Below are 72,089 nucleotides of genomic sequence, written 5' to 3'. Positions count from 1 at the left end.
TTGGGATAATGAACTAATTATTTCGAACTGATCACAGCTCCATTAGTTGTAAAATGCTATATAAATATGTTACCAGGAAATTGAATAGAGGATCCCGCATGATCTCTACCTCTGTCAGGAATATATTTTAATGTTTTCACATTTCGCCCGAAAAATATTCTTATTTCTGACTGATGAACTGTAGAGTACAATCAGCCAGGAATAAGAAGGGGAGTGAAGGACGAAACGTAAACAACAAAACAGCCGCGTATGATTGGATGTTTCAGGCTCGCAGGGAGCCCGGAAACTCCAGGCGTGGAGATCACACGATTAGAGGGAGGAAACGGAATCCGAACCACTAAATATGCGAACCTGCGAATCTATCACACGGTGTGGAATATGATTACACATATCGACATAACAAAATTCCTAGAGAAAAAACAAATCCTCACACGACACTGGTTGGGAATGAAAGGGATCTGTACCCAACTACGAGGCAATTGTAATTTTGAAGACCAATTAGACCAGGTAATTAATCGGCTCGATATATTAGACGGTACTCATCGACACATGAGAGAATTGTTAGCAGAAACACCGGAGAGATCGAAACGAGCGGTCCTCGGATTTGTCGGGAAAATAAGCAAGATTCTTTTCGGGACAATGGACGAAGATGACGCGGACTATTACGACCAATACATAGAATCCCTAGAGAACACAACTAGGGAAACCCTAGCCCTTCTGGCGAATCAAACGCACATTATTCGATCCGAATTCGAATCAATCCACCAAACTATTCAAGGTCTAACTAAAGAAATTAAGACCTTGAACGCGACAGTCTACGTAGCCATCGGAAACATCCTCGAACGTATCGACACTATAGGGATTAATGGGAAAATGGCGAGCCTTATATCAGCTTTCGATGCGGAACTGAGCGAATATGAGCTCGACACCCAAATGCTGATTAACGCCATCCTATTCGCGAAAAGAGGACAATTGCACCCGTCAATTATGTCGCCAGAAAATATCCTGGACGCGGCTAACGAAGTAATTCAACATAATCGGGGGGCGGAGTTCCCGGTCCCCCTAGAAATCCCATATATCACCGAATTATTAAAACTCGCGGATCTGACGGCCTATTTTCATAAGGAAAAGGTCGTATTCGTCATCACGATACCGATACTTGAGCTAACAAAATATATCGTGTATAGACACTTGACATTGCCGACAAAAATTAACAATACCTCAACGTCTCTAGTGGCCTTTATAACGCCAAGTTATCCCTACACCGCTATTTCGGAGGAAGCCAATACGTATCTCAAGCTTGACAGTGAAGACATCAACCACTGTAAAACGGGAATGATCGGCCTTATATGCAAGACCGCACGACCCCTATACGAGGTCAATGGGAACAAGGATTGTGAGGTACAAATGATCTCCAATCCCCGTTTTTCGAGCTCCGAAATATGCGATGTACGGGTAAAATCAATGGACCGAACATATTGGGCCCGAATAGGAAATTCCAACACATGGGTTTTTTCCGTCGTCACGGAAGACGAAATACGGGTAAAATGCACAAGACGCGAACCCGCCACGATCATCATTACGGGAACCGGAACACTCACCCTAGCGCCGGACTGCGAGATTCGATCGCGATCCGTCACCCTCACCCCATTCCAAGAACTGACGTCGAAGTTCGACCTAAAATTCGTGGACCGAGCCATCTTCGACATCCCGACCCTACTAAACAAGACAATACGCGGACTCGGACCGAACAATTTGACGGAAATCTTAGGCGATATAGGCCTACTACAAACGGTACAGGTTGGACAGAACGACGAGGACAGCGTCACAAGGGACAGTCTCGGGCTGCAAGTCATTATCGATAAAGCCCGAGCGCTGTCCAGGCAAGGGGATACAAACAGAAGACTGAGGAGGGTTGAACACGGGTTAGGATACGCGGGGATTTCGCTAGGAATTCTTGGGGTGATTGCCGCGGCATGTTGGAAATTCTCCCTATGGTGGAAGGTCGCGACGCTATGTGGGGGAGTTAGGTTTTGTTCAGGTACTCGAAACAGGGAGAACGAGCCCCACCAACCGAGAACCAGGACCCCATCGCCGCAGGCGCCACCACGACGATCACGCACGAGAAAAACAAACCAAGAAGTACACCTTCCGATGAAGACGCTCGCTCGAGGAGTACGACCGGGGCCTACAGCCACCATCACGGAGATTGTGGAGCTGGACGAACACTTGGAGCCTGTCGAACCAAGTCGCCCAGTCGAGACAGCCGCCCCCCTCACCACTCAGCTTGCGCTGATTCCCCAAAATCGAGTCACGCACACCCAACAATATCAGGCCCTTCCGATGATCATCGGGCCGCCGGAACGAACAGGAGCCCAGGGCTGGCAGATCGTCAGCCCATACTGGAACAGGGAGACGTCTTACTCCAGACCACCCCTCCAACACGACCTGGGAGGATGGTAACCAGCAGAACCAACCCCGAAAGCACCTATCAACGACCTCGCTAACTTATTCTTACGCTTTTCCGAAAGGAGTTAAATACTGTTCTTGATAAGGACTTTAGCAATAAGAAAACTGTAAGGGTCCGGTCGATAGGGATAGTTTTAAATTTGCTCGTATAGCAGGGATTTTGGCCCTTATGGCAGGGAAGTTGATAGCCCTTTTGGCATAAGCCGAGGCCCTTAAGGCACAGACTATATTAAAATTCGTTTCTTTTAGTTTAGTACTATTGCCACCTGATTGTGAACCAGGGTAGCAATAGTTTTATCAGGGGAGTGTGACGTATTGGCCTCCGCCAATGCGTCGTTTTTGAAAATCGATGCCCAGACATGGGTCAGCAGTCCCACGATGTCTTGGAGACGCTGTGGTCAGCTGCCCCAGTGTTTGGAGGATCGGTTTGCTCCCTGCAACGCCATTTGGACAAGGGACTGAACAATCCAACGGATGTTTAGACCATTGTCAGCACCCAAATGACGCCACAGCAGGGATCAAATAAAGCAGTTTCAGGGCTTTTGGCACGTCCAGTATACTGTGTGACTGTATGAGTCTTGCGTCAATGATGACACAAGACAATATTGGTGCAAAAAGCCGTGGAACTGCTTAGATCAGCGATTTGGACTTGGAGGAGATTTAGAGACTCGCAGAGAGACAGATACCTTCCAGCAGCAGACCAGACAGGGTCTTCCACTGCTCGTAACCGCGCTCCAAGTCCAACTCATAACCACCTAATAACGCGATACCGACCCACTCGCGCAAGGAGTGTATACCATTAAGATCAAATATATATATATACATTTAATACATTCCGCGAGTGAGATTATTAAGTGTTGTTCCCAACCCGTCACCAAGACACCCCTCCTAGAAGAGTGAACCCGAAGGGCTCACCGAGATCTAGCCGGACGGGGCACGACGGCCCAGCAGAAGGGGACAAGACACAGGAGTGTCCCATCACCATCAGTCCCAAGAGGGGATATATATATATACACCAGCTACTAGTAACCGCTAGTAGCATCCAGAAATATATATATAACCCCTTAGTGAGTACACTGGGAATAATAAGAATCAGTTTGGCTATCCATTGCACCAAAAGAGGGGGTAGCCAAACCTCAAACGTCACACCCTTTAAATTTTTCCCCACCCAATTCCTATTTAATGATAATTTAAAAATAAAAGAACGAAACATTAAAAAAGAAAAACAACAACAAATGTTTATTTTAAAAAACTTTTTATTGAAAAAACTTAAAACTAAAATACATTATTTTAAATAATAATCTTAAATCTAACATACGTTCTTAATATTTAAACTTAAAACTAAGGGAAGGGATCATACAAACAGAAAGAAATTATTAAAAAAAAAATTTATTTATTTTAAAAAAACTTAAAACTAAACTGCAATTTATTTTAAACTTAAAACTAGAGGGAAGTATAATTTTATTAAAAAAATAAAAACTTGAAGCTAAAATAGAATTTTTTTTTTTTGTTTAAATGTTAAAATTTTTTGTATTTTTTTTTTTGTTTTGTTTTCTAATTTAAAACTAAGGGAAATAAATAAATAAATAAACAAGAAAATATTCATTTTTTTTAAATTTTATTTTATTTAAAAAACCTTCACTTATCACTTATCATATTTAGACGGTCCTGTCCGGAGGTGCAATCAGCCTCTCGGCCATTTTACACCCTGCCCTCAGGCAGCCGTCTAGTCGCTGGTATCGAGTATTTGTGCCCTACGAGCTAACTCATAGAGCCCCTTGATCCCGTCCCTGTCGACGCATATATCCATGCATGCAGACCCAAAAACATCCCACCGGCCTTCATCGAGCCCGCTGCATCTTGTGCATAGGTGAAGAGGATCTTCCTCCGTTAACCCGCATCTTTTGCATAGGGGGTCAGTCCCCTTGCCTATCCTTGATAAGTACAGAGCCAGGGGCCAGTGTCCAGTGATAAGCCCCACTATAGTACGGAGCTTAACCCTGTTTAGGCCCAACAGGGTCTCTGCCAACTTCCTAGTGGGTTCTCCTAGGAGGGATTTCGTGTGCTTGGCACCCGTCTCCGAGTCCCATCTCTCCACGATCCTCCTATCCGCACGTTCCTTGACCAGGTCCTTCACAAAATCGGTGTGCACGCCTACGTGCTCCACCTCCCCCTGAAAGCCCCTGCAACTACCGTTCTTTGCTAGCTCATCGGCTTTTTCGTTGCCTTTGATGCCAGCGTGGCCCGGAATCCAGGCCACCTCGAGCCGATTATTTACGGCAATTTCCTCCATCAGCTGGACGCATTCACTCACCAGCTTAGAACAACACTCATACCTGAGTATTGCCCTCAGCGCGCGCTTGCTATCTGAGTAGATGAAGATCTTTTTGCCCTTGTCCCCTCTCTCCAGGATCATCCTGGCGCAGGCTCTTAGGGCAGCTAGCTCAGTCTGGAGCACGGTTGCGTGTGAGTCCAGCCCAATGGTCCTCGCTATTGCGGGCCCCTCTGACCAGACCCCCGCACCTGCCCGTCCGCTCACCCGTGATCCGTCCGTATACCAGACTAGTCCACGGGGCGGCACCCAGTCCGCATCCTTTCCTGACGGGGTTTCCCCCCATCCAAGATTGACCGAGAACTTTCTGCGAAAGTGCCATCGGGGTCTGCAGGCGTCAGCACCGCGCGACAGTAGCCCTTCCAGCTCTCCGTCCGCGCGGAGGACACTAGCATGCCCATTCCTAGCTCCTTTCCATGTTCCCTGCAGCCGCAATCTTGCGGCCGCTCTTGTCGCCTCTTCCCTTATAATTAGGTGTGGAGGTTGCATAAAGAGCAGAGCCTCCAACGCTGAGCTGGGGGTCGTTCTGAGGGCCCCTGTTATGCCCAGCATCGCAAGCCTGCCTATTTTGTCCACCGCTTTCCTGTGGCAGGCCTTGTTCAAGGCTGTCCACCCCACTGCGGCTGCGTATGTTAGCTGTGGGGTCATAATGGCCGTGTAGATCCATTTGACCATCTTCGGCCTTAGACCCCATGTGCTTCCAAACATTCGCCTGCATGCCCAGTATGTCATAGTGACCTTGCTAGTCTGCATGGCGATATGCTTTTTCCAGCTGAGCTTCTCGTCGAGCCAAATACCTAGGTATTTGACCTCACTCGAGAATTCCAGCATTGTGTTATAAATGGAGGGAGCTTTAACAGCACCCCTCCTTCTACATGTGAAGTGCACCATGTCCGTTTTGCCTGGGTTTACCCTTAGGCCCTTCGATGTGCACCACTGCTGAACATAGTCCAGCGCCTTTTGCATTTTGCTGTGTAGCGTGCTCGTGTTCCTGCTAGTTACCAGCAGTGCCACATCATCTGCGTATGCGACTGTCCTTACCCCCAGTTCCTCGAGTCCAGTGAGGAGGCCGTCAACAACGAGGAGCCATAGCAGAGGAGAGATAACCCCCCCCTGCGGGCAGCCCCTCCCTGCCGCAGCCCTTACCTCACTGTCCCCAAGGGTGGAGTGGACAACTCTTGTTCGGAGCATGGCGGCTATCCATTTGATGATCGAATTCTCGATCCCAAACGCTGCCGCAGCTTTCTCCATCGTATCAAAGGCGGTATTGTCGAAGGCCCCCTCGATGTCTATAAAGACGCCAAGAGTGTCCTCCCCCCTTTCCTTCGCATTTTCTATTGTGCCTACCAAGTGGTGCAGCGCAGTCTCAGTCGATCTGCCAGCTTGGTAAGCATGTTGTGAGGGGCATATCTGATTAATTCTCAGTGCCCCCTCCTTAATGTGCCTATCGACCAGCCTTTCCAGCGTCTTCAATAAGAAGGAGCTCAGGCTGATCGGTCTGTAGGCTTTCGCGTTATCGTAGCTGCATTTACCCGGTTTGGGGATAAAGACAACCCTGACTTCCCGCCACCTGCCTGGCACATAGCCCAATGCTAGGCAGGCCCTGAATGCCGGTATCAGTCTGCGCAGGAGCAATGGCCCCCCTCTTCGCAAGAGGGCCGGATGTATCCCATCCGGACCTGGACTCTTGTACATTTCGAAGGAGTCCACCGCCCATTGCAGCCTGTCCAGCGTTACTATTCGTGCGGCTAGCTCCCAGTCGGGATCGCCGCTTCCTGTTCGCTTCCAGTCCACTTCCAGGCACTCTCCTGGAAGCTCTATAATAGAGTCCGGGAAATGCGCGCGAACCAGATGCTCAAGGACCTCTCGCGGTTCTGTGATGGTCTCTCCGCTTGCCAGCGTGATTCCACCCAGCCGTTGTGAAGGGCCCCCCGAGAAGACCCTGCGAAGCCTGGAGATGCCTGAAAGCGCCTCCAGTTCCTCACAGTATGTCCTCCAGGTGAGCTCCTTTGATCGTTTTATGAGCCTCTTGTACTCTCTCTGCACATTTCTGTACAGAGTCCAGTCTTCGGCACTCTTCGATTTGTGCGCTCGGTTTCCGAGCCTCCTGGACTGGCTTCTCAGCCTGTCCAACTCACGGCTCCACCAAGGCACTTTATTTCCCTTCCTGCAACGTCTAGCCGGGCATGCCGTCTCGAAGGACTCAGTTAGGGCAACGTGGATTCTTTCCACCTCGTCCTCTAACCGGTCCTCCCTGCAGCGCCTAACGCGTCCAACCCCGAGCCTTTCCTCCAGGTTCCTCTCGAAGGAGTCCCAGTCGGTGGCCCTTGGGTTTCTGCGCAGGCGGTCCTGCTGCGGTTGGGCACAGCCCTCTATGCTAAATCTGATGCGTCGATGGTCAGAGAGTGTGTCCTCCCGGTCCACCCTCCAGTCCCTGCATCGCCTCGCCAGCCGGCGGGTGCACATGGTTACGTCAATGATACATTGACAGCGAGAAGTGACGAACTTGGGCCTCCAGCCCCTGTTTAGGATCTCTAGGCCCACGTCTGCCATCAATTCCAGGAGAGCAGTGCCCCTGTCATTACATCTTTCGCTGCCCCACACCACGTTCTGCGCGTTTGCGTCACAACCTATGATGAGTGGCAACTTTCTAGCTCTGCAGTGATTCACCAGATCACGCAGCTCATTGGTAGGTGGTGGTGTCGGCGAGTCATGTGGGAAGTAAGCCGAGCAGAAAACTATGTCCTCCGCACCGGCCTCCCCCCGAAGTCTCACGACAACCGCCACCAAGTCTCTGTGGCAGAAGTTGGCCATTCCCCTGGCTCCGCACGCTCTTTTGACAGCAATGCAGACCCTGGGGCCCAGGTCGCCCCGAGCATAGAATAGCTCCACCTCGCCTCCAGATAGGCCTTTTACCGAGCCTCCGTGTTGCCAGGGCTCTTGTATAAGGCATATGACTGTATGCTCTACTGCTAGGCTGCGACTCAGCAGGGCAGTCGCAGCCTTGCAGTGCTGCAAGTTAATCTGGGAGCAGTGGACTAGCAGAGAGCCTAAGCCGTCTCCCTGCATATTGCCCTCTGCTCCTTCCCCCCTTGTCCCCCTGGCCATTGGTGGGCCGTTAGGCAGGGTCGCCTGGTGGCGCCCTAACCTGCCCTGAGTGGGATGAGCCCGGCAGGGCCCAGTTGAGGGTCCCTTGAGACCCGCCGCAGTTCCCGCCGCGCCCCCTCTCACCAGAGGCGGCCTTCCTCTTCGGCCCTTGGTGCGTCCGCTCAGCGGAGGCCTTGCAGGGGCAAGGGGGTCCCTCTGTAAGAGAGAGCCTTCCTCGGACTCCTTTCCTCCTCCCTCGCGGGCGCCTTCCCTGGCAGTTACTGGGGCACTCTCCTGTCCACCCGGACCCTTCGGCGCTCCCTCCTGCCCTCTCCCCTCCCCTGCGGTCACTGACCCCCCTTGGTCATCGACCACTTTCCCTGGGCCCGGCTGCGTCTGGGGCGCCTTTCCCCCCGCCGCTCTCCGCTGGGTCTCGTAGAAACGAGCCCGGCCGAGGCAGTAGAATGGGGCCATCCCCAAACCCTTCAGGGCCTCTAGGGACTTGGGGTCTACTCCCAACACCATGTTGAGCCCCTTTTCCCCGCTCCGGCAGTCCCACACCCTCCACTTGCCTGTGGTGAGGGCCCGGTTCTGCATCCTCAGCCTCTCAAGAGCCATAGCCGCTCCCACGGGTTTTCCCGGGAGAAAGGCCGTAACCCTGATCAGCCTCTGGAGCGCTTCCTTATTCACCAGGATAAGGGAGGATCCTTCCCAGGGTGCCAGGGTGGGCACCACGGTAGTCAACCACTCTCTCGATCGACTGTCCGCGCATGCCAGCGACAGCACGCCATCGTCATACCAGTGGCCGTCGAAGCTCGGGAGCTGACCATCTTGGTCAGTCCCGAACAACGCCGCCACTAGCGCCTCCTGGACTAGGTTGGCCTGTTCCCTTGTCAGGGACAGCTCCGGATGGCCAGTTGGCACTACGGCGACCCTGCCTCCACCCTTCGCCGCCTCTCTGAAAGAGGTTGCCGCAAGTCCTTCCATTGCCCGTGCCTTCTTCTTGGGCATGGCCACTTCGGGGGGAGTGGATCCTGAGGACCTGGGCCTCTTGGGCCCTGCCCCCTGTTCCTCCTTCTCCTCCGTCGCGGTCCTTTTCTGCGGAGATTGCTGATCCCGCGAGGCCTCGGCTTTCAGCCTAGCCTGGCGGGCCCGGCGCTTCTCCGCACCCGTCCTACCCTTCCTCCTCTTCCCCAGGGTAGGGTCAGCGACAGCGGGCCCACCACTGGTAGGCCCCTCTGAGGCTGGCTCCACTTCCATTTGTATCTGCGCTTGTTCCCCTTCCGGAGCCCTAGCGCAGATCGTGCTCTCCTCCGACCTGTAAGCCTCTGTCGTTCCCTCAGAGAGGGCACCGTCATCGGCGTTAAAATTTTTATTATTATTTGATGGCTCCATGTTATTCCCAGGAGTAACCAGGAAAAGAAGGTCCACCCCCGCAGAGCCTGGATGCGGAGGTAAGGCATGCATACAATGGGGTGCTGCCTGGTTCCCCAAGGGTATCGTTTGAGACACTGTTCCCCAGAGTCATTCAGCCCTCGGCACGATAACTTCCACCTTAGCTTGGGGAGTCTGGTTCGCGGCGATGCTTTGGGTCTTCCTGACGGGTTTTTACTTCCGTAGGTCGACGTTATAGTCATCGCAGACCGGTATCCGAAGTGTACCCCGGAAATCCAGATTCAGGTGCTCTTTCCAGCCTCCTGTCTCCGGTCCCAAGGTGCCACTCATACTCCGGTCCCCTCCTATCCGCCACCTGGAGACGCGCTCAGTAGGTGACTCAAACCCTCCCCTTCGTCTCGTTTATAGAGAGGTCCGGGGCTGAGTCAAAAAACCTTAATCCTAGAATATATTTTTTTTTAATTTTTTTTTTTAAATTTAAAATTAAATGGGAAGGGGGGGGCAGTGGCCTCAGTGCCACTGCTCCAGGTCCCAATTCTCCTCTGTCAGGTCTGGCTGAGTGGGCTCCTCCCCGAAGAGGATCCTTAGCGCCCAGGCATTCTCCACGTCGTATAGAGCGAGCAGCTGCTCGCCCTCGGCCTCCAGGCCACGCGCCTCAGAGCGCGGACCCACCGCGCTCTCGGGGTGTCTGGGCCGACACCTCCCTCCCAGCGAGCTCCGCGCTGTAACAAAAAAGAAAAAAACACATTAATATTAAATTTATCTATGATTATAAGAAAATGAGGAAAAAGGGGGTATTTCAGGAAAGGAATGACAGGAAGGGGTTAGAGGGGATAAAGGGAAACGAAAATATTTTCGTTTCGCCCTCTGCGTCCTCCCAGCGCAGCCACGCATTGGCCTCCCTCAGGTAGGTCCGCTTCCTCCGGATGGCCTGGATCTGAAAAAAAAAGCACAATGAATTGAAAATTTACAAACAAAAAAAAGACTAACAGAATGCATTTAAAAAAAACTAAAACAAGCGAAAAACGGAAAATCTAAAAACTAAAACAAACGAAAAATCAAAAACTAAAACAGCAAAAATTAAAATGAAAATATGTTATATATCTTTGGCGAAAATATTTTCGCCTTCCAGGGTTTCACCCTCTGCGTCCTCCCAGCGCAGCCACGCATTGGCCTCCCTCAGGTAGGTCCGCTTCCTCCGGATGGCCTGGATCTGAAAAAAAAAAGCACAATGAATTAAAAATTTACCAACAAAAAAAAGACTAACAGAATGAATTTTAAAAAAAACTAAAACAAGCGAAAAACGGAAAATCTAAAAACTAAAACAAACGAAAAATCAAAAACTAAAACAGCAAAAATTAAAATGAAAATATGGGCGGATTTGAAATTAAAAAATGCGAAACCTATACCCCGCGACGGGAAGACATTTAAGTCTTATAAAAAATAAACACGCGAAATAAAAACACTAAAATGAACCCGCGGACGCGAAACACATATCAAAATCCGCGAGAAAAACGTCATACACCAAAAACCGCGAAACGCAACGAAAAAACATGCAAAAATAAATATTCAAAAACTTACCTCGCGGGCTAAGTGCTCCTGGCACGCTCCTGCACATGTCACTTTCACCATGGTTATTTTTAAAAACAAAAAACACACAAAAAAAAACACTAAAACTTGAAGATCACTGTGGTCTTCGGGATGTCGGTGGTGAAAGAGGGCGAATAGTGGGACCTCACGGTTTATATAACTTTTGCCCCACTATATCGCCCTCAACCCTCTAAGCTGTAAGTTAGAAGGAGATGAGGGTAAGGATATATGCGGGAAAGACGAGGAAAAAGTCAAAATTGTTCTCTAAACCCTCTAAACAACGAGAAGGAAAGAGACAATAAACGAAAGCCTACAGGATGCCGACGAAGAAGAAGCGAGAGAAATTTCTCCTAGCTTCTACGAGAAAAAAAAGGGCTGGGGACAGGAGAGGGAATATTGGGTCTTGCCTAGCAATAAAAAAAAAGTCAAGACTCACCGTTAATGCAATAAAATTTGTAAGGAATCCTGAAGGGATCCATTCGAAATCTAGCGTCAAGTAAAATTTTCGTGAGTGAGACAAAAGAGAGAGAGAGCTTACCCATTAAAAATTAGGCATAAGAAATTTAATTGTTTAGGGAATACGATATACAGGGTCCCCTTTATCTTATTGCAAAGGGTGCACCGGCGTGTTTGGGGGGTGGTTTGGAACCGAAAAGTCCTTTTCCACTTTTCGCCCCGACGCACCCCTATCGAGATATGGGGGTGAAAAGAGCGGCCAATGGGGCGCGAGCTTTGCGCGGCTGTACGTCCGTGTGCCGCGGGTAAGCGGTGTGCGTGCTTCCCCTTCTCCACGGACGGACGTTCCATTCCGCTAGTGTGAGGAAGAGAGGGGGGGGGAGATATTTCTCTCTCAATCATTGCCAATTTCAAGACAAACCTTGGGGGGGGGGGTAGAGGGGGTGATTAAATTACATAATTAATGTTTAAAATTGTCGAAATAATAATAAACACGTTAAATAATAAACGCGATTTATTGATTATCAAAGAATCAAATTGTCTACAACAAATGTCTTATGGCGGGTCCCGTAAATCCATTTGTTTATGTAATAATTGGATGTAAAATTTAAACAACAATCCGCGATTAATTATTAAACTAAGACATCTACGCGATTTTTCGATACAATCATTAATGTGTGAAATTGAATTTTTGGCAAAAAAACCGTCTTGACAAAATGTTGTAAACCCATTTGTTTACAAGATAATTGGCAAAACGTGTTTTTTGGTGGAAAAATTCTGAAAATCGCGGGCATCCCCTCTGAAATTTACCCGCGATTGTTTATGATTAATTATCTCGATAATAGGCTCTTTTACAGCATTTTGTCAAGAGACCTTTCTTGTTGTAAATTAAATAATAGAATCATCGTTTAAATAAAATTTAAGTTACGTTTTCGAGAATTAGAATTAGGAATTATGTTTATTAAATTTTGCAGATGTTTGGCGCGCCCTGCGGTTTTACAATTTATGATTTTGGTTCAAGGAGAATTATTACGCTTTTAGGCCAAGATATTACCGAGCCACGTAATTTATTCGAATTGAAACCTCTCTATTGTTTTCGCGGAAACGTGTAGGTGCAGATGAAATGCTGCCGCTCAGATAAGTGGATTTACGGGGTAGGATGGGTTTTGAGTTTAGTTTTAGGGTGGAAGGCCACGCGAGTAATCACGACCATTACCATCGCGTGGATTGCCAAAAGGTCGAATTACGTTTATGTTTAATGATTAGAGCGATGGATAACTAGAAGGAGATCGCGAAAATATCGTTTTGTTTTTAGAAAATTAATTACGTTTCTCCTAACCCCGGAGATCCCGAGAATGCAACCGCGAAAATAAAAATCAAGTTACGCGAACATTCGAACTTTCGCGCCGAGGCCGGCCAGGCCAACTCTGCGTTGCCATAACGCCCGGAGCGCTACGCTCCCGTCGGTCGCCATGCGCCAACCTGTCGCGTAGCAACAGTCGCTACGCAGACGTCGCCGGCATCACCACGTGTTGTATCAGCATCAATCGAACTACTAGTGAATTTAGTGTTAAATAGTTAATTAGTTGTGCTCGAACTATCGCCAGGAGAACACTAAACCATCAGGAAAACTATCCGAGGACAATTGAAGTCGACTTGACCCGTTGTCGGAGAGATAGCCGATCATTGTCTCCCAGCGTGTATACGTCGCAACCGTGAGTTTTTGATTTATTGCTAATAATGCTTATTAGAGATTAAATCAATTTATCCTGGATTCTCATCTCAGGGTAGTATTTTGCGGTTTATTTAATTTAGTGAGATTATTGCTCTGTGCGGTAGAGCCTAAATAACGCCAAAACCATGCAGTTACGTCTTTTACGTTTAACGTCTTTTGTATTGCTTAACAATTGCCTAGCAATTGCAAGCCAGGTCTGGGTGACACAATACCCATGACCTTGATGAGGTCACACCTGTTGTGGAATTTGGGAGAATATTCTCGTATTGAGGAAATACTTTGCGCTAGTCGCCTAAATAATTGATTTTACGTTACTGCCTTTTGGAATTTCGAATTCTTTTGTACATTTTTGTGCCTTTGGCCCTTTTGGTTTATTTTATATATTCCAAAATTACGTTTTATTATGGATTATCCATATATTCCAAATTAATTTGGAAGAATTTGCAAGTTTTGCCTTTTACCGATATTTCTATGAAATATTGTGTCTGCGTTTATCGCCTATGGATTTATTCCATTTTTGTGCCTTTGGCCCTTTTGGTTTATTTTATAATCCAAAATCTGAATTTGGATACGTGTTAGTCGTGTGGATCATTTGTAGATTATTGTCTTTTACAGATATTTTTCTGAAAAGCTGTGTTTGCGTTTATCGCCTAGAGATTTGTTCTCTTTTTTTGTTTATTGTGCTTTAGGCCATTGCGAATTACACTTCGCTAATAAAAAGTGTCTAACGATTCGTCGTTTCGAATACGAGTTTACGTTTGTTTACGTTACGCGCCTCCGCGAGAATCTCCCGCGTATTTCTCTCGCCAAGGTCGTGCCGCCGTATAATGTATATCCCGCGTCCGTCGTTTTATCTGCTATGTGTTATGCTCTCGGAGCCCGTTTGTTTTATAGATTATGTTACGTTAGGAATTTTCGTTATTAATTGCGTTTATGACGCCTTGAAAATTATAATTCGGATTTATTGAATGTATCGAGTATTAGTAATGAGTTCGAAATTATGGACTGTTAGGTTTTCGGGTAAATTAATAACATTTAGCCCGACATTAGGATCGTTATATTTTCTTTTGTTTTATTTGGTTTTGATAAAATTTATTGTAATGGAATAGATGGATTACCATAGTTGAATTTCTCTCTGCGACGATACGATTACGTTCCTTAAAATAAATGGAATCTTAAGTAATTTATAAGATCTCTCTCTCTCTCTCTCACAAAAATTATTCGGTTTATATCTGTGTCATTATTAATATTTGGAATATTGTAGAAATTTGTATTTTGAGTTATTATTATCGGAAGTTAAAGAATATAGTTCCGTAAAGAAATATTAAATATGTGTTGAGTTTTGAATTTATGGAATTGATAGCCCAGTGACTAGCACACCCCGAACCACCCCTCTCTCCACAACCTACATCCTGAGCAGCGTGAGCAAATACCACCTTTCCTTTGACCTTTTAGTTTAAGTTATTAAGTTTACGTTTTAGTTAGGATTTTTAGTTCGTTGTCGTGAGTTATCCGCTTCGATTATGTTTTTCGGTTTGTTATTCCCGTCGAGACAAAGAACAACTGGCGCCCTTCAGAGCATTTGTTCCGTTTACGGACTGTCAAAGGAAAAGGGCGGGTTAACTGGTCCATTTTTATATGAGTAAAAATTAACCACGTTACAAATTTATGACTTTTATTTCAGCTATTCAAAAAATACAAACATGTTTAATGAATTTTTAGCCCGAACGGTTACTGGGTGATAACGGGGTGAAATCAAGACTCTGGAAGGCCAATCCTTCATCATCATCATCCCCGCTGTGATCCAATTGCATCGCAATTTGATCAAGCTCTTTTTGGCGCTGCGTTGGAGCCCATCGCCCTTCGTAATCGTCCTCGCGATTCCTTTGTTCAAGATTCGCGCCCAACGCGACTAGAACGACCTCGATTTCCTCGATAGATTTTCGCGGTTCTGAAACAAAAAAACAATACAAGATTAGCTTAAGTCAATCTAGTCTAAAAATTCGTATGATTGATTGATTAAGTACTTACTTGTAGGGGTTGAGGCCGCGAAATTCAATGATCCATGCTGAGCATCTTCACCCTCGCCTTCCAGGATTAAATTAATTACCGATGGAGTGCTGGGAATGATCTCGATCGATGAATCCAATTCCATCATGGTCTCAGGGATTATATCCTTCGATGTGTTGTCCTTGGATCGATTTTTTTCTGATTCGCGAGCTCTAAATTGTCTTTGTTTTTCCTTAGCTAGTTCGCGACGTTTTTCGCGAGCGATAAAGTCGGCCTTCTTTTTTTCCGCGAGTTTTAAACGTTTTTCGCGAGCCTATTTTATTTTTTTCAGATCCTTTTTCTTATCAATGTAGTTCACTTGATTGAACACATCAAGATCTTTTTCTAACATATCAATCCACAACTTTTTTTCTTCTGTGCTCACTTGCACGATTTCACTTTTTTTTTATTATTGACTTTCAGGATTTTAGAGTCCCTTTGAGTACTACCGGGTGATTGATGGCCAAATCGTCTGGTTGAGTTTTTTTTCTCCATCTTTTCAACCGTTTGGAGGTCAAAGTCAATATTTATGACAGGGGCTATCTTGGAAATTTCACGTCGTTGGAGTTTCACTTTTTTCACTATTTTTTCAATGGATTTTTTCTCATCACTGTTATGTTTCACTACACGATCACTTATTATTTTAATTCCGTTTTGATTGGCCTTGTTTCCACCATATTTAGATTTTTTAGGTTTAAAAGTTCCAGGCTGATAACCTGATTGATAACTGGATTTTGGAGATGCGTCCACTTGACTTGATGTCATTTTGACGTAAAAAACGTAAATGCAGTAAAATGAGCTCCCGGGGGTCCTTGATGCATCCCTAGTTTAGAGGAGGGGCTAAGTTTTCCACACTTTTTTGAAGATTTGCCCTTGGTGGGGGGTCCTTGGCATACCTGATGGGGAAGGATGGCCCAGTTTTCCTTTTTTTCGCCCCCCACTTGTTTTGCATTTGTTGGCTATTGAAAGGAAAGGTCAATGATTGGTCCCTTTCCTTTCTTGTAGACCAATGTCTCCTCCCCCGCAGGGAGATAATATTCTTCGTCACACGCCCTGAAAAAGTAGTACCAATAGAGTTTTTCCCCCACTCCTGCTTTGCATAATCTTGTGTGTTCTATGCAGTCGAAAAAACCATTTGACGTCGACATTTTATATAATAATACATCACTATTATGCACAATTGCTTTAGTAACCACAGCCAAGGTTTTTGCATTTTTCGCATATTTCCTTTCATTTAATAAATTCGCGATTGCAATGCTTCTCAAGGATGGAGGATTATATCTCATTTGAAAATTCGATTCGATTTCTTTATTAGATTCTGCAGGTTCTTCATTGTCACATACTTTAAAAGTCGTACACATGTCTATGCCCTCATCTTGAGAGTGTAATTTATCCCTGCGATATCTGATATGGATTTTATTCCATATTTCACCGAGAAATTTATATTTACATACGCAAGAAGGATCAACAAGGAAATCTTCCACTTCACATTCCAATCCTGACCCTATCGCGATTTTCCGCGCTTTTGCTGGAATGCACATGTCATCACTATCTTCACTGTCTAGGTAATCATCATCTGTATATTTATCAACACATACGCGTACTCTTTTCTGGTGAAATTGAGGCTTTTGTCGTCCCTCATACGATTTGCGACCCGCGAGATATTTTTTAAGGGACTCTAAAGCATAACTTTCGAAGTTTTTAGACATTTTTACTATTGCAATGCCTTTTAACGAATGACAACAAACGCGTCACTCGATTTAACAAAAAAAATCGGTATAGGAAGGTTCCATGGTACGAGTGGCGGTACCGCGCAACATACAAAAACCGCGAAAGTGGGGCGCATGTGTGACGCCGCCGCCGCAGAACTCCCTGCGGTGGGGGATAATGTGTGACGGTTATAGGTCTGTCATGCGTATAGTGGGGGATTCTGTCCCCTCCACTCTCATACGTAGCGCTATGAAACGCGGGTGCTCGCGGTGGATTTGATTCAGTCGTCCTGATTTCATCCATTCATTTTTTCAACATGGAAAGTACCCAACAAAAGGGATTCAGTGATGCTGAACAGCATGTGGTCTTGTCTCAATTTATATCTTTGAATAGATCAGAGACAAAACAAATTCGTGTCGGCTTAAAAGTTACGTGTTTCGGTCAATTCGTCCCGGTTGTGCAATTTATGGGCGTTCGCCCGAAACGCGCCATATTGTCAATGACACGAGAAGAATGGACCCTTTTTTTCAACGGTTTGGATGCTGTAACCGACTCCTTTGACCCTGAGAAGTTTAATCCCAAGATCAACCATAATGTACCTGCAAAGGAATTTGGGGCCATAAACGTGAAATTCCACCGCAGTTTTGAAAATCCCTGCGTGACCTTTGTTCGCAATGATGATACATATCAGTCTCCCATAATGATGATGGGGCAGAGCATCATTACATTGAAAAACAAGGCTGCGTGGATTAATCAGTGGCTGGATTTCTTGGAGACATTGCCTCTGAAGGAATATAAGGAATCGCTTGTGCGATCAATTACAGGCATTGCTATGAATTATATGGATTATAATAGAATGCCTGCCACGGAGGATCTTCATCATCGCAAACGCGTAAATTTCGAGGAAATGTATCTCATGGCTCGCGATGATCTTCGACGTACAATACCCCACGAAAATCTTGGTTATTTGTATCAATTATTTGGAGAATTATTCCATAATTGTTACAATTATGTGGATAAATTCGCGGGAGGGGCTTACAGAATGCCCTCATATTGAAAAAACCATACACATATCATTTTATGTAAATGATTTAATCTAGACAAAGATTTGTAAAATGTATCCTATTATTATTATGAAATATAAAAAAAAAAGATCAAATATAATCCCTGTGTTGACTTATTTATAAAAAAAACCCTCAACATCTTTTCAGGTATAAGAAAAAGACGGAAGGCTAAAACCATTTTTGATTTTTAGATAAAAAACTTTTGAAAGGAAAATGCATGCACTAAAAGAAAGAGAAAAACATAGTCAAAAAAAAGGAGACATCGTTGAGAACTTTTCCAACGGTCTTCCATAGCCTTGAAAATTTATTAGCCTAAAAAACCTGTAAAAAAAAGCATTCATCTACTGCGCCATTCATACAAGGGCATTGCGCAATCCTCCATCTAAAAAAAAATAATGGGCAGTTTCCCTTAACACGTGAACGACATTCCATTGCATGACAATGGAATGCTTTCAGGCGTTTTGGGACCTGCCCGCATTCCACAGCCACCCACCCACCACCCACTTCCTGTCGAACAATGACATTTTTTGGGGACCCTCACCCCAGGGGGTCCACAGCGCGGCGACGTCCTCCTCAAAGGACAATGGGGAAAACGTGTTCGGACACGTCTGGAAAAAGGGGGGAAGGGGGGAGATTCCTGGAAGAAAATTCGCCAATCGTGCCCACTTACTACTGGACGCCCTCCTCGCTGCTTGCGCCATCTAGGTTTGCACCCGATGTGTCGCCCATCCTCTGCGCGTTTCCAGCCCCCTTCAAGCGATAGATCATTTCCCGCTCTTGCGCCAGGATCTCGATGAACATCATCCCAGCAATGACCCCAATAACGCTCCCCGAGACCGTGCGGAACGCACTGGCCACCCTGAGGGCACTCAGCCTGTGGCCGGAGGCTACTCTGCGTCTGTTTTCCGTCCCTGTCAGACCTCCCCCCCAAATGGGAATGGCATAGGTCAACACCGAGGTTTCTACTGTTGCCAAAAGCGCTCTCCTTCCCTGCTTTAGCCCGCCGACATTTGGCATGAGTCGCGCCAATGGCGATAGTACCTCCGCGGCCTTTTCGGTGGAGTACTGCACGTGCTGCCTGAAACTGAGGCGAGCATCGATCAATACACCCAGGTACCTTATGAATGGCTTGGAGGTGATGATGTCCCGTGATCAGCACTGCCTCGGTCTTGTGCTCCGCCAAGCACAACCCGACAGAGTCCATCCATGTCCTGATTCGCTCAAAGGCCCTCTCGAAGGCCAGGCCAATGTCCTCTATGTGTTTTCCCACGATGACCACCGCGACGTCGTCGGCGAAAGCTACAAGCTGGACCCCATGCGGGAGGACCTGTTTTAGTAAGCCGTCGTACATGACGTTCCAGAGAAGGGGGCGTAGAACCGAGCCCTGCGGGACTCCGCCGGTGACCCCATATTCTTTGGTCCCCCTCTCCGCGTCATACACAAGCGTTCTTCCCGTGAAATAATCTTCAATCATCATCAGAAAATATCCGGGCACCCCAAACCGAGCGAGGGCTTCCAGGACGTGGTCCCACCTCGCCGAGTTGAACGCATTCCGGACATCTAACGTGGCCACCAGGCAGTATTTCTTTTTTCCCCTTTGCCATCTTGCACCAGAGATAGCTTCTCGTGTTATTCCCGCAACCAGGTCGATGGCCGCCAGGGTCGACCTTCCTCTCCTGAAGCCGTACTGGTTTTCCGCCAGCTGGGGATCAACCACAGCCTCAATTCTCTGGTGGATCACACGTCCCAGGATCTTCCCTGCAGTGTCTAGTAGACAGAGTGGACGGTAAGGTGATGGCTCGTCCGGGGGTTTGTTCCCCTTTGGTATCAACACCAGCTTCTGCCTCTTCCACCTTGCCGGAAAGATGCCTTCGTTGATGCAGCCCGTGTACAAATCCGCAAACAGCTCCGGTATGGCCTGGATGGCCGCCTTCAGGGCTATGGTCGGTACTCCGTCCATTCCTGGCGCCTTTGCACTCCCGACCCTCTTGCAGGCGTCCAAGAGCTCCTCCGTAGTTACAGGGGGGACTGCTGATGTTCCTGTCTGCCTTCCGGTCCTCCGAAAATCATCCTGCGGCGGGAAGAGCGCCGTTACGATCCTTTCCATCACAATGGGGCACGTGGGCGCTGGCAGCGGATGCCCTCTCAGCCTCCTCATCACCACCCCATACGGCCTCCCCCATGGATCGCTTTGTACCCCGTCCACTTGCTCTTTCCATGCCAGTGCCTTGCTCCTTTTGAACGCCTTGCAGAGCCTTCGTCGCATCATTCGGTGTTCCTCTTGCCGCCGGTTGAAGTCCGGTTTACCCCGTGCGCGCTGCGCCGCTCTTCGGGCCGCGTTGCACTCGGAGCGCAGGGCTGCAATGTCCTCATTCCACCAGTACACCGGGGGGCGTCTATTGGTGGCCCGCCTCCGGGGCATGACAGCGTCGCAAGCTCTGGCTATTCTCGCCATCATGCCCCCGACCCTCTCAGTGGCATTACTTCCTCTGATGGGGCCGTCCTCCAGTGCCATGAGATAGCTGCTGTGGTCAAAGTCACTAGCCTTCCATCCGACCACTCTGCTCCTCGTTGATGTTATCCCTGGTCGCCGGGTCGTTGAGATCTCCCAGATCAGAGCTCGGTGGTCGCTCGCCGTATATACCTCACTGACCCTCCATGAGTGATTTGCCTTGGCTAGGACACCACTCACGAAGGACAGGTCCACCACGGAAGTCGCCCCTGTTCTTGAGCACGTCGGTTCTACCCCGTTGTTGAGTAGCACCAGATCCAGCGTCGCCATGGTCTCCAGTAACATCTGTCCTCTCAGATTGGTCCTCCTGCTCCCCCAATCGGACGCCCAGGCGTTGAAGTCCCCCGCTATAGCCACGGGGGTGCGCTGCTTCGCGTCCTCGGACAGCCGATCCAGAAATTCGCCGAACTCGTGCGTGGAGAGGCTCGGCGGTGCGTAGCAGCTGTATACATATATACCTGCTGCCTTTATGCGCACAAAGCCATGCCCCTTGGCGCAGGCCGATCCCTCCGGCGGAATCCTACCACAGATCCAAATGGCAGCCCCCTGGCTCGTGTCGGTGTACCAGCTCTGAGTGTCCGGCACGCGGTATGGCTCAGGCCATACACACCATGTCGACCCTGAGCTCCCGGACCGTCTGCCAGAGGAGGTCGTGTGCCGCCTCGCAGTGGTTTAAATTAACCTGCAGTACCCTCATTTCCGGTTCGTGCAGACCTTCTGAAGAGCCGCCTTGAGCTCCGGACACCTGCCGCTTCCGGCGATGTGCGCCGCGTTCCTGTTGGCCCCTTTCTCTGCGCAAAGTGCGCATCCCGGTTCTCGCGCGCAGTCCACCGCCTTATGTCCTGGTTCCCCACATCGAACACAGAGCTTGGCCCTGTCGCAGTCGCTCCTACATTGAGTGGCCAGGTGGCCATAGTGCCAGCACCTGTAGCACTTCGTTGACCTCATCACCCTGCCGACCCTGCAGCTGACCCAGCCTACCTTGATCTTGGCGCGATCCTCCAAAATCCTCCTGGCCACCCTTGCCGGGATTACCACCACCGCCGTTTGAGTACCCTGGAATGCCTTCCGCATTGATTTGATTGCCTGGCGTTCTATTTGGTACCCGTCCCCGGCCGCTGCCCTCAATGCCATCAGCACCTCCTCCATGGTCGTGACCTCGTCCAGGTCTCTGATCTCCAATTCCTCCTGCGAGCCCTTGCTTATCACCCGGGCCTCCTCGCCAAGCAGGTCCGAGATCACGCTACGCAGTTGGGTTACCTTATCCGTATCCCTCTTGCTCAGCGTGAGCAGCATATCCCCCGTTGCCGTGCGCCTGATACTGCGGACGCATTCCGCCTGCTCCTTTGGCACTTCCTTCTTGACGCTACGAAGTATGTCGCAGTACTTCTTCTTTTCTGCTGGGCGGACGATTAACGCGTCCGGCTTCACTGGGGGCCCCCTACGGTTCCGCGTCTGCGTTCTGCTCTCTCCGTTCCCCTTTGCACTCGCAGGAAGTAGCGGCTTCCTCCCTGTTTCCTTTCCTGCGGTATTCTTCGCCTCCTTCTTCGCCTTCCTGCCAGTTACCGTCTCCCATTCCGATTGGTGGTGGGTTGACTTGACAGCTGGCAACGGGGGGAATGCGGCTCCCAGCCTCGTCGGCGGCGTCTGCTGCTTCTTCCGCTCCTCCTCTTGGCCCTGAGTACCAGGCGATCCCTTGGACCGCTTCCTCCTGATTCCCACTCGGATCTGCCTGTCCTCTTCTACATCCGTGTCCTTGGTCGTAGTTTCCTAGTCCACCCTCGAGCGAGGAGGCTGCGACCTTGCCATTCCTGGCGCCGACGCGTCTCCCGTCCTCCGGCCGTTTTCCCGTTTGGCCTCCATCTCCTTCAGCCTGCGGAAGGCCCCGCAGATTGAAGTAACTTTGGCTTTAATTTCACGGTGGACGTTTTGTTTGGGTTGTATTATATCGTACAACTCAAATATTAAGGCCTCCACCCTCGTGAAAGCTCCTTTCCAGGGACTACACTGCTTCGTAGCTGCGGGTGCCGCGGTCCGATCTGCATAGCTAAGCTTTCCGTTCGCAGGCATGGGCGCTTCCTCTCTCCTCCGGCTTGTCTCTGTGTGCGTCATGGAAGCCAAGGCGTCCACCTCCATGATGCTGCAGTCGCTGGATGAAGACGACCGGGAGCCTGCTTTCGCACTCCCGACCGCCTGTACTGGGGTATCCCTCCCCTCCACCGTAGACTCGTCTGACCTGGGCTGTTCCATGTCCATCAAAAATTTGTGTTTGGTTCGCGGAGACTATCTCATTTCATCTCTACCCATCGTTCCTTGCGGAGCAGCCCGGCACTCCCCTATCCACCACCTGGGGACGCGCCGTGTAGCAGTATCACCTCTGCCTACGGTAGGGACTGGGGGTCCACACCCAACACCAGGTTGAGCCCCTCCTCCCCGCTCCGGCAGTCCCAGACCCTCCACTTACCTGTGGTGAGGGCCCTGTTCTGCCTTTTCAGCCTCTCAAGGGCCACAGCCGCTCCCACGGGTTTTCCCGGGAGAAAGGCCGTAACCCTGATCAGCTTTTGGAGCGCTCCCTTATCCACCAGGATAAGGGAGGCCCCTTCCCAGGGTACCAGGGTGGGCACCACGGTCTTCGGCCATTCTCTCGACTGACTGTCCGTGCATGCCACCCATAGCACGCCATCGTCAAACTAGTGGCCGTCAAAACTCGGGAGCTGACCGTCTGGGTCAGTCCCGAATAGTGCCGCCACTAGGTCCTCCTGAACCAGGTAGGTCTGCTCCCTCGTCAGGGACAGCTCAGCATGGCCAGTTGGCACTATGGCCACCCTGCCGCCACCCTTCGCCGCCTCTTTGAAGGAGGTTGCCTCTAGCCTTTCCAAAGCCCTTACCTTGTTCTTGGCGGTGCACGACTGTTTGGCGCGGACGTTTCGGCGCCGACGTTTTGGCGGCCGTTTTTTGGCGCCGGTACATTTTGGCGCTGATGTTATACGGGGAAATATATATGGGCGCCAAAAAGTCCAGCGCCAAAAACGTGGCGCCAAAAAGTCCGACGCCCAAAAAGTGGCGCCAAAAAATCCTGCTTCGTGTTCTTGGGCATGGCCACATCGGGGGGAGTGGATCCGGAGGACCTGGGCCTCTTGGGCCCTGTCCCCTGTTCCTCCGTATCCCCTGACGCGGTCTCTACCTGCGGAGATTGCTGATCCCGCGAGGCATCGGCTTTCAGCCTAGCCTGGCGGGCCCGGCGCTTCTCCGCACCCGTCCTACCCCTTCTCCTCTTCCCCTGGGTAGGGTCAGCGACAGCGGGCCCACCACTGGTAGGCCCCTTTGAGGCTGGCTCCTCCACAACTTCCATTTGGATCTGCGCTTGTTCCCCTTCCGGGGCCCTAGCGCTGATCATACTCTCCTGCGACCTGTGTGCCTCTGCCGTTCCCTCAGAGAGGGCACCGTCATCGGCGTTATAATTTTTATTGTTATTAGTAGATTCCATATGATTCCCACGAGTGTCCAGGAAAAAAAACAGTCCACCCCCACAGAGCCTGGATGCAGGGGTAAGGCATGCATACAATGGGGTGCTGCCAGGTTCCCCAAGGGTATCGTTTGCGACACTGTTCCCCAGTGTCATTCAGCCCTCGGCACGATAACTTCCACCTTAGCTTGGGGAGTCTGGTCCGCGGCGATGCCTTGGGTGTTCCTGACGGGTTTTTACTTCCGTAGGTCGACGTTATAGCTGTCGCTGGCCGGGTACCGAAGTGTGCCCCAGAATCCTGGAGTCAGGTGCTGTTGTTCAGCCTCCTGTCTCCGTTCTGGAGGTACCACTCTTTCTCCGGCCGTCCCCCTATCCGCCACCTGGGGACGCGCTCAGTTAGTGACTCAGACCGTCCCCTTCGTCTCGTTTATAGAGCACGTCCGGGGCTGAGTTAATAACAGTTAACAGACTTTTTTTTATATTTTATTTCCCAACATTTCTGAGGTACGACTTTCAGCCTACTTAAACTATTAAGTTTGATCTTTGGGTTTTAAGTTAAATTTTTTATATTGAAAAATAGGCATCTGTAACAGAAAAAGAACAATCATTAAGAGTCATTATTGTGAGCCTAACTAAGTCATTGTCATTGAGTGAAGTGAACTTAGACTCATCGTGGGGATTGAAGAAGTGCGTGAGATGAGGAGCGTATAAGGGAACAAGATCACTCGTCAATCCTTTAAAAAAAAATGAACGAAGCTCCTCTTCCTTGACAGAACCTATTCTGGTTATAGCCTCCCCTCCAGTACCGAGATGAAAGAAAATTAGAATTCCATAAGATAAGACTAATACGATATCTCTGAATGTAGAAGAGATAGCAAAATTTTCATGAAAACCTTATATTCGTAGAACGGAAAAAGAATTACAGAAAGGTCTTTATAAAAATGTAGCTGTCTCCATTAAATTGCAGGATTTTTTGAATTTAAAAGAAAAAAAAATATCGCCCATACCGAGCATTTCTCTGCCCGAGATTTCTCCCAGCTCTGGGCCTGTCCCTAGAGGCACCTCCGCCCCTACCTCTTGGGGCAGGCTCCTAAGGATCCTAAGCCAGTGGAGCAGGAGTTTTCTTCTCCAGATGCATCTGCCTTTGCAGATCAGCAATCTGCTTGCTCAATAGTTCCACGTGGTGGACGAATCCATTAGGACCATGTACATGAGGTCGCGGAGGATCCTCTTGCTCTGTTGAGGCGACGGCCTCATGTGGCGAAGGGTGGCAGCACCTCCTGGGCGAGGTCTGCCTGACCGGCCGCGCTGACATCCAGGTGCCTAATTGCACCTGAGGTGCTGCCCTAATCACCGTTTCCGATGATTTATCTGGAACGTTCGATTTTGTTCTCGAACGTTCCATATATCCGTTGGAATTCTCTCGACCCTTCCGGGGGTCACTTCTCAACGTGCTCTCTTGGTGACCTGTAGTGGTGTTATATCTCCGTCACCAAATACGTCTCTACCGCGTTCAATATTTAACTGTTTGTTCGCGGCTCAAGTGCAACGCACATTATTGTAGTTGTTTGTAATTGTTGACAACGAGTGACGTTAAAATAAAACTGTTTTATAGCGACAAACCCAGTGCGTCTCGTGTCGCAGTTATTCTACCCCGTTAACCCGCATCCCCCTCTCTAGCGGTTTTTTTGTGCGCTCTCGCCGGAACATGCTCCCTTGGCGCCGGTCCTGGCGAAGGCTGGCCTTGTGGTGAGGAAGCTGGCAGTGAGGGTGGAGACGGTGGCGGACGCTGGCCCAGCATTCTCTGAATTAAAAAAATTCAATTTTGTTTTAAAACTTTACATATGCTCTTCATTAACGTCGTTACTGAATTTTGATAATGAAAAGTATTGTCATGAACATATCCTTTATGATAAATGATTTTGTTTGATGAATATCCTGATTTCCTGATACATTATTTATACACAATTCCACACTGATCTTCACACAACACAGTTGAATTTATATTAATAATTATTTGTTTTATTTGAACAATTAAAAAGGCAGCTATTTTATTTTGATTTTTCGGAAATTACTACCGCTCATTTCCCGGTGAAATTTTAACCTAAAAAATCGTGGAAGGACGCCGGTGGTTTTCCCCCCCTGAAAACATATGCAATTAATAAACCACATGGCTCAATCTGCTTCGAATATTGATGCGGATAACTTAATAATTATGAAATTGACGATTAATATATTTGAAAGCTTACCAGATCGTTGTTATTCTCCATAACCAGAACTGCCAGAACTGGGACGTTGAGATCGTTGTCGGCAATGTTGATACACTGAAAAAAACGAGGGAGGTTGCATTCACCAGCACTTCACAGCACTGTACACTTTTATCTAGAGTAAAAAAAAATCGCCACCGTCTTACTAGCGGATGGCCAATCACGATTAGGTATTTCACTACAGTACGATACACTGCGCGCTACCAACTGAGCAGCTCCAATGTCGCCCGTTAGTGATGGACATAATAAAAACTCGAGAAATGTGCGTGATAGCTCGTTGCTATCCGCATATTTTCGTTAATGTTCCATAACTAAAACCGTCAATTGGTTCACTGGAAAGCTGATACGCGATTTATATTACGTAACTAAGGGCAGTTTTGGTCTAAATAATCGCGTAAGTTTATTAAATAAGAACAAGGGACTGGTGGTAGTGGAAGGGGAAGTTGTGAGGTGTATTGATACTTGGTAGCGTTCGGCGATCTTTCGCGTATGAAACATGTACTTGGCCGATACGCTATCGCGTATCTCGATATCGCGTAAGTTTATTAATTAAGTAAGGACACGGGACTGGTGGTAGTGGAAGGGGAAGTTGTGAGGTGTATAGATACTTGGTAGCGTTCGGCGATCTTTCGCGTATGAAACGTGTACTTGGCCGATACGCTACCGCGTATCTCGATTTGTCGCATCAGACCGACAATATGAATTTTTGCGAGTGCCATTCGGTTTGGGCAACTCACCTGCGGTATTTCAACGGCACGTAAGAGCAGTGTTTAGAAATTTAATTTATGACGGAATTGTGTTAGTCTACCTGAATGATTTGATCATTCGAGCAATAGACGAAGGGGAGAATTCAAGAAAACTAAAGCTTGTGTTAAGTGTCGCTAGTGCATATGGATTAATCATTAGTTGGGATAAATGTGAACTTATGACGCTTAGAGTTGAATATCTTTGATATATCGTGGAGGGTGGACAGATACGTCCTTCTGTGAAAAAAGCAATTTGTCTTTCGAGATTTCCACCGCCTAAAACGGTAAAGCAAGTGCAAAATTTTTTGGGTTTGACGGCTTACTGTCGCAAGTTCATCCCACAATTTGCGAGACATGCGAGACAATTGTCTCAGCTATTGAGAGATAATGTGCAGTTCGAGTGGGGGCCAGAACAAGAAGCCTCATTTGAAAAATTGAGACCTGCATTAGTGGAAACACCTGTGTTAAAGCTGTGCAGAGTGAATGCGGAAACTGAATTGCATACCGATGCGAGTAAAATCGGCCTTGGAGCAGTTTTGCCACACAAAGATTCAGAAGACGGTAAATTTCATCCTATTTATTATGCAAGCTGGAAAATATCTCCGGCCGAAGAGAAATATACAAGTTATGAGCTGTGTTGAGAAGTTTTAGCTATTGTGAAAGCTTTAGAAAAATTTAGAGTTTATTTATTGGGTATTAGTTTCAAGATAGTGACAGATTGTAATGCTTTTGTGTGGACAATGAATAAAAAAGATTTAAATCTAAAGATAGGTCATTGGGCAATATTGATTGACCAATTTGAGCGGAAGATAGGCATCGCTCTAGGTCGTCGATGAAACATGTCGATGCGTTGAGTCGAAACCCTTTCGAAATTTTATTAATGCAGGAAGGCCGAGACGGACTGATCGAGCGAATACAAATAGCACAGAAAAAAGACGTGGAATTAGAAAAAATTATAGAAGCTGTACGCCAAGGAAAGAATTCAGATATTACCCTGGAAGAAAGAGGAATTTTATACCGCGAAATTGGTGACGAGTTACTAGTTGTTCCCAAGTCGATGCAATTCGACGTAGATAAACAGGCACATGAACAAGAACATTTTGGGTGGAACAAGATCGAATATTTTTATAAACGAAATTTTTGGTTCCCCAATATGAGAGAAAAGATTCAAAGAGTCATTTCTAATTGCGTAAAATGTATTCTTGCGGAGAAAAAATTTGGAAGAAGTGATGGAATCTTTAATCCAATTGCAAAAGAAGTAGTACCATTAGATACGTAGTATATAGACCATTTAGGGCCCATGCCTTCAACAAGAAAAGCGTATAATCATTTTGTATAAAATTAAGGCTGATCCAGAGCACTGGGTCGATCGGACACCATCGGAATAATTCGGGAGTGGGCTCGGGTGCCATGAGGGGTTACTCTGACCACATACCTCACTTCGTGTTCATCCATCATCAGTATCACAACGCAAATATCGGATATTATCAGGTTTTTGTATCGTGGCTTTTATCGGATTGAATCATCTTTTATACTATCAGTTTTGGTTAATTATCATCGAATATTGTGCAATTATCATCATCATAATTATTGGAAAACTATCAAGTGTAAATAGTGTATATTTTGGGTTAAATTATATTGAATCGCCATAAGGCAAAATCAACGTGTTTTTCGTCACCATCCCGAGTTGGAAGATCATCTCTCCACTTCCGCTTCCAATCCACCCTACCCGGTTAAAAACATCAAATCTCTAACAGATTTGTTTATAGTGGTAGATGCTTTTAGCAAGTTTGTTTGGCTCTACCCTACCAATCCGACCGCAGCGGAGGACGTAATTGTTAAATTGAAAAAACAGGCAGCGATTTTCGGAAATCCGTGGAGGATTGTTTTCTGATCGTGGTACAGCGTTCACAGCTGGTGTATTCAGAGACTATTGTGCAGAGGAGAAAATTGAGCATGTTCTAATAACAACAGGCATGCCTCGTGCTAACGGGCAGGTTGAAAGAATGAATCACATTCTGATACCGGTATTATCGAAATTATATTAGGAAAATCCCATGAAATGGTGGAAGTATGTTGACAAAGTGCAACAATATATGAATGCCACACTTAGTAGGAGTACTAAGAAATCTCCGTTCGAATTAATGATTGGTGCGAAAATGAAGCATCATGATGACCAAGAATTGAAGAAATTTGGGCGGTCAGAGATCTGGGGTGTGTAAGAGGAGTGGGTGAGGAGAGCTCGTGATGGTGTGATACGGGAGCGGCGGGAGGAGGGAATGAGGGGGGCCGAGAAAATACGTAGCACAATGATTTACACGCGATTTAAGTTGAACTTGAGTCAATTTATCATAAAAACAATAATTCTAATTTATCTAATATACAGAGATAAGAGCGGTCACTGAATTGAGGTTTGAGAAATACTTGATGAGCAAAACTTGAGATCCAGTGAGTTAAACCGGATGAGTTACACCTGAGTTAGAGTGTCTAGAATTTTCCATAACGGAGAGTAATCGCACGCGATCTTCACTGTTCGATGTCCGTGCGAAGAAAGTATTACAATTGAGTTAACTAGTGAGAGGTCGTTATAAATTTGAGATCGATTACACTGATACACGTGTTGTCGTGATGATGTCCAGAAGACGAAAGAGCGAGTTCGCGAGAGGTCACGGCCGAGAAAAATCCAGATCGATGGCACGTGACCGGAATAATCGTTTCATCGTGGTAAATGTTGGTGATTATGAGGGTCCCAATTGAACCAGTACAGCAGGCGACTACATGAAACCTTGGTCAAATGTCATTGACCTCAATATTGCATTTGAAGATTATTATACCTGCAGAGAAGATTCCAACGATCCTAAAAATGAAGTGAATAAGTGAAATGATATCGAGGCGATACCAATGCAGGATGGCAGGATGTGGGTTTTAGGATTTTTTGACAAATGGGACAATAAGCTTTAATATTAACAAAAGACTCTTAGAACTTAAGACAAAGATTTTCTGTTACTTGCATAAGTTCATTGTGAAATGTAGAGTTTAGCCTATATGTTTATTTCGTATCTTTTATAGTTTTTTCTAGCGATAACAATTTAGCGTGCAGTAGTAGTAAGTGGGCACGATTGGCGAATTTTCTTCCAGGAATCGCCCCCCTTCCCCCCTTTTTCCAGACGTGTCCGAATACGTTTTCCCCATTGTCCTTTGAGGAGGACGTCGCCGCTCTAGGGCCCCCTGGGGTGAGGGTCCCCAAAGGAATGTTTTTGTTTGACAGGAAGTGGGTGGTGGGTGGGTGGTAACGGTCACGTGATTCAAAAAAAGGGGGGGGTGGTAACGGTCACGTGATCCAAACGGGAGGGTGGGTGGAAAATGGGTGGTAAGGGTCACGTGATCCGAACGGGAGAGTGGGTGGAAAATGGGTGGTAAGGGTCACGTGATTCAAAAGGGCGGGAGTGGGGGGGGGGAAGTGGATGGCGTGGGAAATGTGGGTATATATGGGGAAAATGAAATAAATATGTAATACATAATTTATTGAGTATATAAATCATTTATTCAGAAATTATACTTGTATGAGGGGTGGTACATAATATTAGGGATTTAAAAAATAGTAGTAATCAAAATTATTATTATTATTATTAAATTAATGCAAATGGAATATATTTTTTAAAGACCGCTGGTTACAATGCAAACTACCTTTACCAGACAAGTTCTGAAAAGGTTTACTTAAATTTCGACGATTACAATTGTGTTTATGAATAATTTTGTTGAACATTTTCATAACAATGCGATCGTTACGTTTTGTGTCTGAAGTAAATAGTTTATGAAAGGACTGTAAAGACCGATCATTGAACAACCGGTGAAGCACAACAATGCAGTACTGCCCACAAACATCAGACGATATATCTTGGAGTCTCTTCTGGCTCCATTCATAAACATTGCAATTTCGCTTAAGGCGCTGAGAGATTCTTGTATCGAAGGGTGGCATTTCGAAGCTGTCGAAATAGATTCCTCGCCTATTTGAACCGAGGTAAACGGCAACCCAGTGACTTCCTGCCCGATTGTGGTTGTCGGTGTTGATGATGATAGCACAGGGCCGGGGCCATGTCCAGGGGACACGGTCGGCAGGGTAGACACCTCCAATGCATGCATCTGTATGCGGTAATATCTCCAGGAGCTCAAGTGTATTCATAGAACGTCGGTAATCCGGGAAATGAGCGTTGGTCTCGTTCAGCAGGTTGAATGCAACTAACGCAATCTTATGCTGCGCGCCCATTAAGTAGTCCTCCATTTTCATCCACTGTAGTCGACAATAACCTGCCTTGTGGAATCAATTTCTAGCAAATTGTCATATTCGGCGTACAACAGACAATTTACATTCTGCTCTGTTGCTCTATTGAAGCGAACTTCAATGCGAATACTTCCACTTTTCACCAGATTCCAATGGCCAGCGGAACTTGCAGATAAATCAGGAGTCAGATCGAACGCGAACAAGCAAAATCCATCGGAATAGGCCGGACGAGAGATGCTATTTCCATGGTCGCTGAAATGTGTTCCAGTACCAGCAAATAGGGTGTTGAATGCCTCCACATCTAGGCAGACACCAGAGGTGAAACTTGGCTGCAGAGGTTTTGTAGGTACTTGGCGTCCATCGACATTCAGGCATAAAAAGTTTATCCCAAAATTTTGAAAGTTGAAGGGATTCTTCTTTCTCGATCCGTTGAAACTGACATTGTCAACAAATCCCAGTATGATTCTTTTAGGTAGTTGACCCAAAATGGCATTGTCTATTGTCTCCCCCATAACCCCCCGATGGAGAACAAAAGATTTGACCTCCACCCGTGTCAAAGGATATTTCGCAGTTGTCTTTGCAAGCGTTTTAGCGTGAGCTATCAAAATTCCAGGGCTGAGTTTCACACGGCGAACTATCCAGGAGGCTTCTTCTATATGCACCTTATAATGCAGGGGAGTGGAGTCCATAAGGCAAAAGTCGTCCTTTGCACGGATAAGACGAACGCGTAGCTCTACGCCATTCATCAAAAACTTGTCTTGATTGAACACGTCACAATGTAAATCTCCCAGTAGATCAAATGCTTTTCCACCTTTAGTAATTGCCTGACGTACGGCTAGTCCATCGTTGTTTCTTGCATCACCCGCCGCTACAGCAATAGAATCCATTGCACCATAGCTATCCGTAGCTCAAAGAGACATTCCAAGATGTGAGGACTTTGCATCGGTTCCATAGTTTAGCAATGTTTCAATGTATGCTTTATAAGCGTACAGGTTATTTGGAGGCGTAACAACTTTTTGATTGAAATATACATCCACTTGGTTAAACATTGAATGTAAAAAGTTATTCACAGGCCCAACAGAGTCGTCTAGACCAGCAGAGCCATCGGGTATCAGGATTCTGGCGCGAACTTTGATCATGGTATGTGCCAAATCAATATATTCTTCTCCATGGCCTGGTACGATGAATTCAATTGGGGCATCGTCCGACAGCGTAGATACAGGATTATAATAAACAAATTGAGAATTTTCAATACTTGTTTGGGTAGGTGGTATGGTAAATAGGTCCAGCTCCGACTTCACACACTCAGAAGAGTGCGAATGTAGAAACGACATGATGATTAGTTGAAAATATCGTACAAATCACGAGTCCTCCGCTTTGATTTATGTCTCGGTACTTTTTTCACTTTCTTGCTTCTTTTGTTTGCAACGGGTCTTTTCTTTTTATTCTTCCGAGTTTTGGATGTCTTGGCAGATCCAAGGCCAGTGAGCTTATGAGAGGCGAGGCGTTTACGCGTCCTCTTATATCCTGAGCCACGCATCATGGTCCCAATTTTGTCCTGGGCCCTCCTTTTCAATTTCAGCCCAGACTCGGCTAATCGGTTTTCCAGCGCCACCTTTAAGGGCTTGCCATTTGTCACTACATCCCCAACAACGTTAATACCCGCATTGAGAGCTTCTTTACCGACAGCTCGGGCTGCGCTTCCCAGATAGGGCAGAATGCGTCGAAACAGACCTCCAAGGAAAGCACCAATTCCATGACCTCGTTGATAAGGACTTCCAACGAATATCCTTCCAAAATCCTTATATCGGTCCACTGTTCCTCCACCAGCTTGGTTTGCGTAATATGCAATGAACGGGCTCATTTTTTAGTCAATCAATCCTCTTGACATGAAGTGTCACGTTCAAAGGACCATACTCGAATGGAATCATATCACCCTGATTGCATATTATATCTATTTCAATTGTGCGAAATGAATACCTCATCAACGGAATATAATGAGGAGTGGAAAACGTAGTACAGTGCATGGCCCCATAGGTATACGTAGAAGCGCTGAATGGTACCACTCGTAACAGAGATGACTGCACGTCACCTGTTACGGAGGGTACACAAAGATCGCTGTAGATGAACAAATTCGCAGGTAAACCTCTGGCCAAACTTGCTGGTGAAGATCCTTGACAATACGGCCTGGCGTTTGTGAGGCTGTGTATACGTCTCTGAAATCCCAACATATCGGATACTTTATCGGAAAAGTCTATTGCATGAACTGTGCTAGTGCAGTTCCTGGAGTTGCAGTGTTTTACAATTTTCACAAAACCTTGTTGCGCTAAATATTCAAATCGGATATGAGTACTCAAAGACGGAAAAGTATTCATGAACCCCACTAAATCTGTTATATCTTTGAAAACTGCAGTAGGTAGAAAAAATGTTTGTACCGAGTTTGCCTTGGTCTTTTTGTCGATTGAATTACTAACGAAATTGATTGGAGAATCTTTTCCATCACGTATATGTAAAAAATTGCAAGGAAACTGTATTTCACTCAGACCCACTACCCATTCTCCTTCCAGTTCAACTTGTTTTGGAAGCAAGGTCGTGAATTTCGATGCTGTATTATCAGGATGATAGCTCATGCTGCTGTTGCTGGGGAGTATCATATAAAATTCGTTTCTCTTCATTTTTTCCCAATTGCATGCAGTTCTGCAGCAGGTATCCAAGAATCAAACTTATCAGGATATCCTTCCCAATGAACAAGAACCTGCTTATTTTTTCCTTTTCCCTTGGAGCGTATGACACGTTCCACTATGAACTCGTCCTTGTCCGTTGGTTTATTGACAAGCACCAATTCTGGTTCGTAGAAAAATCCCTCAATTGGTTCGTCAGCAAAATCCATCAACTCGTATATCGGCAATGATTGTTTGAAAACGGCTTTCGTTATTTTGAATATTTCTTTACTCCAATTAGTTTCATATCCTTTCTCAAAGATGCCTTTCGTTCGACTGATGCGTACATAGTCACCAACTTTATATTTAAAGGATTCTTTACGTGGTTTCTCCGTCTTGAATCGACTTTGTATATTACGCCATACGTATGGTGCATTATCCATAGTCACAGCCGCAGGCGCCATCTTTATTGAAGAATGTCGCGAGTTGTTATAAGACTCGACAATTTGTTTCAAAACATCTGTATACTTATATGTTCGACTATGTGTAAAGTAACGCCACATACGTTCCTTCAATGTCCGATTGAAGCGCTCCACAACTGCAGCTTTTATGTCGGGATTACGTGCAACACGAAATTTTATTTTCTTATCAGAAAAAAATTTTTGGACACTGTTGGCCATAAATTCTTTTCCCTTGTCCGTTTGTATCGAAACAGGAATGCGCCCTCTATTTGTATCCATTATACGTTTGAAAGCTTCAAGAACCTGTGATGCTGATTTGTCTTTCAATGGCTCTACCCACGCAAATTTACTCAAGACATCAATAACTACAAGTAAATATGAAATCCCATCATTATATGTTTTTAATGATCTCAATTCAACTAAGTCAGCCTCCCACACATCATCAATGTTGGTTACTGTATAATGAAGACGCGGAAATTTACGCTTAATGGGTCTATGAAGGGTATAAGTGTTCTGAGCATTAAGCCAATTTTTTATTTCACTTTCAGGTATTTCTTTCTTATATTTTGATAAAATATTTCGAGCCCCTGTGTATGCCTCAGGCTCTGGAAGGTTAAAATATGTCCTCGAGAGTTTTTCATTGTTCAAAACGGAAGCCATGATGTAACTTTGTCGGTTTTCGCAGTGTAGGGAGAACTAAGCCGGGGTTTTTTCGAGTTTTTACGGGGGCGATGAACAGGAGGAGTGCGTGATCTATAGCTTTTCCTTCTTCTACCTTCGTCTACGGAACTCTCGTCCTCTGAAATTTCAGATTCTCTTCGATTCCTAATGTCTGGCAATGCTGGTGGAGGCTGATGAAACTTGGGATTACCCAGAAACTCCCGAGGTGTGTTCAGACTTTGGAGATAAACGGCAAAATGTTCCCATCCTTTAGCTGAATATGTTTTCCGTGCTCTGACAACATCTTGTATGAGATCCACAATATTGACACCAGGAAATGTTTGTCCATCCAAAGTCACTTGTCCTTTTGAGTTCCATTTGAGTCTGTTAGCAGTGTCAATGGCGTCAATGTATTCTAGTATGCCAGCAGCTTTTCGCTGATATACTTTAGGTACAGTAGCAACAATAGCTTTTGGGTCGTAGCGTTCGGTGGTTTCAGTTTCGATGGGGGTCTCCGTTTCTAACACCGGCGTTTTAGTTTGTTCTGTATAAAACAAATATCGCCTCAGAACGTCGTTATACAACTTCCATTTTTCATGGTCATCTCTAGGGCTTTTCGAATTTAAAATTTCCAATAGCTGGGTATCTAATCTGCTTGTAACAGTGCCTGGAGTTTGCGCTGATGGCTGAATTTCTTTAGCCAATTCCGTTAAAACATGGTGAGCATCAACATGTGAAGAATTTTTTTTTTTTAGACGCTCCACACTCTCCTCTGGTACAAGAATCATTTTACGTGCATGTTCCATCCTTATACAATGGCTGAGATAAGTGCGCTTATCAGAGGACCCAATAGCATCGGCAAAATTGAACCACCTTTCTGATTAATGATTTTTTTCTTGCTGCTTAAACTTTGTTTTTTATCGGCAAGTTTTCTCAATAGTTTTTTATGGTTGCACAGTTTTGATTTCTCACAATTTTTCAAAGGAATATTTCCGTGTAACAAATTTAAAGCACACTCGCAAATGCAGCGAATTAAATCTTTATTAGCGTGTTGTATTATTACTCGGCGTAGCCTGGGTGGTGCGTAGATGAGTGCGTGTAATAAGGCTGTATTTTTTTCTCCCAGCGACTTGCGAACAGAGCCGCTTTCAGAACGACTTCTCGTTGCCATCACACATGAACGACTGATACACTCCGTGATGCCCCTCCTCCTTTTATATTGCGATCCTTCCGCGGAATATAAACATAATGATGGGGATCACTGGGGAATACATTGGTTCGAAACCTACAGTTTTCAGGAGTCGATTGTTTCAAATCTAACAACAAATAGCCGTGAGCTGCCGAAGTTGCATCAAAATAGGCTTCTTGCAGAAATTTTGGATCTTCTGGATATATTTGACGAGCTAAATGGGCAATTTGTGCACGATCTCTGGGATTTTTAAATACGACGATGTAATTTGTATTCAATGAAATGTCTCTCTGTCCTTTTCCTTGGTGGAATAAATTTTGAGATAGAAACATTACACTGAGATTTTTATGATGGCTTCCTTTTGTAAATAAAGCAACTATTGCACCATTCGAAGATTCCCGCATCAAATCGTCCACGACAACCAATTTTGGCTTATTATCATCAAAATCTCCAGATCTTGGTAGGCCTTCACGAAATTCGACAAAATTATTATCATAATCCGAATATCCATTCTGCCACTCAGCGTAATAAAAGATCACTTTTTCAATTTGTGTATCGCACATTTGCTTAATTTCCTTCAAAAACCTTTTAACAAAAAATGTTTTTCCACAACCCGTGGGACCACAAATCATTGCAGTAAAGGGATGTTTCCACCTCGTGTCCATATTGCCTTCTGATTAATCATGCCTAAAATCTCATCATTTTATACAATTTTACGATATCCGAAAATATGGATTTGAAAATGCTAGAGAGGGGCGTGACCTAATGTACCTGTATTGGGGTCAAGTGGGCTTGCCTATGACTAGGACAAGGACAATGCGCGTAGGCGGGGGGCAGGTAAAATAGGCGAAGAAGTGCAGTAGCCCCCCTGTGGCGCCAACAGTAAAACCCCTGACTTTTCCCAATATAGCCCGAATTTTCTCGCACTAACTGCAGTCGTCCAAGGGACATTCACAATGTCGGACCCAAACGATTTAGCGGGGCCCAGTGACCCGTCCGAAGAAAATACTACACCTCCACAGGGAGATTTTGATTGGATAAATAATTTTGATCTTGAGTTATTCGGTGATTTTGCCATTGAAAATAATTTTGATGGAGATTTATTTGAAAATTTTAATTCTGCGCTCTTTGATATTCAATGTGGTGGTGGTGAAAATGTTGTGAGTGACCCTAAGGCTTTGGAAGCTGTTGAAGAGTTTAATCTAGATTTACTAGATCAGCAGAATGGTAAGTATCTAGCTTCATACCTTTTTATAATACCGAGAAAAAATTTTAGGCATATTTTTTTTTATTGAAAAATACTAAACCCAATTTCAGATCAACAAAATGGCCGCGAAGAAGAGATTGAAAATCGATTGCCGGCCTTAAGGACAATACGACGATCACGCCAGAGACTTCCACGTTTCAAACTCGACACACATGTGATGGAGTTTGCAATCAACCCTTTACCTGAAAGTCGTGACCCTGCCGACTGGGTTGAAGAAGCTTTTCGTGATGTTTATAATAAAATTATTGAGGCTGGAGGACGTGGTATGAATCGAATGTGTCTTACATTCAATTTTGCAAATATGCAAAGGGACAATGCCTGGATAAGTCCACGTGCGATCAAAGGATATGAGTTTCAAGATCTATGGAATCTTGTCAGCTCTATCGCGCAGAGCGCAAACGGTTTCGGATGTGCCGATAAGTTTTGGATCAAACTTCACGTGGCTGAAGCCCCGGTAGGTCAAGGTTTCCTTGAAAACGCCATGAAAAGAGGGTTTAGTAGAAAATGTATCCTTCAGATTTCGAATGAAGATGGCTTGTGTCTAGCCCGATCACTTGTTGTGGCCAAAGCACATGCAGAAAAATTAAAAACCAGAGCTGATAAGGGCAAGATCCACGAGGTATGGCAGGCAATCCGGCAATGCAAGGGAAAAATGCAACGTAAGGAGGCCGAAAGACTAACTCGAAGGGCAGGAGTCATTGCTCCTGACGAAGGCTGTGGTCTACAGGAAGTTGCTCAATATCAGCGATACTTGGCTGAAGAAGGATGCCTTATCAAGGTCTATTCCCTCATGAGAAACGGAAAAGATCACCCTGTGCTCTACGATGGTACACCTGAATTGATTAGCAGAAAGATGGCCGTCCGATATACCTTACCGATTGTGTATTATCGTGAAGCGAACCACTATGAGCCAATCCAAAATTTACCTTCATTCTTTGGCGTGAAGTATTATTGCGAGCATTGTAACAAACCTTACACTACGCAAGGACATGTTTGTGATAGGACTTGTGATAGGTGTTTGAGGAATCCTCCGTGTGACTCTACGATTGTTGATAAAATAGAGTGTGACGATTGTAATCGAGAGTTTCACGGGCAATTGTGCTTCGATCAACATAAGAAACCAGGATCTTTCAGCGGAAATAACCCCACCGTCTGTGACTATATAAAATTGTGTGGCCAATGTAATACGAAAATTGATCATCGCAAAATTCAGAATCATGTGTGCCATAAATATTATTGCAACGTATGTCAAAAGGACGAAGATATTCCTCATCTCTGCTATATGCCCACCTTAAAAAGTAAGAAAAAATTGACTTTGAAACGCGTGGCGTTTGTTTTCTACGACTTTGAAACCAGACAGGATGAGCTTCTGCAAGGAACTACAGATGTCAACGTACACATTCCTAATCTTTGCGTTGCCCAAACTGTGTGTGATCGTTGTGCAGATATGACCGACGATGACATTGTGAACGCCAACGATAATCACGGAAATCCGTGTGGCGTGTGTAAACATCGGGAAAATGTTTTCGATGGGGAGGATCCTGTGCGAGGATTTGTTGATTACATCACGTCGATGGGTAAGACGTATAAAAAAGTAGTTTGTATTGCACATAACGCGAAAGGCTATGATTCACAATTCGTTTTGAGAGACGTCATGAAACGCATTAACAGTCAAATTAAAGCGATAATTAACGGAACAAACATTATCTTGATGGATTTTAGGGATAATAAATTTATAGACAGTTTAAATTATTTTCACATGGCTCTTGCAAGTTTACCGAAAGCTTTTGGATTGGGGAATATAGCGAAAGGTTATTTTCCACATTTTTTCAATACAAAAGACAATTAAAACTACGTAGGGCCTATACCTGATAGAAAATATTATGGTGCTGACACTATGGGTGTCCTAGATCGTGAAAAATTCTTATCCTGGTATAATGATCGTGTCGAAGCAGATTATGAATTTGATTTTCGTAAAGAAATTCTTCATTATTGCAGACTTGATGTTACAATTTTGAGACGAGCCTGTGTTGAATTTCGAAAACTGATTATGAATGCTGGAAATGTCTGTCCTTTTACAGAATGTGTAACGATTGCTTCTACATGCATGCGTATTTTTCAAACAAATTTCTTAAAAGACAAGCAGATAGGCATTATACCACAGGGAGGATATCGGTTAGGGAAAACGCAGTCGAAAATCGCAATTGAATGGCTCTTGTGGCGCGAACATTGCGAGAATCATCGAATAATACATGCCGGACGAACTCGTGAGCACAGAACAACTTCAGGCCTGCGTCTAGATGGTTTTTGGGAGGATACCGCGAATAATAATAAGAAATATGCATATCAGTTCCACGGGTGTTATTGGCACGGATGCCCACGGTGTTTCAAATTCAATAGAGATAAAGAGTTGAGTCACAAGGATACACTAGAGAGTCGATATGAGAGAACAGGGGCGATTACACGGGAATTGCGACACTCGGGTTATGAAGTCGTTGAAATATGGGAATGCGATTTTATTCGTCAAAAAAAGACAGATCATGTGTTGGCGAATTTTGTAGACAACGTTGATCAGCAAATGTTTATAGCGCTGGATCCGCGCGATGCATTTTTCGGGGGACGAACAGGAAATACCGTAACACATTATGACGTAAAAGATAATGAGAAAATTCGCTATGTTGATGTTTGTTCGTTATACCCATACGTTTTAAAGACAGGGGTTTTCCCGATTGGCCATCCCACTATCCATGTGGGGCGTGATTGTCAGCTTATATGCCCTAATAATAATATTTCGCAGATAGAAGGTCTCGTGAAATGTCGCGTTTTACCCCCTCGTCAATTATTTCACCCTGTTTTACCAGTAAAAGCCCATGGAAAGTTACTGTTCCCTCTCTGTGGATCATGCTGCGATGATCTTGTACAAGACAATTGCCCTCATGATGATCCCGCTGATCGCGAATTTTTGGGAACTTGGGTCGCTCCAGAACTTCGTAAAGCCGTAGAAATGGGGTACAAAATATTAGAAATCAGTGAGCTTTGGGAGTATAAGAGTACTACGCGTTATAATCCTGTGACGCGAACAGGTGGATTATTTGCCGAATACATTAACACTTTTTTGAAAATAAAACAAGAGGCTTCAGATTGGCCTGCTGAGTGTGTAGATGATGAATCAAAGAATAGATATATTGCTGAATATGAGACGCGAGAAGGTATAAAACTTGAAAAAGATAAAATTCAAAAGAATGCCGGATTGAAAGCAGTAGCAAAACTTTGTTTAAACTGTCCCTGGGGTAAATTTGGGGAGAGGGAGAACTTGAAAAAAAAAGCTATTATTCGAACACATGAGGAATTTGCAAATATAATGTTTAATCCTGAAATTGAAGTAACAGGACTTGTTCCTGTCTATAACGACACTCTCTTCATGTCCTGGAAACATTTAAACGAAGCCGCGGAAATGTCCACTAAGGCTAATGTCGTTATTGCGGCTTATACAACCGCTCACGCGCGTCTAAAGTTATATTCTTATCTAGAAAAACAACAAGAACGTGTTTTATATTATGATACAGATTCAGTAATTTACGTTAGCGATGGATCAAATGAATTACCGCTAGGGAATTTTCTAGGGGATTTGACCGACGAAGTAGAGGGCTACGGAGAAGGCAGTTTCATTACTTCTTTTGTCTCTGGGGGACCTAAATTTTATACTTATCGCGTAAAAAAACTGGACGGCAGTATCGCGGAAGTTAGTAAAATAAAAGGGGTTAGACTGAATTATGAATCGCGTAAACAAATTCATTACGACTCGATTCGCGCGCTCGTTGTCGATAAAGCAGATCCCTACCAGATCGACTATCATGGTATTCGTCGGACAGTGTATCATGACGTCATCACGAAACCTGAGAGTAAGATCGTACGTGCGACAGGCCCAAAACGGCGGCTTGATGGTTTTGCGACTCTGCCCTATGGTTTCAAAAAACCGCGATTGAGCCGCTGCTAGTTGGCGCGCACTGTTTTTTACAAATTAAGTATTTTATGCATTTAGATTGATTATTGTAGTTTTGTATAATATTGTTATGCACGAAAAACGTTTGTAGGTCTTCATTATTTAATAATTAATTAAACAATTTAATGAGTAGGGGCTATTCCTCCACTCGCTTAATATTTATTTGTAGACTCGAATAGTTATTATTAATGGATCGGGAATCGTTTGTTGATAATTAATATCCAAATTCCATATTTTTAAGTTTATTTGTTCACTAGATATTCATTATTTAAAAAATGGGGCCCTACATTGTTTACATTTGCGCAGCGCCTCCTGGTGTCAGGAGGCGGCCCTACATTTTTACCGACACTGTGGAATTCTGGGAATCTACGTTTCTGGGAGGGGTTACCGACTGTCAGGGGGGGGCGCCACCGTCAACTTTGACTGGCGGGTTTTTAGCCGTTCGTATTTCGAATTGAAATACGAAGTTTCAACAACCCGCGGCCCGCGAATATGAAAATTAACTATAAGACAAATGTATATATAAAATATAAAATGTAATATATATAAAGAAAAATAAATAAATAAATAAATAAAAATTAGAAAAAAGATTCCCTTTGAGTTTATTCCCCACCCAATTCCTATTTAATAATAATTTAAAATTAAAAGGAGGAAATGTTTAAAAAGAAGGACAACATATGGTTATTGCAAAAAATTTTTTTTATTGAATAACTTAAAACTAAAATACAATTTTTTTAAAAATAATAATCTTAAATCTAACATAAGTTCTTAATATGTAAATTTAAAAGTAAGGGAAGGGATCATGCAAACAGAAAACAATTATTTAAAAAAAATTTATTTATTTAAAAAAACTTAAAACTAAGCTACAATTTATCTTAAACTTAAAACTAAAGGGAAGTATAATTTTATTAAATAATTTTATTAAAAAATAAAAACTTGAAGCTAAAATAGAAATTTTTTTTTTTGTTTAAATGTTGAAATTTTTTTTTGTTTTGTTTTATAATTTAAAACTAAGGGAAATAAATAAATAAATACACAAGAAAATATTCATTTTTAAAATTTAATTTTATTCAAAAAACTTAATCCTAGAATACATTTTTTTTTAAATTTTTTTTTTAATTTAAAATTAAATGGGAAAGGGGGGGGGCAGTGGCCTCAGTCCCACTGCTCCAGGTCCCAATTCTCCTCTGTCAGGTCGGGTTGAGGGGGCTCCTCCCCGAAGAGGATCCTTAGCGCCCAGACATCCTCCACGTGGTATAGAGCGAGCAGCTGCTCGCCCTCGGCCTCCAGGCCACGCGCCTCGCGCCTCAGAGCGCGGACCCACCGCGCTCTCAGGGTGTCTGGGCCGACACCTCCCTCCCAGCGAGCTCCGCGCTGTAACAAAAAAGAAAAAAACACATTAATATTAAATATATCTATGATTATAAGAAAATGAGGAAAAAAGGGGGTATTTCAGGAAAGAAATGACAGGAAGGGGTTAGAGGGGATAAAGGGAATAGAGAGAGAGAGAGAGAGAGAGAGAGAGAGAGAGAGAGAGAGAGAGAGAGAGAGAGAGAGACAGAGAGACAGAGAGACCCAACTCACCAGATATTTCTCGTCCTCCGAATCCGCCAACCATTTGGCGCCCCTGGCGTGCAAATCCTGGATGGCGAAAATATTTTCGCCTTCCAGGGTTTCACCCTCTGCGTCCTCCCAGCGCAGCCACGCATTGGCCTCCCTCAGGTAGGCCCGCTTCCTCCGGATGGCCTGCATCTGAAAAAAAAAGCACAATGAATTGAAAATTTACAAACAAAAAAAAGACGAACAGAATGAATAAAAAAAAAACTAAAACAAGCGAAAAACGGAAAATCTAAAAACTAAAACAAACGAAAAATCAAAAACTAAAACAGCAAAAATTAAAATGAAAATATACGCGGATTTGAAATTAAAAAATGCGAAACCTATACCCCGCAACGGGAAGACATTTAAGTCTTATAAAAAATAAACACGCGAAATAAAAACAATAAAATGAACCCGCGGACGCGAAACACATATCAAAAACCGCGAGAAAAACGTCATACACCAAAAACCGCGAAACGCAACGAAAAAACATGCAAAAAAGAGCCGTCATGGGACGCCTGGCAGATGTGAAACATCGTGTGTGTACAAGTAATATGCATAAAAGATAATATTATTACAGGAATTAAATATAGCCTTATGAACAAATGAAGTATTACAAATTTCTTACAGAAAATGATAACTTTATTTAATAAAAATTTATTTACATGGGATATAAAAATTCGATATTAATATCAAGTGGCTACAATTTAACTATTTTCATCTGTAACTTCAGTAATAGTTATATTCGATTTTTCCTCTGCCGGTATTACCGTGACGATTGGTCGATGATAACTCAAGTACGTTACAAAAGTATTGGATGAAACACCATCAAGATATCTCACAAATACAGCATCTATTGTTGTTTCATATTTGGTAGTAGATTCTCTTGGATTATTAATGATTTGCAATTGAAATTCTTTTTGAAGAAATGTCATTAATGGCATTGATTCAGCTCTTGCAAAATTTACATTAAAGTCTCCAGCTAAAATTAATGGCAGTTTAGGTTTATTTGTTTTAAAAATTATTGAACCTGTTTGGCTATAAGGAAATAACCTTTCATGTAAAAATGAAATTATATGATCCATTTTGTTATTAGGTGAAATGTATACTACAATCATAATTAATTCACTTCCCCCTTCTAGTTTAATATGTGAAGCACACATATCACCAATAGATGTTTGGGAAACATGAACTTCTGTAGCATTTTGAACTGCTAGATCCATGTTGAGTGTAGTAACATGTGAAGTGTTATTGTTTTTGTAAATGGCCACTCCAGCGGCTCTAACATTTTGTCGTTTAAATTTTGCAATACAATGAAAGTTACATAAATCAACTGCTTCATCTGCAGGACACCATGTTTCAGTTAGCAACAAAAAGTTACTATTTCTACAAATAGGATCTTGTAAATCAGCAGCATGTTTCCTGAGACTTTGACAGTTTAAAGTGTATATGGTTAATTTATTTCTGGAGTTGATAAAATCAGTGATCAATCGATTAGTAAAGTCTTACACAACATTGATAGTATGCCTTGGGTTCAACTGATCAGGATGGCGTCCAGTTTCAATAATAATATTTTGTGATGCCGGTAAAGATTGTTGAGAACTGAAATATTGTAAAAAATATGATATTAAAATATACAAAAAAAAAAATGTTGAGTATGGCTTCAATATACTCATGAACTCAAATCTTAGTTAATTATTTCAATATATGACTAAAGGTTTGAGAATATAAATTTAGTTAATAAATTTGTCCATATTCATTCCTTCATGAATAATAAAAAAATAATTAATTAAAGATAATATTAATATAATTTATATAATTATTAATCCTAATATAATTTATAAATTACTGATATGATTAATATCAATATAATTAATTAAATATATATATATAAAATTACAGTTATGGAGACATGAAAAATAGGATCTACTTACTGATGACTTGGTAGTATGCCATAGTCTAGTTTCTCTTTCTTTGCACACGGTTGATCACTTTGATCTTCTAAGTTATCACTATCACACATATTTTATTTTCAAAAATTGAAATAAAAAATTACATAAAACACAGGTTATCTGTACCGCATAAAGAACCACGTGGAACTGCGTGAGAAGCCACACCGTACACTCTACTACACATAATATATTGTGACGAGGCAACATAACCCTAGAGGTTATGTTGATTTTTGCCCTCCGCACGCCCCCTATTTCTTACTAGATTCATACACGCAATACACACCGTTGGAGAGCCCCTTTCCTTAGTTCCTTCCCCTTCCCCCAATCCCCTACTCACCGCGCTCGGACAGCGCGAGAAACACCAGCAAGAAGCACCACTGAAGGATGGGATGACGTAGGCCGTCCCCCTCCTTCCCGCGGTCCCCTACTCGCCGCGCTCAGCCACCAACGTGAGAGGATGATGACGTAGCGCGTCTCCCTCCGCCGCAGTCCCCTGTTCACCACGCGCTACAGGACAATGGGCGCACACGCACGTTGCGTAGTGCGTCACCCCGCCACCCCTCAGCCCCCGAAGATGCCCACAAGCATCGATCGGTGGATCAGGGGAAGGCGAAGAACTCACCCCGGAAACGGACGAAATTGGGCCGAGGACCCCCGAATACTTCGGGGAGTTCCTCAAGTGGACAATAACTCGTCACTCGTCGTTCAGCCGTTAATCATACAGTGCGCCCCATTATTTTTGATATAATAAATCGCGGAACATTGGTGAAGTGACCCAGGACGTCCGAGCTTGAAGAAAGGCTCATCCCGAACCAGGATCAACCTGTTGCCCCTCAGGGAGAGGCTTGAGACCCAGAGGACCCAGAGAAGGAGGACAAAACCCCCAGGAACTCGGAAAATCATCTGCCGAGTGAGTACCCTTTCTTTTCCCCTCATCACCCAGCGGCATCATTCTCCCCAATTACAATTCGCGGAACCCCTCCAACGGTGTAAATCCTTATTATTTCTTTCTAGGGATTATTAATATTCTAATTGTATTATTCGTATTATTATTATTGTTTAATTTATATTGGATCCCTCAATTCTTCCCCTTTTGGTTTCAAAGTAGAGCCACCCCCTTTTTCATTATATAAATTCAAAAGTGGTCCGACAAGCGACCTGCCTGCCCCCCACCCCTGAGATATTCCAAGAAACAGGCATTTTTATAAATATTGTACTATTGAACAAACTATTGTACGATCGCGTCATTAATATTATATTTTTCATTAATTATACTTTGACTCCCAACATTGTAATTCAATTAACTAATATTTCAAATAAATGTATTTTAGATAACAGCCTCTGCCCCGTTTTATTTAATAATTGACCCGCCCTCTAATTTAAATAATAATAAATTAGGGAAAAGGTCACAAATTGGCGCCCAACGTGGGGCAGGCGCTGTATATCGGCTATTTTTTGTCCCCCCCCCCAAAATAATTCGTTTTCTTTTTTTTTATTATTTTCACCGTTGGAGGTGGGAAAAAATTTAATAAAAATAGGGAGTAGATTAATTATTTAGAAAAATATCCCCCCTTCATCTTTTTTCATTAGATTAATTTCATTTTGAATTATTTCGAATTATTTTGACAAAAGGTCATTTGAATTATTTTGTATTATTTTATTGAACCAATTGTTATTTCTTTGTCTTCCGAGTTGTACGATTTTCCCCGTGTAAACCCCTTCACCCCCGCGATTTCTTCCGCCCCTCTTTCCCAGTGATCCCCATTTTCTATTCCATTGTTCGAATCGCCGTGATTTGAAATCGGTTTCTTTTGTTCTCCCTCCCCCCACTTAAATCGGGAAAATACTACCCGAATATAATAAAATTAATTCTCGGAAATCGTCAATGTGAATTTTTCACGATATAATATTTCTTTTGTACTTGACTAGCGTACAGTCAAGAAATTCGTTCGCGCGGCCGTGTTTACATCGGCACGTAAACAGACCCGCCCCTCGAGTTATCGAGGTCTCCCTCATTCCCTATCCATCCCGATCCAAAAGGATTTCTTCAATATTATTTCCGCCCCCCCTTTCCCCTTGTCTAATTGCTATTCCCTTTCACCTATCCGTCCTAATCCGAAAATAATATCATAACTTCGGGTTAGAAATAATTATTATTTGAAAATTCTTTCTTTTTTGATTCTTTTGTAAATCCCCCCCCCTTGATTATTAATTGAACAATATTCTAAAATAAAATCTTTTCCCAAATAAAATTTAAACTTTTCCCGAATAAAATAAAATCTTTTCCCAAATAAAATTTAAACTTTTCCCGAATAAAATAAAATCTTTTTCTAATTAAAATAAAATCCTTTTCTAATTAAAATAAAAATCTTTCCTATATAAAATTAAATTATTTTTAAACAATAAAAAGCAGATTCCCTGGTTACCGGCCTTTTTTGTTCAGTTCTTTTTTCCTTGATTCTTTTCAAGGATTTTGATTAATTATTAATAAATTATTTCAATTCCGGCCGATTTTCACTAATTTTGAATTTTTTCAACTTTTTCTCCTTTCATTGAATTCTTTTGTATTTCCCCCACCATGGACCCCACAGATCCCCCTATTCCTGGAATGCCTTTGTATTCGGAGGTAGTTGCTACTACCTCCCCTCCTGTTACTTCCGTGAGTACCACCGCGGTCACTCACGTTCACACCCCCTCTGCCCCCTGTACTAGCGCTCACGGTATTACCGCTGGCGCTAGTACATATGTCACTACGGCGACATCCATGGATACTTACCCTCGAATGGTCCCCTCACTACCTCCCCCTCTCCCACCCCCGGAACCAGGTCCCTCGGAAATATCCCAATTTAAATATGAATTGGAAAATCGATATGACGGTCTCCACCCACGCGATCACATGATTTTGCTGGACGCGCTGGGTCTTTCAACAGTCGGGTCATACACGACCCTTAAGGATCGATTTGTTCGGGCCGAAATCAGGCGAAAATTCGGGCCTCACGCCGCTTATTGGGATACGTCCAACGATTCCATGACGGTTCCTCTCACTACTATCGGGTTTCAACTCATCCCCGAAGTCGATGATTCCATTCGCGATCGGACTCGCGAATATCTTAGAACAGGACAAAGTATGGGAATTTATCAGGATCCCATCCCCCTCGGGCAGACCCAATGTTCCCCTACCCACGACTCCCCCCAGACTGATCACCGTTCCCCTAATCGAGTCACCTTTAACCTCCCTGTTATCACTTCCCCTTACGCCCCCCCTATTACCACCTCCTCTTACAACTTAATTCCCCTTACCACCCCCCAACCCCTCTCTACCCACACCGATCCTCAGGTATCTCTACCCTATTCCCAGACATACCCCATTCAATCCACTCCCCGTCCCCGGCCCACTACCCTTTTCCCCCCTTTCCCCTCTACCAATTACCCCACTGAGTCCCATCCCACTGCCCCTCCTGCTACCTATCCACCCCCTCCTACTGCCCACTCTACGTACAATGTGGATGAGCCAGTATTCCCTCCTCGCACCAACCCCCGATATCCCTTTCCCCCCACCAACAGACCCCGTCCCCCTACCCACAGACCTTCCCGTACCCTGAATTTTGCCTCCCAAATTCCCCCTCTCACCCTCAATGATTATGATCCCTCTGAACAGCCCCAACCATCCTTTCCCCACACCCCTCATCATACCACTTTCCGCGATCAGGGATCGTCGGACCCTACGTCCCGCGAATTAAAAATTAGTTCGGTTTTTAAGAGGGATGGAATCACTTTTTCGGGAGCGAAAAGTGAGGATCCCTATCTATTTCTGGACCAAATTGGTGACAGTTGTGCGGCGTACAACCTCACCGAAGAGGAGACCCTTCGCGCCCTCGCCTTTGCATTTCGGGGAAATGCAAGGACGTGGTATCGTACAGAACACCCCTATTTGATTACCTTCGACGATTTTGTATCGTCCTTTACTGCCACTTTCTGTCCCTTCGGAAGGGAAGAAAGTATTTGGCAAGATATTCGCCGACGTACTCAGGCCCCCAAAGAATCCATTCGGGATTACATTATCTGTATGCGTGGTCTTTTCGCGAACCTCCACCCCCCTCCCCCCTTGACCAGACAACTAAATATTGTGCATTCCCAAATGCACCCCTCGTTCGCTAAAGAAATTAAAAGAAAATCTTTCAACACATACGCCCAGCTCTTGGAGAGCGCCCATGAGGTGGAATACACCGCCATTAATGCGTCCCGTTATCAGCCTCCCCCCTCAGCTGAAGATAGTTATGCTTCGGCCTACGCCTTCAACATTCCCACCCCCAAAGGACAGAGACGAAACACGACCCATTATTCGGCTCTGGGTGCACAACCCTCGAGAGCCCCTGACGTCCCCCCAGCACAGTTCGCCACCAATCCTTACGCCCCCCCTCCTGATCATACTGTCCCCTTTCCCCGTCCTCCGCCCACACATGGAATCCCAACAAGTCCCCCGCACAGTCCTGTTCCCCAAAGACGTTCACGAACTCCCCCCACCTTCTCCACTCCTGATACCCAATACCGTTACCCTCCCCCTTTAATGAGTCTGGTAATACCACCCCCTCCTACCACCACCCCTTCCAACAGTGGATCGCTGGAGAAATTCACCTGCTTCCGCTGTCATCAGCCTGGACATTTCGCCCGTGAATGTCCTATTCATCCTACCCCAATAAGACGAAATCCTCCTCCCCAATATTATCCCCAACAACCCACACAAAACCAACCCCAACGAACCCCCCCTTCCTATCCCCATTACTCCCAACAACCATATCCCCCTCAGGGAAACTAAGATCGGGGGGGACCAATAATACCTCCCCCCCACGACCAAGACGCCCGTACCCACAAAAACGCGTACGTTTCCAACTGACGACTGACGTGACATAAAACCCTCCTCCAAACCTTGAATCCCACATTCCTGATCATCCCCCAACAATACCTGACCCTGACCTTCCCCTTCCACCCCCTGAAAATTTTGCCGATCCCCCTATCCCAGTCACCACCCCCTCACGCCCTGTAATTAACCCCGTAAATCCTACCCCTAAAAATCCCACTAAATCCCCTGCTCCCCTAGCTACCTCTCCAGACCCAGTCAGCACCCCTATAAATCCCATCCCTAAACTCCCTATCCAAGCAACCCTTCCCCCTTCTCCCGTTCCCTCTACCTCTGCCCCTTTACCTTCGACCCCCATACCACAAACTTCCTGCATCCCCACACCCCGCCGACGCCAAAAAACCCCGATTCCCAGCAACCCTCCCCCCGAAGAGATCCCGACCCTACTGACCCTGACAGCCAATGACCAAAATAATCCCGACTTTATTACCTATGAAGATTTTTTAACCCTCGTCTATGATGACCCCTCCGAGAATAGATATTTTGCCCAGCTTAACCTTGGTAGGATGAAGCTACGGACCTTGATTGATTCCGGGGTTAATCGATCTTTCATCAGCACCGAAATAGGACCCCATTTGCGGAATTACGCGGTTGACGTCGGTGAAGACGTTATGTTAGGAAGCGGGGAATCAAGGCCCCTTGAAGGATGTGTCGCAATGCGACTGATCTCCGAGTCCCATTTTAGTATTATCCCTTTTCGGCTTACTAATGCCTTAGCTTTTGATTGCGTTCTCGGGATGGACGCCCTTCAACAATTAGGGCTTAACCACGAGTGTCGAAAGTATTATCGGGATGACCCTGCCCGCCCCTTTATTACCCTAACCGCTCAACCCCTCACTATTTGGTACCCTTCAGACGGACCTTCTCCTAAACCTATCAACCTCGACAGACCCCCTCCCTGCACCCTCACCTCCCTAGCCATTATCCCAGAGGATCAATCAGCTTCTCTGAGAGAGAAATTTAAAAGCTGGATCAAACCTGCCCCAGAAGTCGCTAACGTTTGTCCCCTATTGACGATGCATATTGACACCCAAGGACATCCCCCATACGCAGCCCCACAAGACGATACGCCCCCCAAATTCTTAAAGTTGCCCAAGAGAAAACTAAAAAATTATTAGAACAAGGAATAGTAGAACCGTCCCAAAGCGATTGGTGTAGTTGGCCCGTATTAGTCAGAAAACCCGATGACAGTTATCGATTATGCATCGATTACCGCCCCCTTAACGCTGTTACGAAACACCTAGCCGTCCCCATGCAGAGTCTTGAAGATTTACTTGACTGTGCTCATGGAACGGTCTATGTGTCCAAAATCGATGTTAGCCAAGCCTTCCATCATATCCCCCTGGACGACGAAAGTAAGGAGGAAACTGCCTTCGCGATCCCTGGACTACCCCCCGGTTTATTTCAATATAAGCGAATGCCCTTTGGGCTGAAAAATGGCCCTGCCATGTTCCAGCTCCTCACTGACATGATAATCCCCGCCCAATGGTCCACCAATGTCCGTAAATATGCGGACGACTTCCTGATTTTTACCCGAACTTTAGAGGAACACGAATGGTTCGTTTCCCAACTCCTCAAAAGACTGCAGGACAATAACCTGACAGTAAATCCCGACAAATGCTCCTTCCTATGTGACCGACTTGAATTCCTTGGATATATCCTCACCCCTGACGGATTAGCTGCTGACCCTGAAAAGACTGCCCCTATCACTAATTACCCCCCGCCCCGAAATATTAAGGAATTACAACGATTTCTTGGTATGGTAGGCTGGTATTCCCGATTCCTGCCCCAATTATCCAACGACAAAGTCCCCCTCCTCCTCCTCTTACATAAAGACCAACCCTGGACCTGGACCGACGATCAACAGACTGCCTTCGACGCCCTTAAACAATCCCTCATCACCACCCCCGTCCTCGCCCGACCTGACTTCGACAAGCCCTGTACCATCCAGACTGACGCCAGTGACGTTGCCATCGGAGCCGTCCTTACGCAAGAGTCCGAATTTGGCTCCGACCATTTAAATAATAAAGACTCCCTTGGCTCTGACCGACCCATTTATTTCGCCAGCCGAGTTCTTACCCCGGCTGAGCGTAACTATACTGTGACCGAAAGAGAATGCCTCGCAGTCCTGTGGGCTATTAGGAAATTCCGCCCCTATCTCGAAGGAAGTAAATTTAGAGTCATCACTGATCATGCTAGCCTGAAATGGCTAGTGAATTTCAAGAACGCCACCGGCCGAGTAGCCCGTTGGGCCCTCGAACTCCAGTCCCATGACTTTGACCTAGTCCACCGTAAAGGATCCCTTCATGTTGTCCCCGACGCCCTTTCCCGTATTTGTCCCCATACCCTAGCCGCCCTTGACCTAATGCAATCCTCCCCTGACAGATGGTACCAGAAGAAAAAGACAGACGTCAAAGAAAATCCCCATAAATACCCTGACTGGACAGTAGACGACGACGTTTTATACTATTTACGCCCCTGTCCTCAGATTGATCCGACAGTCCCTGATCTGAACCGATGGAAGACCGTTCTTCCCCCGGGACTCAGACTTGCCACTATTCAGGATGCCCATGACAGTCCCTATGCTGCCCATGGAGGTATCGATAAAACGTACCAAAGGGTTTCGACTTATTTTTATTGGCCGGGTATTTATCGCGATGTCGCTAAGTATGTCCGAGCTTGCCCCTCCTGTCAGCGATATAAATCGATCCAAACCGGACCCCGTGGATTAATGCGCGAGCGGACGACCACCGAACCCTGGTCCACCGTCGCAGGTGATATTATGGGCCCCTTTCCCCCCAGTCGTAGCCAAAACCGGTACATACTTGTCCTTGAGGACGTTTTCACCCGGTATGTAGAATTAAAACCCCTTCGAAAGGCCACTGCAAAAAATATTTGGAAGATCCTGTATGAAACAGTGATCCTGCGCTGGGGAAAACCGCAGTTTTTCCTCAGCGATAATGGTACGGAATTTGTAGGAAAAGACTTGGCCCAACCCTTAGCCCAATTAGGAATTACCCACATAACCACCCCTCCCTACCATCCCCAGTCCAACCCTGTCGAACGAGTTAATCGATCCCTGAAACCCATGCTTGGCATTTATACGGGAGAAGATCATAGGAATTGGGACCAATTCCTACCCGAATTTGCCTTCGCCCTCAACACCTCAGTCCACTCCTCCCTTGGCCTTTCCCCAGCATTCCTGAATATGGGTCGTATCCCTGCTCCCCCCAGTCCTATTGCCGAATCAACCCCCAAATCACCTGAACCCTTAACCTCGTCACCCCCGGGACCGTGGCAGTCGCGCGTTGAGCGTATGACTTATTTTTATGACCTCGCACGAAAATATATGGGTGAAGCTTTTGCGAAGCAAGCCGAACGGTATAACCTCGGACGGAAAGATCTCGCGTTCGCGGTCGGAGACCTGGTTCTACGAAAACATCGCCCCCTCTCCCATGCCGCTACCCATTTCACCGCAAAGTTAGCCCCTAAATACGATGGCCCCTATCTCATTTTAAATGTAATTTCCCCTATAATGTATGACTTGGAAGACCCCCATGGTAATCGAATCCCCAAAATTCACATTTCTGACCTCAGACCCTTTGTCTCCCGCTCCCCTTTAGATCCCACAGAAGATGCTAAGGATGAGAAGGACTCCCCTCTTCGGGAGAGGGCCGTATCGCGCCCCAGTGGGGGAGGTAACCCCCAAGACGCCACCACACACCCAGGAATGGTGGGAGATGGAGGAAATGCTCCGCCAAGCGCGGATCGAAACGGACCGATATCGGACGTATGGGCACCCATCGGTAAGGAGCCCCCCCAGGACGAGGACGTCGGAGACGTCCACATACAAGACCCCGGAGACGTCGACCAGGGAAGACTCGGAGGAGCCCTCCCTTCCCCCCTCGCCAGTTCCCTCCCTGGACATCCCCACCCCTCGCTCACTCTCCCCCATAGAGTATCCCCATTTCCAACCCACCTCGTCAGAAGACGAGGTCGTCCCCGAAAAATCCCCACTCTCCCCCTCACCAACCCCGGAGACCTTGAGCCCATCGCCAACCGGCTCCGATCCCGAAATCCCTGATTTCCCCCTAAGACTGTCGCCCCTCAGACGTCCACCCACCCCACGAATCTCCCTCATGAGCCTCCACACCCCCTCCACTTCCTCACACACCCCCCAAAACCACCCCACCAAACCCATCCCTGCTCTGATGTCCCTTCACATCGCTCGACCCGCAAACCTCCCTCCCAGCTCTGTCCCTTCATCCCCCAAACCCTCTATCAATCGCTCCCACAAACCCTCTCCCAAGCGTTCCCATTACGTAAGGCGAGCCCCTGGATTCCCCCAATTAGTCCCCATCCCCAAACACTCCCCCCTCCTTTTCACCGGTTGCTGGAAGTGCAACGGCGCTCACCAGGCAAGTATCTGCCCCATCGGTGCCCGCCGTTGTTACTTCTGTGGCCGGTGGGGGGAGGATGTTCGCTCCTGCCCCGACTGCAGGCTCCTCCCATAGAAGAAGATCCGGTGGACGACCCCCAAACTTTCTTTTTTTATTTATGTTTTCATTCTCTAATTCTTTTTCATGTACAGTTAGTATAATGTGTATTTTTTCTTTTATAATAAATATCCTGTACAGTCCGTAAATTGTCCGTTATGATTTTTAGTTGACGCTCCCCTCATTGTATTTGTTAGATTAGGATAATTATTGTTAATAAGCGGGAAAGTCACCCGCGGAGAAACCCTGCTGGGTTGAGGGAGAAGCAGGGGTATATTTTAAGTTCCGAAGAATCAATTGTTCTTAAATGTCCTAATCACCTACTAGCCTCTCTTCTAGCTCGCCGTTCCTGGAGTCGACGTTGGAAAAATAAGGTTTGATATCGTTCAACATGGGGTTGTGGAAACCCCATGTATTCTCTACCCCCGGGACAGCTGTGACGAGGCAACATAACCCTAGAGGTTATGTTGATTTTTGCCCTCCGCACGCCCCCTATTTCTTACTAGATTCATACACGCAATACACACCGTTGGAGAGCCCCTTTCCTTAGTTCCTTCCCCTTCCCCCAATCCCCTACTCACCGCGTTCGGACAGCGCGAGAAACACCAGCAAGAAGCACCACTGAAGGATGGGATGACGTAAGCCGTCCCCCTCCTTCCCGCGGTCCCCTACTCACCGCGCTCAGCCACCAACGTGAGAGGATGATGACGTAGCGCGTCCCCCTCCGCCGCAGTCCCCTGTTCACCACGCGCTACAGGACAATGGGCGCACACGCACGTTGCGTAGTGCGTCACCCCGCCACCCCTCAGCCCCCGAAGATGCCCACAAGCATCGATCGGTGGATCAGGGGAAGGCGAAGAACTCACCCCGGAAACGGACGAAATTGGGCCGAGGACCCCCGAATACTTCGGGGAGTTCCTCAAATGGACAATAACTCGTCACTCGTCGTTCAGCCGTTAATCATACAGTACGCCCCATTATTTTTGATATAATAAATCGCGGAACATTGGTGAAGTGACCCAGGACGTCCGAGCTTGAAGAAAGGCTCATCCCGAACCAGGATCAACCTGTTGCCCCTCAGGGAGAGGCTTGAGACCTAGAGGACCCAGAGAAGGAGGACAAAACCCCCAGGAACTCGGAAAATCATCTGCCGAGTGAGTACCCTTTCTTTTCCCCTCATCACCCAGCGGCATCATTCTCCCCAATTACAATTCGCGGAACCCCTCCAACGGTGTAAATCCTTATTATTTCTTTCTAGGGATTATTAATATTCTAATTGTATTATTCGTATTATTATTATTGTTTAATTTATATTGGATCCCTCAATTCTTCCCCTTTTGGTTTCAAAGTAGAGCCACCCCCTTTTTCATTATATAAATTCAAAAGTGGTCCGACAAGCGACCTGCCTGCCCCCCACCCCTGAGATATTCCAAGAAACAGGCATTTTTATAAATATTGTACTATTGAACAAACTATTGTACGATCGCGTCATTAATATTATATTTTTCATTAATTATACTTTGACTCCCAACATTGTAATTCAATTAACTAATATTTCAAATAAATGTATTTTAGATAACAGCCTCTGCCCCGTTTTATTTAATAATTGACCCGCCCTCTAATTTAAATAATAATAAATTAGGGAAAAGGTCACAATATATAGGTATACCTCAGTATAGCGTGGCGGCCCATCCGCACACCGTCCACTCTACTACACAGAATATAGATAGGCATACCTTAGTATAGCCTGGCGAATGCTCGCCACGGCAAGTTTCGCCACGCTAACGATTCAGTTTAGGGGTGCGCCTATAGATGTTTCACATCAAAAATAAATATTCAAAAACTTACCTCGCGGGCTAGGTGCTCCTGGCACGCTCCTGCACATGTCACTTTCACCATGGTTATTTTTAAAAAACAAAAAACACACAAAAAAACACTAAAACTTGAAGATCACTGTGGTCTTCGGGATGTCGGTGGTGAAAGAGGGCGAATAGTGGGACCTCACGGCGGATAACTTTTGCCCCACTATTTCGCCCTCAACCCTCTAAGCTGTAAGTTAGAAGGAGATGAGGGTAAGGATATATGCGGGAAAGACGAGGAAAAAGTCAAAATTGTTCTCTAAACCTTCTAAACAACTAGAAGGAAAGAGACAATAAACGAAAGCCTACAGGATGCCGACGAAGAAGAAGCGAGAGAAATTTCTCCTAGCTTCTACGAGCAAAAAAAAAGGGCTGGGGACAGGAGAGGGAATATTGGGTGTTGCCTAGCAATAAAAAAAAAAGTCAAGACTCACTGGTAATGCAATAAAATTTATGACTTTTATTTCAGCTATTCAAAAAATACAAACATGTTTAATGAATTTTTAGCCCGAACGGTTACTGGGTGATAACAGGGTGAAATCAAGACTCTGGATGACCAATCCTTCATCATCATCATCTCCGCTTTGATCCAATTGCATCGCAATTTGATCAAGCTCTTTTTGGCGCTGCGTTGGAGCCCATCGCCCTTCGTAATCGTCCTCGCGATTCCTTTGTTCTAGATTCGCGCCCAACGCGACTAGAACGGCCTCGATTTCCTCGATAGTTTTTCGCGGTTCTGAAATGAAAAAAAATACAAGATTAGCTTAAATCAATCTAATCTCAAAATTCATATGATTGAGTTGATTGAATATTTACTTTTCGGGGTTGAGGTCGCGAAATTCAATGATCCATGCTGAGCATCTTCACCCTCGCGTTCCAGGATTAAATTGATGACTGATGGAGTGCTGGGAATGATCTCGATCGATGAATCCAATTCCATCATGGGCTCAGGGATGATATCCTTCGATGTGTTGTCCTTGGATCGATTTTTTTCTGATTCGCGAGCTCTAAATTGTCTTTGTTTTTCCTTAGCTAGTTCGCGACGTTTTTCGCGAGCGATAAAGTCGGCCTTCTTTTTTTCCGCGAGTTTTAAACGTTTTTCGCGAGCCTGTATTTTTTCCAGATCCTTTTTCTTATCAATGTAGTCCACTTGATTGAATAAATCAAGATCTTGCTCTAGCATATTAATCCACAACTTTTTTTCTTCTGTGCTCACTTGCACGATTTCACTTGTTTTTTTATTATTGACTTTCAGGATTTTAGAGCCACTTTGAGTGCTACCGGGTGATTTATGGCCCAATCGTCTGGTTGAGTTTTTCTTCTTCTTTTCAACCTTTTGAAGGTCAAAGTCAATATTTATGACAGGACCTGTCTTGGAAATCTCATGTCTTTGGAGTTTAACTTTTTTCACTATTTTTTCAATTGATCTTTTCTCATCACTGTTATATTGCACTACACGATCACTAATTATCTTAATTCCATTTTTATTCGCGTTGTTTCCACAATATTCAGATTTTTTAGGTTTAAAAGTTCCAGGCTGATAACCTGATTGATAGCTGGATTTTGGAGATGAGTTCACTTGACTTGATGTCATTTTGACGTAAAAAACGCAAATGCAGTAAAATGATCTCACTGGGGTCCTTGATGCATCACTAGTTTAGAGGAGGGGCTAAGTTTTCCACACTTTTTTGAAGATTTGCCCTTGGTGGGGGGTCCTTTGCATACCTGATGGGGAAGGATGGCCCAGTTTTCCTTTTTTTTAGCCCCCCACTTGTTTTGCATTTGTTGGCTATTGAAAGGAAAGGTCAATGATTGGTCCCTTTCCTTTCTTGTAGACCAATGTCTCCTCCCCCGCAGGGAGATAATATTCTTCCTCACACGCCCTAAAAAAGTAGTACCAATAGAGTTTTTCCCCCACTCCTGCTTTGCATAATCTTGTGTGTTCTATGCAGTCGAAAAAACCATTTGACTTCGACATTTTATATAATAATACATCACTATTATGCACAATTGCTTTAGTAACCACAGCCAAAGTTTTTGCATTTTTCGCATATTTCCTATCATTTAATAAATTCGCGATTGCAATGCTTCTCAAGGATGGAGGATTATATCTCATTTGAAAATTCGATTCGATTTCTTTATTAGATTCTGCAGGTTCTTCATTGTAACACACTTTAAATGTCGTACACATGTTTATGCTCTCATCTTGAGAGTGTAATTTATCCCTGCGATATCTGATATGGATTTTATTCCATGTCTCACCGAGGAATTTATATTTACATACGCAAGAAGGATCAACAAGGAAATTTTCCACTTCACATTCCAATCCTGACCCTATCGCGATTTTCCGCGCTTTTGCTGGAATGCACATGTCATCACTGTCTAGGTAATCATCATCGGTATATTTATCAACACATACGCGTACTCTTTTCTGGCGAAATTGAGGCTTTTGTCGTCCCTCATACGATTTGCGACCCGCGAGATATTTTTTAAGGGACTCTAAAGCATAACTTTCAAAGTTTTTAGACATTTTTACTATTGCAATGCCTTTTAACGAATGACAACAAACGCGTCACTCGATTTAACAAAAAAAATCGGTATAGGAAGGTTCCATGGTACGAGTGGGGGTACCGCACAACATACAAAAACCGCGAAAGTGGGGCGCATGTGTGACGCCGCCGCCGCAGAACTCCCTGCGGTGGGGGATAATGTGTGACGGTTATAGGTCTGTCATGCGTATAGTGGGGGATTCTGTCCCCTCCACTCTCATACTTAGCGCTATAAAACGCGGGTGCTCGCGGTGGATTTGATTCAGTCGTCCTGATTTCATCCATTCATTTTTTCAACATGGAAAGTACCCAACAAAAGGGATTCAGTGATGCTGAACAGCATGTGGAGACAAAACAAATTCGTGTCGGCTTAAAAGTTACGTGTTTCGGTCAATTCGTCCCGGTTGTGCAATTTATGGGCGTACGCCCGAAACGCGCCATATTGTCAATGACACGAGAAGAATGGACCCTTTTTTTCAACGATTTGGATGCTGTAACCGATTACTTTGACCCTGAGAAGTTCCACCCAAAGATCAACCACAATCTACCTGCAAAGGAATTTGGGGCCATAAACGTGAAATTCCACCGCAGTTTTGAAAATCCCTGCGTGACCTTTGTTCGCAATGATGATGCAAATCAGACTCCCATAATGATGATGGGGCAGAGCATCATTACATTGAAAAACAAGGCTGCATGGATTAATCAGTGGCTGGATTTCTTGGAGACATTGCCTCTCAAGGAATATAAGGAATCGCTTGTACAATCAATTAAAGGAATTGCTATGAATTATATGGAATACAATAGAATGCCTGCCACGGAGGATCTTCATCATCGCATACGCGTAAATTTCGAGGAAATTTATCTCATGGCTCGCGATGATCTCCGACGTACAATACCCCACGAAAATCTGGGATATTTGTACCAATTATTTGGAGAATTATTCCATAATTGTTTTAGTTATTTAGATAAATTCGCGGGAGGGGCTTACAGAATGCCCTCATATTGAAAAAACCATACACATATGATTTTATGTAAATGATTTGTAAAATGGAACCTACGATTTTATGAAATATAAAAAAAAAAGATAAAATTTAAACCCTATGTTGAATTATTTATGAAAAAACCCTCAACATCTTTTCAGGTATAAAAAAAGACGGAAGGCAAAAAAAAAAAAAAGCTATTGACTTTTAGATAAAAAACTTTTGAAAGGAAAAAACATGCAATAAAAAGAAAGAGAAAACATAGTCAAAAAAAAAAAGGAGACATCGTTGAGAATTTTTCCAACGGTCTTCCATAGAAAGGGAAAATTTATTACCCTAAAAAACCTGTAAAAAAAAGCATACATTTACTGCGCCATTCATGCCAGGGCATTGCGCAATCCTCCATCTAAAAAAAATAATGGGCCAGTTTCCCTTAACACGTGAACGACATTCCATTGCATAACAATGGAATGCATTCAGGCGTTTTGGGACCTGCCCGCATTCCTTCGCCACCCACCCACCACCCACTTCCTGTCGAACAATGACATTTTTTGGGGACCCTCACCCCAGGGGGTCCACAGCGCGGCGACGTCCTCCTCAAAGGACAATGGGGAAAACGTGTTCGGACACGTCTGGAAAAAGGGGGGAAGGGGGGCGATTCCTGGAAGAAAATTCGCCAATCGTGCCCACTTACTACTTGCAGTGTTTAGTATAACTGAGTGATAGTTTTATGGCATGCATGCCTTTTTTGGGGCTTTTGTGTGAGGTCCAGTGGAGACAGTGTGCGGATCGCTTAACAATGGCAAGAAATGGTTGGCATTGGACGGCGGTGCTCCATATAGGCAAGACAAGTGAATGGAAGAAATGGCTAGGTGCCGGATAGCTCAGTTGGGAGAGCACCCGATGCATAATCGGAAGGTCCCGGGTTCAAACCCCGGTCTGGACTATCCATTTTTTCAGTAATTTTTCTTGCAAAAATCATATGGAGAATTATCCTGTTCCCCTTCCTACCTCATCCAAAATCCTATCCAACGATTTCCTTTGACGTCACAAGAAATGTGGAACGCTATATAAACTTCCCGTCTTGTTGATAAACAAGAAGGACGGGAAGTCCGCGTCCTTCATTCGGCAATCATTTTTATCAACAAGACGGGAAGTTTATATCGCGTTCCACATTTCTTGTGTGGGAAATTGTAAGGAATTCTGAAGGAATCCCTTTGAAATCCGGATAACTACTATTTTTGTGAGTCAGCAGAGAGACCGACCCAGTCAGAGTTAGGAGAAATTAGAGAAAAAGATCTAATTAATTATTTTTTGGGGATCTGATGTTAATATTCGTTATCTATGTTTCGCGCCTTGAGTTTAATTAAGTTTTGAAAGCCAACAGAGTTATTAGTTTATATTAAGATTAAGTTTTGAGTTTTTGAGAGTTAGAGGAGTCCATAGAATTAAGAATTTATGTTTATTAGATTTTGCGGATATTTGACGCGTCTCGCGGTTTTACAATTTTGGCCGAATTAGGTTATTGGGTTCAGGGAAAATTATTGCCTTATTAGGCCAAAATATTATCGAGCTACGTGATTTATTTGATTTGAAACCCTTTCTTGTCTTCGCAGAAACGTGTAGGTGCAGTTGAAACACTGCCGCTCAAATAAGTGGATTTACGGGGTAGGATGAGGTTGTTTTAAGTTTTAGGGTGGTAGATCACGCGAACAATTACGACCATTGCTCTCGCGTGAATTGCCGATGGTCGATTTACGTTTAAGTTATAGTTAATATTAGGGCGATCGAAATAATATAGAAATCGCGAAAATATTATTTTGTTTTTGAATATTTATTTACGTTTCTCCTAACCCCGGACAATTCGAACATTCGCGCCGAAACCTGTAATTACCGGCCGTAGGCCAACCGTCGCCTAGCAACAGTCTCTGCGCAGGCCTCGACGAGAAAACCACGTGTTGCTGCTGTGTGAAGTGAAGTACGTGTTAGATTAGTCAATATTGTTAATTAGTTGAATAGTTGCGATCCAACCATCATCAAGAGGATATCGGATCACCAGGGCAGACCATTGAGGACCCATCAAAACCGAATCTACCCTCTGTTCGAAATACAGCGGATACTGTCTCCGCGTGTTTGTACGCCACAACCGTGAGTTTTTGTTCATTGTTTAATAATGATTATTAAAATTTAGAATAGTTCATCCTGGATTGTCATCTCAGGGTAATATTTAACGTTTCGTTTAATTTAGTGAGATTTTGCTCTGTGCGGTAGACCCTAAATGACGCCAAAATCATGTATTTACGCCTGTTACGTTTTTACGCTTTTCTTATTGCTTGGGAATTATTAACCCCCTATGCCCTGTCAGGGTTGTGTAATACTCATGACTTTGGGGATATTTGGTGAATTTGTGTTGAGAATTCCCGTATTGATGAAATATTTTGCGCTAGTCGCCTATATATTTGGTTTTGGGTTTACTGCCTTCTCGAATTTTCGAGTTTTTGTACCTTTGTGCCTTTGGGTCTATTTATATTCCAAAATGAAGTTTATTACGGATTATTCGTGTATTCCAAATAAATTGGAATTATCTGCAAAACCGTTGCCTTTACGTGTATTCCTATGGGGTATTGGGTTTGCGTTTATCGCTTACGGGTTTATTCTATTTTGTGCCTTAGGCCATTCCGATTACTCTTCGCTAACAAAAAGTGTCAAACGATTCGTCGTCTTCCGTACGAATTTAAGTTCGTCCACGTTACGCGCCTCCGCGAGAATTTCCTCCGTATTTTCTCTCGCCAAGGCCGCGCCTCCGTATAGTGTATATGCCGCGTCCGTCGTTCTAGCTGTTATGTGTTATGCTCTCGGAGCCCGTATGTTTTATAAATTATGTTGCGTTAGGATTTTTCGTTATTAATTGGCTTTATGACGCCTCGGAATTTGTAGTTCGAATTTCTTTAATGTATCAAGTATCAGTAATGAGTTTGAAATTATAGACTGTTAGGTTATTTTCGGGTAAATTAATATTGTTTAGCTCGACATTAAGATCGTTATATTTTCTTTTGTTCTATTTGGTTTTGATGAATTTAATAGATTAGGTTAGATAGATTAAAGAATTTGGGACTCTCTCGCTGCGTACGATACGCCGGATTCCCTAACATAAATTGATTAATGAGTAATTTATAAAACCTCTCTCTCTCTCTCACAAAATTATTGGGATTATATTTGCGTATTATTAAGATTTGGAATATTGTAGAAAATTGTATTTTGAGTTATCATTGTCGGAAATTGAAGAATATATAGTTCCGTAAAGAAAAATTGAGAATGTGTTGGGTTTTGAATTTAGCGAGTTAATAGCCCTGTGACCAGAATACCCCGAACCACCCCTGTCGACGCAACCTACATCCTGAGCAGCGTGAGCAATTACCACCTTTCCCTTGACCATTTAGTTTAAGTTTATTCCATTTACGTTTTAGTTAGAGTTTTAGTCCGTCGTCGTAAGTTATCCGCTTCGGTTAGGTTTTCGGTTTGTTGTTTTCCGTCGAGACAAAAAACAACTGGCACCCTTCAGAGCATCACGAGAAAAGGGCGGGTTAACTGGTGAGGTTCTAGATGAGAAAAATCTACCACGTTCCACAATAGATGATTTGTTCTAGTGCAGCGAAGAGGGGGGAACTGGAGATGAGAATGAGTGAAATTTGGAAGAGTGGACACTTAGTTCGTTTTGGGTTTTTGGAGAGAACACTTATTTTAATCGCGGTATATTTTTACCTTTTAATGAACATTATTGTACCAAGTTGATATCATATTATAATTATAGTTCTTTTTGAAATAGACTTTTTTACATTTATTTCTTGCCCACCACATTGATCCTACATTAAGTTTATACTCCACGGAAGGATCGTAATATAAAAGGAGGAGGGGCATCACGGAGTGCACCAGTTGTTCATGTGTGATGGCAACGAGAAGTCTTTCTGAAAGCGGCTCTGTTCGCAAGTCGCTTGGAGAAAAAAATTATCCCACGCACAGCCTTATTCCACGCTCTCATCCACGCACCACCCAGGCTACGACGAGTAATCATACAACACGCTAATCAAGATTTAATTCGCCTCATTGGCGAGTGTGCCTCAAATTTCTTACACGGAAATATTCCTTTGAAAAGTTGTGAGAAATCAAAACTGTGCAAACATAAAAAACTATTGAGAAAACTCGCCGATGAAAAACTAAGTTTAAGTATCAAGAAAAAAATCATTAATCAGAAAGGCGGTTCAATTTTTCCGATGCTATTGGGTCCTCTGATAAGCACCCTTATCTCACCTATCGTATAAGGATAGAACATGCACGTAAAATGATTCTTGCACCAGAGGACAGTGTGCAGCGTCTAAAAAAAATTCTTCGCATGTTGATGCTCACCATGTGTTAACTGAATTGGCTGAAGAAATTCAGCCATCAGCTCAAACTCCAGGCACTGTTACAAGTAGATTAGATACTCAGCTATTAGGAATTTTGAATTCGAAAAGCCCTAGAGACGATCATAAAAAATGGAAGTTGTATAACGACGTTTTAAGGCGATATTTGTTTTATACAGAACAGAGTAAAACGCCGGTGGTAGAAACGGAACCCCCGTCGAAACTGAAACCACTGAACGATACAACCCAAAAGCTATTGTTGTTACTGTACCTAAAGTATATCAGCGAAAAGCTGCTGGTATACTGGAATACATTGACGCCGTTGATACTGCTAACAGACTCAAATGGAATTCAAAAGGACAAGTGGCTTTGGATGGACAAACATTTCTTGGTGTTAATATTGTGGATCTCATACAAGATGTTCTCAGAGTACGGAGAACATATTCAGCGAAAAGATGGGAACATTTTGCAGTTTATCTCCAAAGTCTGAACACCCCTCGGGAGTTTCTGGGTACTCCCAAGTTTCATCAGCCTCCACCAGCATTGCCAGACATTAGGCATCGGAAAAAACCTGAAATTTCAGAGGACGAGAGTTCTGTAGACGAAGGTAGAAGAAGGAAAAGCTATACATCACGCACTATTCCTGTACATCGCCCCCTTAAAAACCCGAAAGAAACACGGCTAAGTCCTTCCTACACCCCGAAAACCGACAAAGTTACATCATGGCTTCCGTTTGGAACAATGAAATACTCTCGAGGACATATTTTAACCTTCCAGAGCCTGAGGCATACACAGGGGCTCAAAATATTTTGTCAAAACATAAGAAAGAAATACCTGAAAGTGAAATAAATAATTGGCTTAAGGCTCAGAACACTTATACACTGTATAGACCCATTAAGCGTAAATTTCGGCGTCTTCATTATCCAGTTACCAACATTGATGATATGTGGGAGGCTGACCTAGTTGAATGAAGATCATTAAAAACATATAATGATGGGATTTCATATTTACTTGTAGTTATTGATGTCTTGAGTAATTTTGCCTGGGTAGAGCCATTGAAAGACAAATCAGCATCACAGGTTCTTGAAGCTTTCAAGCATATGCTGGATACGAATGGGGGACGCGTTCCTATTTCTATACAAACGGAGAAGAGAAAATAATTTATGCCCAGCAGTGTCCAAAAATTTTTTCTGATGAGAACATAAAATTTCGTGTTGCACGTAATCCCGACATAAAAACTGCAGTTGTGGAACGCTTCAATCGGACATTGAAGGATCGTATGTGACGTTACTTTACACATAGTCGAACATATGAAACTACAAATGTAGTGCAACAAATTGTCGAGTCTTACATCAACGCGCGACATTCTTCAATAAAGATGGCGCCTGCAGCTGTGACTATGGATAATGCACCATACGTATGACGTGATATACAAAGTCGATTCAAGACGGAGACACCACGTGAAGAATCCTTTAAATATAAATTTGGCGACTATGTGCGCATCAGTCGAACGAAAGGCATCTTTGAGAAAGGATATAAGACTAATTGGAGTAAAGAAATATTCAAAATAACGAAAGCCGTTTTCAAGCAATCATTGCCCATATACGAGTTGATGGATTTTGCTGACGAACCAATTAAGAGATTTTTCAACGAACGAGAATTAGTGTTTGTCAATAAACCAACGGGCAAGGACGCGTTCATAGTCGAACGTGTCATACGCTCTAAGGGAAAAGGAAAAAATGAGCAGATTCTTGTTCATTGGGAAGGATATCCTAATAAGTTTGATTCTTGGATACCTGCCGTAGAACTCCATGCAATTGGGAAAAATGAAGAGAAATGAATTTTATATGGTGCTCCCCAGCAACAGCAGCATGAGCCATCATCCTATTAATACAGCATCGAAATTCACAACCTTGCTTCCAAAACAAGTTGAACTGGAAGGAGAACGGGTAGTGGGTCTGAGTGAAATACAATTTCCTTGCAATTTTTTACATATATGTGATCGAAAAGATGCTTTAATCAATTTCATTGCTAATTCAAACCCCAATAAGTGCAGGACAAATGCACTACAAACATTTTTTCTACCTACTGCAGTTTTCAAAGATGTCACAGATTTAGTGGGGTTCTTGAATAACTTTCCACCTTTGAGTACTCATATCCGATGTGAATATTTGTTTCAACAAGGCTTTGTGAAAATTGTAAAACACTGCAACTCCAGAAACTGCGGTAGCCCAGTTCATGCATTAGACTTTTCCGATAAAGTAGCCGATATGTTGGGATTTGAGAGACGTGTACACAGCTTCACAAACGCCAGGCCCTATTGTCAAGGATCTTTATCAGCAAGTTTGGCCAGAGGTTTGCCTGGGAATTTGTTCATCTACAGCGATCTTTGTGTACCCTACGTAACAGGTGACGTGCAGTCATCTCTGTTACGAGTGGTACCATTCAGTGCTTCTACGTATACCTATGGGACCATGCACTGCACTACGTTTTCGACTCCTCATTATATTCCCTTGATGAGGTATTCATTTCGCACAATTGAAATAGATATAAGATGCAATCAGGGTGAGTGAATGAGGGTGGGTGAATGAGCCCCTATATTGCATATTACGCAAACCAAGCTGGTGGAGGAACAGTGGATAGATATACTGATTTTGGAAGGGTATTCGTTGGAAGTCCTTATCAACGAGGCCATGGAATTGGTGCTTTCCTTGGAGGTGCTTTTCGGCGGATTCTAACCCATCTGGAAAGCGCAGCCCGAGCTGTCAGTAAAGAAGCTCTCAATGCGGGTATTAATGTTGTTGGGGATATAGTGACAAATGGCAAGCCTTTAGAGGTGGCGCTGGAAGACCGATTAGCCGAGTCTGGATGGGAATTGAAAAGGAGGGCCCAGGACAAAGTTGGGTCCATGATGCGTGGTTCAGGATATGAGAGGCAGCGTAAACGTGTCGCCTCTCATAAGCGCATTGGCCATGGATCTGCCAAGACATCCAAAACTCGGAAGAATAAAAAGAAGAGAGCCGTTGCCAACAAAAAAAGCAAGAAAGTGAAAAAAGTAACGAGGCATAAATCAAAGCGGATGACTCGTGATTTGTACGATATTTTCAACTAATAATCATGTCGTTTCGACATTCGCACTCTTCTGAGTGGTTGAGGTCGGAGCTGGACCTATTTACCGTACCACCTACCCAAACAAGTATTGAAAATTCTCAATTTGTTTATTACAATCCTGGATCTACGCTCTCGGACGATGCCCCAACTGAATTCATACCAGGCCATGGAGAAGAATATATTGATTTGGCACATACCATGATGAAAGTTCGCGCCAGAGTCCTGCGGTCCGATGGCTCTGCTGCTCTAGACGACTCTGTTGGTTCTGTGAATAATTTTTTACATTCAATGTTTAACCAAGTGGATGTATATTTCAACCAAAAGGTTGTTATGCCTCCAAATAATCTTTACGCCTATAGAGAATACATTGAAACATTACTGAACTATGGAACAGATGTGTAATGGAACCGAGCAGTTGGGTTCGAGTTTCGGGATTAACACACGCGGATAAAGAATAGGAACGAATATCTCCAATCAATTAACTACTTTCATTCGTTATTTCCCAGGATTATTAATAATTAAAGACTCGCTCTGAGACAGAAAGTATCAGGCGAGCACAAATACAAAAGAGGTAACTTTTAATGAAAAGAATTCGGATCACTGGCCCAGAGAATACGAGTTTACGTGTAGTTTTTGTGTCGTATTACACCGTGCACGGTGACGCGCTGGAGGCCAATTTGGAGGCGTAAAGCGCTGACGCTGCGCCCCAGTTATCTACATAAGTTGAATATACGTGGATTTATCAACATATATTCATCGTCTTTCATTTTTCTTTCTTCATATGTTTTGAATTCCAAATAATACGTGCCACTTTCGTGTCCTCGTATTCTCCGTATTATATAAGTGAAATGTCACGGCATTTCGCGGCATTTCAGATGCAGAGTCCTCACATTTTGAAATGTCTCCTTGGGCTACGGCGAGCTATGGTACAATGGATTCTACTGCTGTAGTGGTGCGATTGCGAGATACACCAATGGGCTAGCAGCACGTAAGACCTTTACTAAAGGTGGAAAAACATTTGATCTACCAGGACATTTACATTTTGACGTGTTCAATCAAAATAAGTTTTTGATGAATGGCGTAGAGATACGTGTACGTCTGATCCGTGCAAAGGATGACTATTGCCTTATGGACGATAGTAGCCAGAATTATAGGGTTGAGGTCAAATCTTTTGTTCTCCATAATGAGATTATGGGAGAGACAATAGACAATGCGATTTTGGGACAGCTGCCTAAAAGAATCATACTGAGGTTTGTTGAAAATGCCAGTTTCAACGGATCAAGGAAGAAGAATCCCTTCAAATTTCAACATTTGGGGATAAACTTTTTATGCCTGAATGCCGATGAACGTCAACTATCTAGAAAACCTCTGCAGCCAAGTTTCACCTCTGGCGTTTGCCTAGATGTGGACGCATTCAACACCTTATTTGCTGGTACTGGAACACATTTTAGTGACCATGGAAATAGCATCTCTTGTCCGGCCTATTCCGATGGATTTTGCTTGTTCGCGTTCAAATTGCTAGACAATTTGCTAGAAATTAATGCCACAAGACAGGTTATTGTCGACTACAGCGGATGAAAATCGAAGACTACTTAATGAAAGCGCAGCATAAGATTACATTAGTTGCATCCAACCTGCTGAACGAGGAGCATGCTAATTTCCCAGATTACCGTTGTTCTATGAATACGCTCGAGCTCCTGGAGGTATTACCGCATGCAATTGCATGCATTGGAGGCGTCTACCATGCCGACCGTGTCCCCTGGACATGGCCCCAACCCTGTGCTTCCATCATCAATACCGACAACCACAATCAGGCCAGACATCACTGGGTTGCCGCTTACCTCCGTTCAAATAGGCGAGGAATCTATTTCGACATCTCCGAAATGCCACCCTTCGATTCAAAAATCTCTCAGCGCCTTAAGCGAAATTGCAATGTATATGAATGGAGCCAGAAAAGACGGCAAGATATATCGTCTGATGTTTGTGGGCAGTGCTGCATGGCTGTGCTTCACTGATTGTTCAATGATCGCTCTTTACAGTCCTTTCATAAACTATTTATTTCAGACACAAAACGTAAAGATCGTATTGTTATGAAAATGTTCAATAAAATTCTTCAAAAACACATTTGTAATCGTAGAAATTTTAGTGAACCTTTTCATAACGTGTCTGGTAACGGTAGTTTGCATTGTAATCAACGGTCTTTAAAAAATATATTCCGTTTGCATTAATTTAATAATAATAATTTTGATTACTACTATTTTTTAAATCAATAATATTATGTACCACGCCCCCCCCGCCATTCAAGTGTAATTTCTGAACAAATGATTTATATACTCAATAAATGATGTTGTTGAGGCGATAGCCTCATATGGCTAAGGGGGGCAGCACCTCCTGGGCGAGGTCTGCTTGACCGGCCGCGCTGGCATTCAGGTGCGTAGCTACGCACCTGAGGCGCTGTCCTTATCGCCGTTTCCGGTGACTTTTCGGAAACGTTCCGATCGAATCTGGAACATTCGATGTTTCCGGAGGTTTTTCTCTCGGACGTTCCGGTAGTCACTTCTCAACGTGCTCTCATGGTGATCTGTAGTGGTGTTACATCTCTGTCACCAGATTTGCTTCTCTACCGCGTTCTATAACGATGTTTTGTTCGCGGCTCAACTGCAACGCACATAATTGTATTTTTTATAATTTTTACACCTAAGTGACCTTAGAATAAAATCGTTTTATAGTGACAAACCCAGTGTTTCTCGTGTCACGTTTATTCTCCCCCGTTAACCCACATCCCCCTCTCTACCGGTTTTTTTGTGCGCTCTCGCCGGAACAGATGTATTATATATTTATTCTATTTTCCACATATATACCCACATTTCCCACACCACGCACTTTCCACCCACCTCCCCTTTTGAACCACGTCACCTTTACCACCCACCCCCCCTTTTGAATTACGTGACCCTTACCACCCACCCACCACCCACTACCTGTCGAACAAAAGACATTTTTTGGGGACCTTCACCCCAGGGGGTCCCCCGAGGCGTCGACGTCCTCTTCAGAGGACAAAGGGAAAACCTATTCGGACACGTCTGGAAAAAGGGAGGGAAGGGGGGCAATTCCTGGAATAAATTCGCCAGTCGTGTCCACTTACTACTTACAGAACTAGGCTGTTGGCGGATGCCAACACAACTGATTGTGCATGAGAAATTCAGCTTGGTACACAGCAGAGTTTCGTTTGAAGAAGCTCTTTGTTGTGTAAGGAATTCTGAAAGAATCCCTTTGAGGTCTAATCTAACCCTGATTTCGTGAGTAAAACAAAAGAGAGAGAGAGAGCTTAACCATTAAAAATTAGGCATAAGTAACGTAATTGATTGTTATTTTTTTTTCGAATCCGATATATATATTTTTGCGGTTTGGGTTAATTAGATTTTGGAAATAATAGAATCATCAGTTAAGTAAAATTTAAGTTACGTTTTCAAGAATTAGAATTAGGAATTATGTTTATTAAATTTTGCGGATGTTTGACGCGCCTCGCGGTTTTACAATTTATGATTTTGGTTCAAGAAGAATTATTACGCTTTTAGGCCAAGATATTACCGAGCCACGTAATTTATTCGAATTGAAACCCTTCTATTGTTTCGCGGAAATGTGTAGGAGCAGTTGGAAAGCTGCCGCTCAAATAGTGGATTTACGGGGTAGGATGGGTTTTGAGTGTAGTTTTAGGGTGGAAGGCCACGCGAGTAATCACGACCATTACCATCGCGTGGATTGCCAAAAGGTCGATTTATGTTACGTTTAAGTTAAAATTTAGGGCGATAGGAAAATAAAAATAAATCGCGAAAATATTATTTTGTTTTAGTTATTTAATTACGTTTCTCCTAACCCCGGGGATCCCGAGAATGCGACCGCGAAAATAAAAATTAAGTTACGCGAACATTTGAACTTTCGCGCCGAGACCTGCCAGGCCAACCCTGCGTTGCCATAACGCTTGGAGCGCTACGCTCTCGTCGGTCGCCATGCGCCGACCTGTCGCGTAGCAACAGTTTCTACGTAGACGTCGCCGACATCACCACGTGTTGTGTGAGCGCCAATAAAATTAATAGTTAATGTAGTGAAAATTAGTTGTACATCGAGGAAGTTGTGATCGAACCATCGTCAGGAGGACAGCAGATCACCAGGACGGCCATTCGAGGACCTATTGAAGACGAATCGTCCCGTTCTCCGAGAGATAACCGATCATTATCTCCCAGCGCGTATACGTCGCAACCGTGAGTTTTTTTTTTGGTTTATTGTTAATAATGATTATTAGAGATTAAATCAAGTCATCCTGGATTCTCATCTCAGGGTATTATTTTGCGATTTATTTAGTTTGATTAGACATTGCTCTGTGCGGTAGAGCTTAAATAACGCCAAAATCATGCAGTTACGTCTTTTACGTGTTACATTTGTCTATTGCTTAGCAATTGCTTAGCAATTGCTTAGCAATTGCTTAGCAATTGCAAGCCATGCCTGAATGACGCAATACTCGTGACCTTGATGATGTCACGTATGTTTTTGGAATTTAGGAGAACATTTACGAATTAAGGAAATACTTTGCGTTACTCGCCTGTATATTTAATTTACGTTACTGCCTTCTTGAAATTTCGAGTTCTTTTGTACATTGGTGTCTTTTGGTTTATTTTATATATTCCAAAATTACGTTTTATTATGGATTATCCGTATATTCCAAACTAATTTGGAAGAATTTGCAAGTTTTGCCTTTTACCGATATTTCTATGAAATATTGTGTCTGCGTTTATCGCCTATGGATTTATTCCATTTTTGTGCCTTTGGC

The 72,089-nt window shown here is 44.4% G+C and overlaps 2 protein-coding genes and 1 non-coding gene across 4 annotated transcripts; 1 reads left to right on the top strand and 2 right to left on the bottom strand.

The window, feature by feature from the left end:
* Window positions 1-42,469: 42,469 nt before the first annotated feature.
* On the bottom strand, window positions 42,470-45,325 carry LOC135171753 (uncharacterized). Of its 2 annotated transcripts, XM_064138327.1 has the most exons (4): window positions 44,934-45,325; window positions 44,509-44,601; window positions 42,985-43,152; window positions 42,470-42,774 (listed from the first exon to the last, which is right to left on the bottom strand). In XM_064138327.1, the coding sequence occupies exons 3-4, from the start codon at window positions 43,150-43,152 to the stop codon at window positions 42,556-42,558; spliced, it is 387 nt and encodes a 128-aa protein (XP_063994397.1). In that variant the 5' UTR covers window positions 44,509-44,601; window positions 44,934-45,325; the 3' UTR covers window positions 42,470-42,555. The 2 variants fall into 2 exon arrangements, with proteins under 2 accessions (XP_063994397.1, XP_063994395.1); XM_064138325.1 differs by lacking the exon at window positions 44,509-44,601 and having other exon boundaries at window positions 45,078-45,325.
* An 11,144-nt stretch (window positions 45,326-56,469) lies between these two features.
* Window positions 56,470-57,456, bottom strand: LOC135171763 (uncharacterized). Its single transcript, XM_064138337.1, has 2 exons — window positions 57,041-57,456; window positions 56,470-56,960 (listed from the first exon to the last, which is right to left on the bottom strand). Exons 1-2 carry the CDS (start codon window positions 57,405-57,407, stop codon window positions 56,728-56,730), a joined length of 600 nt encoding a protein of 199 aa, XP_063994407.1. The 5' UTR covers window positions 57,408-57,456; the 3' UTR covers window positions 56,470-56,727.
* Window positions 57,457-60,625: 3,169 nt separating this feature from the next.
* Window positions 60,626-60,699, top strand: Trnam-cau (transfer RNA methionine (anticodon CAU)). Its single transcript has one exon. It is a non-coding gene; the product is annotated as a tRNA-Met (tRNA).
* Window positions 60,700-72,089: the final 11,390 nt, after the last annotated feature.

The sequence above is a fragment of the Diachasmimorpha longicaudata genome, unplaced genomic scaffold (assembly GCF_034640455.1).
Source record: "Diachasmimorpha longicaudata isolate KC_UGA_2023 unplaced genomic scaffold, iyDiaLong2 ctg00000099.1, whole genome shotgun sequence".
NCBI lineage: Eukaryota > Metazoa > Arthropoda > Insecta > Hymenoptera > Braconidae > Diachasmimorpha > Diachasmimorpha longicaudata.
Note: the sequence above shows the minus strand (reverse complement) of the source record. Positions and strands in the feature narration are given on the sequence as shown.

Coding starts and splice junctions, on each gene's coding strand:
- LOC135171763 (XM_064138337.1), bottom strand. CDS start 57,407: ATGCTAGAGCAAGATCTTGATTTATTCAATCAAGTGGACTACATTGAT. Junction 56,961..57,040: donor CGCGACCTCAACCCCGAAAA/GTAAATATTCAA, acceptor TTTTCATTTCAG/AACCGCGAAAAACTATCGAG.
- LOC135171753 (XM_064138325.1), bottom strand. CDS start 45,158: ATGTTGCCTCGTCACAATATATTATGTGTAGTAGAGTGTACGGTGTGG. Junction 43,153..45,077: donor TCCACGTGGTTCTTTATGCG/GTACAGATAACC, acceptor TTTTTTTTTCAG/ATGCAGGCCATCCGGAGGAA. Junction 42,775..42,984: donor CGGAGGACGAGAAATATCTG/GTGAGTTGGGTC, acceptor TTTTTGTTACAG/CGCGGAGCTCGCTGGGAGGG.